This window comes from Rhododendron vialii, chromosome 13a (genome assembly GCF_030253575.1).
Source record: "Rhododendron vialii isolate Sample 1 chromosome 13a, ASM3025357v1".
Classification (NCBI taxonomy): domain Eukaryota; kingdom Viridiplantae; phylum Streptophyta; class Magnoliopsida; order Ericales; family Ericaceae; genus Rhododendron; species Rhododendron vialii.
Genome location: NC_080569.1, coordinates 16015979 through 16088067, shown reverse-complemented (window position 1 = coordinate 16088067; position 72089 = coordinate 16015979). Strand labels below are relative to the sequence as shown.

The following is a 72089-nucleotide window of genomic DNA, read 5'->3' as shown; positions in this document are numbered from 1 at the left end:
GGAGAATGGAGGCTGCCCAGAGACTAACCCTTTCGGGGCTCGAGCAGTTAGGCTTTACTTAAGGGAGGTCAGAGAGTCTCAGGCTAAAGCTAGAGGGATAGCATATGAGAAGAAGAAGAGGAAGAAACCACAGCAAGGGAATAATAATAATATTGTTGGTTCAAAGAATGGAGGTGGTGTAATAATGGGTGGTCATCGTGAGTTAAGTTTTAACCAGGGGCAGAATGGTGTTTTCGGTAATTCTTTTGAAAGCATTGGAGGAGGTGCTATGGTTGGGTCAACGGAGGGTCGGAGCTCCATGATTCCTCTATCTGTGTTGAATTAGCTAGATCGATCTGGGTGAGTACTAGTATATATTAGCATTTTATGTTAATATAATAATTAGTACGTACAACTAGCTAGTATTATTAATTATTACTAGGATCGAAAAGTAGAAGCTAGCTAGCTAGTTCAAAAAACTAGGGTTTGTTGTGTTCTTTTTCCTTATCGGATCAAACAATGGTTTGTTGTTGATTTAATTTTGTTGTGTTGATTTTAATTAATTACTCCCTCCGTTCCTAAATGTTTGGCATTTTTGGGAGTTCTAACTTTTAAGAAACAAATATTATTGTATTGTGCAAAAATCAAGTGTCCAATCTTACTCTTCTAATGTACTTTGAATAGTACTTGAAAATTTGAATTTGAAATTTGATGCCCAAAAGAAAAGGGTAACATAAGAAATTTACCATATTTTGCTTTTGACTTTTCAAAATGGACAAATAATATGGGACAATAAAAAGCATGAAAGTGCCAAACATTTAGGGACGGAAGGAATAGTAACAAGTTAGCTGTGTGATGTGTCTTTATGGATCGATCAGTGCTCTCATTTTACTTCATTTTAAAGGTAATTAATTAACGGTTACTGTGTAATTAATCTGAACTTTCATCATCTACTTTTTGCTTGATGAAATTAAATGTGTGTAGATCGACATTTTTTACGTTCCATGCATGGGGCCGGTGCAGTTTTTTATATTTTCTCATTAAATTACAGCGACTGAGGATATATATATATACACACACATACATATAGAGATTTTGCTTTCAGCGATCAAAGAACTTGTCCATCTAAACCATAATAGTAATTTTCTAGTTTTAAAATACTAGTCCTAGTAGTAAATTAAAAGAGCAATCAGTCAAACTGGGTTGCAAGCTAGCTAGATAGATAACCGTACGTGTATGTGTGTGCGCGTATATATACACACACGAATAGTCTCATTCTCCTAAGAATCACATTAACTTAATAAAATGCAGACCTCCCTTTCTTGATCGAATTTCGATAATCCGAGCCGCTCAATATGTTCAAAACATAATTTTAAAGGTACTCGGGAGAAATTAACAAAAAAAAAACACTACTACAATAATAGATATGCGCCACACTAAGGAGATTCACAAAGATCACGGATTCAGTGAAAGCGTGATAAAAAGTGCTTAAATTTTTTTTTATCTCAATTTAAGTCCAAAACTAAGATAAAAAGTGAGTTTTAGCGCGAAATAAAAGATCTCGCTCTTGCGGCGAGATAAAAGGAAAACAACCTCACCTTTGCGGTGTGATAAAAGATTTTAGGCGGAAAAAAATGAGAAAAAATCTCGCTCTTGTGGCGAGATAAAAGAGAAAAGACTTTATCCTTGTGGCGTGATAAAAAAGAGAAAAGACCTCACAATTGGGGTGTGATAAAAGATTTTAGAGAGGAAAAGAATGAGATAAAAGATCTCGCTCTTGCAGCGAGATAAAAGAGAAAAGACCTTAGCGTGATAAAAAACTTTAGCGCGAAAAAAAGTGAGATAAATGATCTTACTCTTGCGGCAAGATAAAACGCCTACCAATTTAGGCTCACGGTTTGAATTTTCACGTGGGCTGGATGGTACTCATTTGGGCAGGTTTTGAAAAGTTATGTGAGAAAAACGATATCGTTTAAGAACTTTGAAAAGTTCTTTTTTTTCTTTTTTACAAAAGGTAAGAAAATAAACTCTAATTACACTCATCCTAAAATTAAAATCTTTACGTTTCATCTTCATCTTCATGCCCAAAAAGATCGAGAGAGAGAGAGAGAGAGAGAGAGAGAGAGAGAGGGCAAATCCCACAACTGAGTTCCACCAGTATCCAGTTGTTTCTTCGACGACGGGCGGACTGTTCCACTAGTGTCCAATTTTAACGTAGACGAGCTGTGATTTTTGTGGTTTATTGTAGTAGTGAAATTTAGTTATTTCAAATGTCTTCCAAATTTACGTTTGACACATTAGGTAAAAAAAAACAATTATATTATTATGGCTCTTGTCTGAAAATGATTAAAATCCAATTGGGAAGCCACCATTGAAATTGAAATTAAATATAAACATAAAATCCATGTGAAATGGTTAGTTTATAAAAAAAATCTAAAATTTGTCTATAATGTTACAATATGCAGATTGTGGTAATTTTCATCAAAATACAAAACGCATACTACAACAACAAATGCTATTATCTATTAAATTTACAAGTTAAATCTAAATTTTTCGCCCCAAGAAAATCTTTTGGTGACCAACAACTAATTTTGATTGGCAAAAGATCTGTTATCATATTTTTAAATTTTTTTTACAATGTTTATATATGTATTTTTATATATTTTAATATCATGTTAATTGCATTTCAAAAAATTCAGCAAGTTTTAAGGAAAAAAAAAAAATTTTCACTTTAGGAAGTAAGTATATATATTTTTGTTTTGCTAATGTAACAGAAGTTCTTGGCTAACTTAGTGGTAAGAGCTTGAGATATCAACTAAGGGTGCGTGGGTTCGAAACTTGACAATGACAAAAAAAGATAGTCTAGTAGATACAAAGAAAAGATCACGCTCAATGGTTTTCCATCTCAGTTATGGTGTGTGATCATTTTGAACTTTCAAAACTTTCAATCACAGTTATAGACCGTGATCTAAAGTGATATACAATCCATACCCAGAAAAGAGAAACGATTACACCCAAGAGAAACAATCACGGCTTATAACCGTGATAAAAAAAAGTGACTTACAATCACACCCAAATCCATCACGGTAGCAGAAGTGTGATGAAAAACTTACAATCACAACGAATAACTGTGATCTTTATGATTTATTGTAGTAGTGAAATGACCGGAAAGGGTTTCATCTAAGTAGTTTTTGTTTATTTTTTTATCAAACGGTTCAAATAAAAACTGCTTGAATGAAGCCCTTCTTGGTTATTTTTTTACCGATTCCAACGAATACTCTTTAAATCACGTTTTGAACACATTGAGTCGCTCGGATCATCGAAATTCAAACAAAAAATGGAAGAAATTGGAAGGTCCTTATTTTAACTAAAATAAAGACATTCTCATTCTAATATATATATATATATGCACACAAATTATCAAGTGAGGGATCCCTTACTTTGTTAAAATGCGAAACTTTCATTTTTCGATCCAATTTTGAAAATCCGAACCGTTCAATGTGTGCAGAACGTGATTTTAAGGGTCCTCGCGAGAAATCAGCAAAAAAATGACCGGGAAGGGCTTCATCCAAGCAGTTTTTTTTGAACCGTTCAATGAAAACTGCTCGGATGAAGCCCTTCCCGGTCATTTTTTTTGCTGATTTCTCGCGGGGACCCTTAAAATCACGTTCTGATCACTTTGAGCGGCTCGAATCATCGAAATTCAATCGGGAAGGAAAGTCCCGCATTTTAAAAAAATAAGGGATCCCTCACCGGAACCTGACTGTATATATATATATATATATATATATATGGAGATCGAGGAACTACTTACCCAGGGAATTAACCTTTTTAATTGGCAATAATTTTAACACCACACTCATTCATATACTCATACTCACAACAAGGGTGGGGTCCACACACACCGGGTGTGTAGTGTGTGCAGACTCCACCCTTGTTATGAGTGTGGATGTGTAAATGAGTGTGGTGGTAGAAGGACTCCAAGCACTTCCTGGTCATATTTTTTGCTAATTTCTCGCGAGCTCCTTTAAAATTACATTTTACATACATTGAACGGTTCGAATCATATAAATTGAGATTGAGATTTGGGTTGTTTTTTTAGGTTGTCCACGGAACCGCCCCGATATACATATAAATTTCAAGTAAGGGCGCTATTATCGTATTAAGTTAAGGACGTCCCTTTCCCGACTAATTTGCGATGATCCGAGCCGTTCAATATGTTCAAAATGTGATTTTAAGGGTACTCATAAGAAATCAGCAAAAAAAATATCGGAAAGGGTTTGACCCGAGCAGTTTTTGTTTGTATTTTGTCAAACGGTTCAAATAAAAACTGCTCAAATCAAGTCCTTCCCAGTCATTTTTTTTGCTTATTTCTTGCAATTAACATTAAAATCACGTTTTGAACACATTAAGCGGTTCGAATTATCGAAATTTGATCGAAAAAGATGAGAAAATGGGACGTCCACATTTTATTTAAAATGAGAACATCCCTACCTGAAAGAGACTGTGTGTGTGAAGTGTTTACACAATAGAGTATTATATAATTTTACCCTATATATATAAACTACACGCTCTAGCTATAAGAGGAAATTACTGGTGGATGTTACTAAATATGTGTCCTATCCTAGCTATGTGTGGCCGGGTTGGAACTAGCTAGCTTGCATGAAACTATAGAAGACCATGTTACTAATTAATTACATGCAGTGATCTAGTGAAAACTTGGCTACATTTTGCTTTCCCTTTTAGGCGGCGCCCGAGGTATGCGGCCGGATTGGGCCGGTACAGAGGGTAGAGGGTGAAATTGAAGGAAATTAATTAATACGGCCAGGTTAAGGGCATAGCCACCATGCACAGAATTCTATGAGTTCTGCGAGTCAACAAATTAAGGTGGAGGAAACAACCTGTTGGGAAAATTTCGGCAATAACAGAAAATTTCAGAGAACAATTTCATTGATACTTTAACAATTACATAATCGAAGCATAATACAATAACAAAACAGAATGGAACAGTCAAGATACGAAACGATTTTTCCAAGAAAACAAATCGAGTCCTGTGTGATACCACAGTCTCCTTAAGAAAGATTCGCCGCCTACCGTCGGTGTTGTAGGTTCGTGTTCGGCGTCTTCCTCCCAGGGTTGGCTCGGTTAAACCGCAAGCCGTCGGAACACCGCCGTCGACCGCCTTGGCGAACTAACTACCGCCTGCCTTTCTCTCTCAAGAACGAATTTCAGAATTTGCTGGAAAGTTGTGAATTTGCTTGTGCTCCTCCAAAACGTGGAGCCTCAATTTATAGGGTGGAGGAGGGCTGAATAACTCCTGCAATGAATTCTGCCCTTTGAATTCTGAATTGATTTCTGCCATCAAGAGGGAGGAGTAATGCTGCCATCAAGGTGGAGGGGTTACGGGAGTTACGATTACACACATCAATACGTCTATTGATTGTGGTGCATCCAGATTCAACGAACCCGGGACCGGTTGCCTCGGAAGACCCTCCAAAATCCCGGTTTCATTCACCCGAAATTCCGTAAATTTCCAACACAACCAACCAAGAGCAAATTAATTAAGTAGTACTGGACTAAAAGATCGAACAAGTTTGGGAGCAGGCGGTGCATACGTACATATATATGTGAAGGAAACCGGAAAGGGCCGGGGCCGGGGAGTTGGAAATAATTATTGTGGATAGGCATAGAGATGATCACAAGGGTTGTATTTTGAAGGCACAAGCGGTTGTTCCTATGTCATCTTATTTTTTATATTATATATATAAAGAGCTATATATCTAGCTCAGTCAGCGGAAATCGTAGAGGCTATGGGGTTAATTTAGATTGGCAGCAAGGGCAATTCAGTTGATCAGAGCAATATAATGAATATTGCAACAGTACTTTTGTTATGGGAGGAGATGCTCAAAGAATAATCAGGATCGATGCTCCAAGGTTCAAATGCAATCAATTCCAATAATAATCATCTGTGATACTTTAGTAATTATATTAGTCATTTTTGTTATGTTTCATTCAGCTTTATTCCTCTTTAGTTGTAATAGGGTGTATGGCTCATGATGTAGCCAAGTTTACCCTATCTATATATTGATGATGAGCTCCTCTGTACTTGGTTCGGGAATTATCCAGATTGGGTACAGAGGCACTACAAGAAAATCGAGATCTAGCAACGGTCAAAAACACACAAAAAGCATCGCTAAAAGCTATAGCAACGGTTCACCAACCATTGGCTAAACTGTCGCAATATATTCGTCACTAAAGAGGTATAATGACGGTTTTGATGAGCGTTGGTACATATTTTTATTAGTAACGGTTTCTTTAGTGACGCTTATAACAGTTGCTAAAGACAAATTTTTTTTTTTTTGAAAAATCACCGTTGTGGGGCGTAATGGCCACGTATCCTTCACGTGGTGCTGACGTGACACCCACATGTCACCCGCATGGCAATGTGCAACAAATTTTGCTCCTCCTGAGAATCGAACCTAAGACCTCGCGTTCTTGCTCGCACACGTGAACCAATTGGGCTAGCACAGCACTTGTGTAAAATGAAGCACCTACTAATATTTATACTATATTAATCAGATTTTTCTTAATCCAATTTTTTAGTAACGGTTATTAAAAACCGTCACTATAGTCTAGTTTTTAGTAACAGTTATTAAAAACAATCGCTATTGTCTTGTAATCTAGTAACAGTTGCATGAAAACCGTCACTATAGTCCTGTTTCTAGTAATGTTTTGCAAACCGTTGCTATACACCATATATATCGACGGTTTTTCCAAGCGTTACTAAAAAACCGTTGGGATATCCCAAATTTCTTATAATGAGGGTAGAGGGTTGCTTCTCCTGATGTTCCTTTGTTAAGTTGATCAATATAAGTTACAGATTGACAATATACACACACACACACACTAAAAGAGTCATACTACCATTAGACCCATAAAATAAGGGAAAGTTTACAATACACATTCCTTAAAAGGATGTACCATATGCATCTATTTTATAATTCATTCATAACATTTTAGCGTGTTTCGTAACTTTTGTTTTAGAATTCATAACTTTCCAGCAGTACAATTCGTAATATTTTTATTATGATTCATAATATTTTAGTATATCTCGTAACCTTTATACGATTCGTAACTTTTTAACAATACGATTCGTAACATTTTCTCTATAGTTCATAACATTTTGGGGGTGCATATGATACACACCCAAATAAGATATGTGTATCATAGTATTTCCCATAAAACAATCAATATTTACAAAATGAAAGATTCTGAAATTTAAAAGACTGGATCTTACACAGGATTAATAATGTTCATTCTTAACTCACTTTTTAGATAGATGAAAAAGATTGCACTCCAACATGTAGAGAGTTATTTCTGTTATGTAGAAATAGCAAACAAATTAACAAGAAACTATCAGTTTTCTAACCGAATAAGGAATCGTATTTGATGAAATAGATTAGTAAAAATACAGGGAAAAAAAAAAAAGAAGTGTTGTAGGAGGTCCCAAATAGTAAAAAGGGACAAACAAATCGGGACGGAGGGAGTAGTAGAGTATTTTGTTTTATTAGGCTTGGATCTTTAAAAATTTTTTGATTGGCTTTTTGTTGCAAGTTCTTGTTAATTATAAAGCCTTGTAGAGCCCAGAGCAGCTGCTGCTGCTGCTTCTTCTTCTTCTTTAAATGATTAACATGTTTCTGGTATTAATCTAAAAACGAGCCTATTGTGACTAAAAATAGGAACATGGTTTTCTTAAAAAAGTTTCTAGTACCTTGACAAAAAACGAAATTCCATGAATTTATATCCATATGAGTCTTGAAAGTTCTTGTATTTCTTATTTCTATCAAACTAAGGGAATAGATACTTGCATATTGCCCCAATAGAAAAAAATATTCTTGTGATAGGCCCGGAATTTTGTCATGTCAGAATGTATATATAAGGTCCCGTTCTATTAGAATTCTTATTTTTTTAAGTACTTATTTTCTTCTTTTATGATGCAGGTCTCAGAATACATTACCTTTAATTCAAAAAGTAAGTATTTCAAATAAGTACTTACGTATTTAGGTGAACGGGGCCTAGGTAATTAACAATAATATTACTTCTGAATTCCAATTGGGAATTCCTTGTAGCTTTTCTTTGCCTTTTTATTCTGCTCAGTCCCCTTTCCTTTTGTTAATGATTGTTCAACGAAAATTGATTTTAGATAAGATATGGTTTTCCAAGGGTTGTCCCATAATTGGGAGACATTTCTTCTCATCCACATACAAATGTAAAAAAAGAAAGTGAAGACCATTTTCCTCCACAATTTTCTTCTTGATAAAGTAGTGGTGGAACCGTGGAAGCAGGTTTGTGCTTCAGGAATGGACCCATTTCTTCTTTAATTCGTCATTAAAGCCCATCATTACTTACAGTCATTAGTATTTTTCACTTGTGCCTAGGGGTGCAATCGAGCCGAGCCGAGCCGAGTTTCGGCATGTTCGGGCTCGGCTCGCCTCAAAAACAATGAGCTCGAGCTCGGCTCGAGCTCGTGACGAGCTGCAGAACTCGAGCTCGAGCTCGGCTCGATAGGTATTTTCGGAGCTCGAGCTCGGCTCGTTCGGCTCGTTTATGAAACAAATATATATAAATATATATATATATAAATAAATATAAATATGTAAAAATATATATATATATAAATATATATATAAATATATTATATAATCGAGCTCGCGAGCCAATTCGAGCCGAGTTTCGACTAGCTCGAGCTCGGCTCGTTTATGAAACGAGCTCAGGACTCGAGCTCGAGCTCGGCTCGTTTTTGTCTTGAACCGAGCCGAGCCGAGCCGTTATCGAGCCGAGCTCCGAGCCGCTCGCGAGCGGCTCGGATCGTTTGCAGCCCTAAGTTGTGCCCTCGAACATTTATTTTTGCTCATGTGCCCATTCAAAATAGGGAATATGACAGGCCAATAAGTATTACACAATTGGTTCAGTGCCCACGGAGCAATGCTCCATGGCCCATCCCATCCTACATGTTTTGTGAATTAGGGTGAGCACGCTATTATTTAAATGGTATTTTTAGTAAAAAAAAATACCCACTATTCAAGTCAACTTGTTTTTTTAACTTTGTTGTCTAAATGGTACTCCTATCTTTGATATTTTTAGTGAAAACAAGTAGTATTTTGGTGTAATCTAAAAACAAAAAATAAATAAATCATGAAGTCACTCTCATTCACCAACACATGCAAACATTGAAGGAATACCATACCAATGCGTACAGATTTCGGGGACCAAAAATGTATAAATGCAATGTGCGGATTCACATTGAGTTCCTTGCACACAATAATCGAAGATGTTCGTTTTGTAAATAATAAACTCTTAGCATTCCTTGTAAAAAAAAAATCAATTGTATCAAGATAAGTAGTGCTTGATTATTTATTTATGTTTTGATTCAGAATTCGAAGTACTAAAATTTGATTTGAAAGTTGAACGAATAGATCAAGCATTTAGTGGTATTCGATTGAGCTGATATTTTTTAAACAAGGCATTATCCTTTAAAAAAATGAACTACAATCATTTACATAGGACCTAAGGTGAATCCAAGAATTCTGTACTAAGTAGTTGGTGAAAATGAGTGGGGAGCACGTGGCCCCACGTGCCTCTCACTCGGTCCGCCCCTGATTGCTCGTAGGTTTAGCCCAGGTGGTGCATGGCATGTTACTTAGGTGAGAAGGATATGAGAGGCTAGGGGTGCAAGCGAGCTGAGTTTTATAGTGTTTGAGCTCGCTTCATTTACTAAATGAGCCTAAAATTCTAGCTCAAGCCGAGCCGAGCCCGGCTAATTTACTGAACGAGCCGAGTCAAGATCTTGAGTATTGAGCTCGGCTCATTTAGTAAAAGAGCCTAAAACACAAGCTTGAGCTCAACTCAATTACTAAACAAGTCGAGTAGAGTCAGGAGCTGCTTGTGAGTAGCTCGGTTCGTTTGCCATCCTTACGAGAAGCTATCCTATAGTTGATTTGATTTGACTTAATTCTCAAGCAATGTTTTCCCTCTGTCCCATTTTCATTGTCCATTTTGAATTGCGTGTCATTTTTGAATTGCTTATATTTTTTAATCTATAATGTTTTTCATAATTTTGAAAATTTTGTATTATAGAACTAATCAAAATCTATCAAACAAGATCTATATTGCATATTTTTCAAAATCCACACTAAAAAATATCGGTAAAGACATAAAAATACAAACAGAATAATGGACAATGAAAATGAGACGGAGGGAGTATATTGGAACCCAAGGACCTTGCTGTCTCTTTGGAAACATCATGAGTGTTGGCTCCATTCGGACCGTCCATGTTTGGCACGTTAACGAGCATGGATAGGCTGAATGGAGCAACACCCTTGCTATCACCCATTTTCGTATATTGAGCCTAGTTTCACTTAGAGCAATTTTTTTTCTTCGTTGTATTGTAGTGTTTAGGTGCGGAGTGCGACTAAGCAAGAGTGGTAGTGAATAGTAAAATATTAGAGGTTTTTGAAACGATCGTAGTACTTGTTTAAAGAATCCAAGACTCGTTTCAATTTTAGAGACATTTGTAATTTCTTAAGACAGATAAACTTTGGTTATTATTGTTGGACTTCGGAAAATTTGGGTCGTTATAGGTATATATACTCCCTCCATCCGTGTTTGTTAGTCCGGAGTTTGTACTCCCTCCATCCCTTATTTAGAGTCCAGTATTTCATTTTGGGCTGTCCCTTAATAAGTATCCATTTTGTAAAGTTAGTGGGTAAAAATTAGTGCATTGTCTATTTTGTCCTTAAAAGTATATTTCATTTTGAAATTTAGTGAGTAAAAGTATAATGATGATAGGTAAGTAGGAAAGTACTGCCCTCTCTCTCTCTCTCTAACCTGCTGCTCTTTCTCTCTAGAAAAAAAAAAACTTCCGAGCCTGGTTTTGAGGAAAGGGGGCTGCCGCCGCCTTCCTCTCCCGCCCCCCCCCTCTCCTTCATCCTAGATCTACTATCCTCTGTTTTTCTCTACTTTCCCTCCCATCCGTTCTTCTGGTGTTTCCGTTTTCCTATCCGGTGGTCCAGCTCTAGTGATGGAGTTTCGTCCGTGTTGTTCGGCGATTTCGGTGCAGATCAGAGCTGAGGAGACGGCGTATGGTGGTCCGACAAGCGGCGGACGTGGGTTAGTTAATAAAGGTGAGGATGGGTTTTAGGTTTTCCTTTTATTTTCCTCTCTGCCGGCTGTTTTGGCCTGGTTTTTCTACCGGCAGGTCTCCCCTACCCGGTCTGTACCGGTCTAGTTTCTAGATCCGGTGGGTGTTGGTGGTGGGTGAATAATCTCTCTTAGTTAGGGTTTGGGTGTTTGGTCGGAGTTTTCAGCTGCGATTAGGGCCTCCTTTCACGTCTGTCTGGGTTGTGCCGGCAGCTTTGGCTACGTTTGGGGTACTGTAGCTGGGAGTTTTTGGTGTCCAGATTTCATTTCTGCTTTCTCGAGTTTGAGCTGTGGTCCCTTGGGATTCTCTACTACCTGGACCTAGATTGGTTCCTAATCTAGGCGTTTCATCGGTCTTGCTTCTGCAGGGGGTACCTGTGTCGAAGTCTTGGTAGTTTTGGTTCATTCTTGTATCTTTAATGGAGTCCGTATTATCTTCGGGCTTGTTATGAAATGAAATTGACATTTTCAAAAAAAAAAAAAGGTAAGTAGGGAAAGTAAAGGAAAAAGTTGATGTGAAAGGTATAATGATGATATCTTTTTAATAAGTTGGAGTTACGAAGTAGGACATTTAAAAAGGGACGGAGGGAGTATCACTTTTTAATTATTTATATTTTGCAATATAGATCTCACAAAATATTCAACATGAATTTTGTTGGACAGATCTCAATTAGTTTTAATATTAAAAGTTTTCAAAATCATGAAAAAAATTATAAATTGAAAGATATAAATAATTTTAAAATGTCACGAATTTCCAAAATGGACCAACAAATACGGACGAAAGTAGTATATTTATTTTGAACCAAACTCAAAAAATTTGACTACTCAAAATCCGTCCAAACGACTACAAACCCCAAAGTGCAGCTCGTCAATGGGAACAAACACACAATAATCTGGTTATCCATGTGGTTTGGATGAGAATACACTGAGTAAAAAAGAAATCTATCCACCAGGGGTAAAACAATCCCCATAGAGGGTAGGGTAAAGAAAGTTCCACGCATGGAACATAAATCTCCGTTAAAGGAGATAAATAAGGAAAAATAGTATAAAAACGAAAATATAAACCTCTGGTCGCCGGAGTCGCTGCCTCGAATCTGACGGCTTATTCACCAAAGTATATGTCAAACCACCTCAAAACTTCGAGATCTCAACTGATAAGGCCCTCTTGAGGTTTGGATCAGAGCCGAGGGAGGTGGATTTGGTCCTGGCCTCCATCACTGTGACCGATGGAGGTTGGACGATGGAGACAGCTGAGAGGTTTGAATAGACGAGATAGCGAGGTTAAGAGGTGGCCGGAGAGTAGAGAGAGTGGGGTAAGAGGAAAGAGGGATGGAGGCGACAGCCCAAGCCCTCAAGCTGCTGGTGTTCTGGAGAAGAGATAAGGTTTAACACGCATCCATATGGGTATAGCGTATTTCATTGTGTCCTTTCATGGAGTTTTCGTTGTTGCGCTACTGCTGAGTGCTGACGAGAACAATGATACGAAAAATTAAAATTCTTAACTTTAGGATCTATGCCAATCAAAAATACTTTAGGATCTACAATCGAAAATACAGTGCCATAGTTGTTGGGCCACATACGCGGTGTCAAACCATCATTAATTAGTGGTTAAGATATCTATCTATAATAATTCACATTAATAGTTTAATTGATGACATGGCCTTACTCCATCTTATTGAATTAAGATTACTCATTACTTAAACTCTCTATATATAAAGATATATAGTGTTACTAGTGCTTGTTCGTACCTACGGTACTACGTATCCTGGTTGAAATTGTCTATGCCTATGGCACTTGCTAGCTAGTGTCTCAAATACTAAATCGATTCATTAGTGTGTAGTATGTGATCCTCTTCTTAGTGACACGAAAAAGAATTATCCGTGCTTACGGTACTCCCCCAACTAAACTATTAAGCTAACTACAAAGAACTATCAATTTGCTTATGAAATCCTAAAAAGCTAAAACCAAGCAGCAAACATCAGCAACAAATCTAAAGCAGTAACAAACATAAGCATATTTCCAACAGAGAGATGGGATTCCGTCATATATGGGTAGAGACACCATCATATCATAGAGAAGTAAATTAGTAGTAGAAATACACTCCACATAGAGCAGAAATGTACACCATCAACATCAAAGATCTTCACAACGCCCAGAGAAATTCACTCCTTTTTTATATAGCGAAGTAACAAATTCTGTAACGCCCCTAATTTTGGAAACGTTAAATAGACATTTTCATTGAAAAAATTAAATCGAGTCTGACTCGATATTACATTATAATCTTAACAAAAGTACTTTTATACAACAGAACAAGGGAAAACTAGGGTTTTTATCTATTGTTCTGCTTTTTCCTCCATCCTGGCCAACTCCTCAGCCCCAAAAGCTTCTAATGTGTAGAGTTCACCATGTTCGTCTATAAGATCTGATGCATTATACCGGCGTCGCCACCAATATAATATGTCAGGGTCACCAAAAGTAACACCGTGAGCTACAAAAGCTCAATAGAATAACTCATACCAACTAACCCTTAACTTACGAACAAACGATCATAACTTCAATGATTTCCACATAGTTCATACATATTTGACAAAACAGTTAGCAATGACACATCCACATTCATTATCCTAACTAGCGTTGGTGTCTATTATCTTTTGAATTTTTCCTACGCGACTACTCGTAGACCGTGTCACCATTTTCTACATTTCATAACCATATCAACATTTCCAAAAATTCATTTTTTTAACACACCCAACCTCAGTTCCGCCGCGCCGGTCTCCCGAGTATCCTCACAATGGTTTCGCCGCGCCGGGTTCCCATTGGCACACAAAATTTGCATTGGCTCATCTCCGCGGATAACCAAGCTACACACCTAACCTCGGTTCCGCCGCGCCGATCTCCCGAGTATCCTCACAATGGTTCCGCCGCGCCGGGTTCCCATTGGCACACAAAACACACACCACACAATGGGCTACCACGTCCGGCCACATTGCGATTTTCAAAACATTTCTCGTTTCCAAACACGCCTTTTTCATTAACCACACCTTAGGTGTCATGTTTCTAACTTTCTCAATTTTCGTGTCACGTTTTCATGCAACGACTCCGCGGTAGGACTTTTCACATACGAAATCATAAATCATTCATTGTAATCTTGAAACTAAACTAGCAACTCTATATTACTAATCATGCTTAAATCACAACTTAAAGCATAACGCCACATGTACGGACGCCTTTGAAGTGAAAATCACTTAGCTTTACAACAAGACAAGTAATACAAACAATTCATAATACATGCTTATAACCATCCTAAAGATCAAAATACGAATACTTCTATTAATGATAAAGTCTTATCTTTTGAAAACCATTCTTTCTTCCTTTGTGGGAAATTCAAAACAACACATGTTTATTAGAATAAAAGTTGATTATTCCAACATGTTCATACTTCCATTAGCGAGAATAAGTTATTGACTATCATGCATTTCAAACCTTATAGGTGATAGATAACCTTATATACGAAAAATCTACTTATTCTTCCAACATACGGTTCTACGTTATACGTTGAGTTTAGTGGACAAGGGACTCTACCTTTCTTTTTGGAGGTAGTGGCGACTACAGAGAAAATATGTTCGTCGGTTGGAGTAACTTTCTACAGTTGGCTTCCGGTAGCTTCGAAAGAGAAAGGTTTTTCTCGAAACTACTTTGTGACTAAAACTACACAACTTTATGGATCGAAAGGGTGGTTTTAGGATGAGTTTCTTGAAGAACTTAGGAAGAACTCTAAGAACACTCAAGAACAAAGTAAGAACACAAGACTTTCTAGAGAGAAGTTGGAGGATTGGAAGGTGTGAGTTGAATAGTGAATGGAGGGTGCTATTTATAGTAAAAACTTGAGCTCTCTCCCTCCCTCTCTTGGCCGGCCCTCTCCCTCTCCCATTCTCCCATGGATTTGTTCTATTGACTTGTCATTTCAAGCCTTCAATCAATGTCATAGCCTTCCCTCACTTGTCAATCCAATTTTAGGTCAAATCCGAGGTTATCATGAAGGATTTTTGTCTAGTCTTGTCCTAGGTTGATGTTGCTTGCAAGAAAGAACATAATCAAAGGTTAAGTTTGTACTTTGGAAGGCTAGAAATGGGTTGCAAAGTTGTCAATAGGCTTATGGCTAAAAAGGGTAGCTTGTGGGAGTGTACTGTAACAACTCGAAAATTTTATTATTAATAATATCATTTAATTAGTGTTATTAATAATAAAATTAATTATTTTTCTTGATAAGATAAATACAAAAAAGAATTATCCTATTTTAATTATTTTCAATTACTTGCATGCATGCATACAATTCCTTCTATCTCTCCCTCTCCTACTCAGTCTCAACCTCCTCTCCTTGATCGTATCTCCACCCTTATTTTCGTCCACCTCAAGCCAAGAGTTAGAATTCCATTAAAACTCAATTTTATCAACTTTTATAAAAAAATTCTCTTATATATACCCCATTAATCCGACCCTAGGGCATACCACAAAATTCTTCACGCCCCACCAGTCCCGAGAGAGAGAGAAATCGGAGAAAAATCGAACTCCAATCCATGGAGTTCTAGAGGGAGAAAGAAAGAGAGAGAAAAGTGGGTTTGCATTCCAAAGCCAACCGAAACCCGAATTGATCATTCCAATCACTTCCCTCAACCCCAAGCACCCCCAAGCATCGTTCAATTCGAGCCCAAGGTTCCCCGATCGCCAAAACCGAAGTCATCTTCCAAAAAATTCAAGTTTCGGTTTTAAATCAATTCGATCCGATTCAAAGTATTATAATCCATTCCAAACACTCCTCTAAGTATATTTATTGTTTTTATGCGTAACCCAATAGCCCGAACGAACCCATGCATCAAAACCGTGACGAAAAACCAACAAAACGGTTTCTGGAGGCGACCTTGCGGCCGCAACCTTCGGGCCGCAAGAACTAGAGCCAAGATTGCGGTGGAGGCCCCAGCCACAGGGTTGACTGGTCCAACCTTGCGGTATGTACTGTTTTGGTTCGAAAGTGTTTTGCGACCTCCCGAACACCGTTTTTGACCCCCGAACTATTTTTTCTAGACTTTTCACACATCAAAGATCATACCTTGTTAATTTCATAATTTATTTATTTATTTAGATATTTATTAATTATTTATTCGTTATCTTTCAGGATTTTGTAAACGAAAAATATTTGCGACCATCCAAATAATATTTTTAACACCCAAACTATTTTTCCTCGATTCCTCACACCTCAAAGATGTTATCTTGTTAATTTCATATTTTTTTATTTAATTTACTATTTATTATTATTTTACAGTGCTTCCAATTAAAATTACCTGACGACCTATAAACCTTATTATAAATTCTCGACTAATTTTATTTAGACTCTTTACCTTCCAAAGATGAAACGTTATTAACCTCGACCTATCTTATTTATTAAATAATTTATTATCCATTTATTTTACTTTTGACAACTTTTATTAATCTCCTTATTTAAAATAATCTCGCGGCCCTCCGAACCCAACTTTTGACACTCAACTGGTTGCATAAGATTTTTAGAACTCTTATTAAGGTCATGATAAATATTTCAATATTTTTATCTAATTAATGTATTTAATTAGTTTTTAATTAATCTATTATCTTAGAATTAACTAATAAGAGTCCAGAAAATTTTCCTTTTGATTCATTTTAAAAACTCTTACTTGATTATTGACATTATGACCATACAAGATTAAGGGCAGCGGCCCATCCATAAAAAGTTGCGTGATTTCATTATCTATTAATTGTTTTAATTATTATTGATTAATTGCATATTGTGCCGATACTTGACTTGGATGCTAGATTGGACCCTAGAGACATAGGGTGGTATTGCGAAATAGAATTCATCTAGACGATGCTAGATAATGGATAAACTGGAAAGTTTTTATTTTTAGATTGTCTACAGGCGGATTTTGGATGATTGTGATGAGATTTGTGATGAAAATAAAACTGGCGGGTGTCTAGTGATAAAACATCTGAGATTTGTGATGAAAAAAAACTGGCGATGAAAAAAAAACTGGCGGGTGTCCAGTGATAAAACACCTGTGATAAATTGATGAAAATAAAACTGGCGGGTGTCCAGTGATAAATTGATAGACTGACGGGTGTCCAGTGATGATTATGAAGTGATTTGTGAGGTGGTATATAAGATAGGCGAACCCCAGTTGTGATTCAGGCATGATAAACTTTTCCCTTGTTGTAGTTATTGGGATTCATACTCGGTACATAACTTAGGTGCATCTGCGACAGCAAAGGGAAGTGATCTCATGGGACCGAGCATGGCTAGCGATTGGGGAGGAAAGATCTCGCGGAGGGATCTTAGATCACACAAAGGAATAATGGATAGTAATAAATCAATTTATGTGGGAAATCTCTGTTTTACTCCTTCGTACTATATTTATCCTGCTGCTTACTATCTGTAAAGTAAGAGGGGTAGTTGGGTTGGATTATACTACGGGTGAACTTGTTCACTCAGGTACGGATTGCCTGGCTTCCGTGCCAGATTTTGCAGATAATCAAGAAGAGACACCAAATCCCGAAGGTGAACAGTTTTATGCTGAAGAGAACCCAGAGGTGGGAGCTGAGCCAGAATTTGCTTGGGATCCGTACCAAACTTAGAAGATGGCTCTGTTATTTTGTTTAGTTTATTACCGCAAAGACTATTTTCAGTATTTCTACGATAATTTGTAATAGACGAAACTTTAGGGTGAATTATCCGGTTTGGATTTTGAATTTTAATTCAATAAATTTTTAGAAATCAATATTTAAAACCTCCGATTTTATTTTCAAAAATCGGGGCGTTACATGTACAAAGTCACATGCACACACCACACTCTCTCCCTCTCTCTCCTTCGGCCTCTTTCTCTCTCTCTCTCTCTCTCCTCCTCTCTCTCTCAGCCTCCTCTCCTTTCTCTCTCTCTCTCTCTTGTACTACACACACACACACACACACACATATATATATATATATGGTTATCTATAAGTAAAAATAAATAGTTTTAGGTCTAGGTAGTTTTAAGTCTATTTGGAAGAGAAAAAGTCATGGAGAGTTTTCAAGGGACTACTCAATGGAGGGAAATTTCCTAGAAAGTGTACTTATGCAAGTATAGGCTCATATAGGCATGCTAACATAGCTTATGAAGTACATATATACATATATATAAGTGTGTGTGTGTATATACATGCATCTAGGAAAGTAACTCTAGGATAATTAGACTTAGGGCTATACCTTAGGCTTGCATGCATGGCATGCATAAAGATTGCCACATTTGGAAGTAAAATGATGGCCATGACTTGTCTTGTCCAAGTCATACATTCATTGACAAGTCAAAAGTCCATTAACCAAGGGATAATAATTCCCTTAGCATTTATTAACCAATGGTTAAAAAGGTAAATGATGGTAGGTATGGGCTTTGAATGACCATTCATGGGGTATAATGATTACCCTTAAAGGTCTAAGGGTTCAATTAGGTTTGAGAGGGGTTCGTAAGGTTCAAAGATGGTCAAAAAGGTCTAATTAGGGTTAGGAAAATGTAACTAGGTGAATTGGTAGTCCGATTCCTCCAACTAATCAGTTGGAAACTAACTTTACTAGCCATGTAGGGCTTTTAATCCAGAAATGAAATTTAAAGGACTAAAATCTAATTATAACGGATTATAGAAATTAAAAAGAAATATTAAAAGTAATATTAAGTAATTAAAAAGAAATTCTAATAAATAAATAAAAATTTTATTCATTAAAAATTTCGAGTCGTTACAAATTCAATCTCTTTAAAATTAGTTATTGAATACAATTAATCTCATAGATTCTGCCATCTCACTTTTCCATATGTAGGGAAAAAATGCAAATTGATAAGAATCCATCGGATTTTTCAAACCTCTAAGAGAAAGCCTCCAAAACTCTTCCCAATCTTATTTTCGCCCTAAGCTTGAAGAGAGACCACTAAATTTTCATAAGAAAAAACATTAGTATTCAGATTTAGCTTATAAAAAAACAAAAACACAGATGTAGCAACAGGGAAAAAAACTAAAATTAGTTGCCATGCTATTCAAACTGATTCATGCTATAGTTGCCAAAAAAAAAAAATTTCTTTTTATAATTCTCATGCTATTCAAACCACAATCTTAAGAACCGAGATTGATTAATTTAGCCAAAGAAAAAACAAAAGAAAAAAAAAAAGGAAGACGAAACTTCTCTTCTTACCTGAGCTTAAAGGCTCCTCACATATCCTGACGTGAAACTAAACCAATTACCACGTCACACCATGCCAAAACAAATTGGTGTAAGCCTACATTCATCAAAACCAAGAAGAATTAAAAGTCGTTGATGCTTAAAAATTGCTATTCCAAAGAACAGGTGGTTTACATTTGATTTGGTGTATTTTGGAATGAGTGGGTGTTCAATATATTGGAAAAGGATGAAAAACTTGAGAAGCTTGGGGCTTGAACAACTAGAAAAAAAAAATAAAAAAAGGAAGCTGCATTTATTGTAATGAAGGTGGACAACAGAAAATACCTCTCATAAGCAAGTGGAAGAGTGTTATGGAGGAAATCTACTAACCCGATTTGATTTCTCCAAATGCTGATGGTGGACGGTGGACAGTCCCGATGCTCGGCAGTCAACCCCTTCATCGTCAGAATCGTAGAAAGGAAGCAAGGAATTGCTTTCCCCCTTCCACCGTGGGGAAGTCAGAGTTTCTCCAGAGAGAGAGAGGGAGAGCGAATTTTGAATCCGTTTCTTTTTTCCACTCTTTTCTGAAATTCCTTGGAAAGACAACATATGATAGTTTTGTAATATATGTAAAGAACATGGGCACTTTAATTATTTGGGGAGAATGCACTGCTAGCCCTTGGATCAAACAAATTGAGCCGTTCTAACAACTTGTCCCCACACCCTTCTGTTTTATAATAGAAACTGTTCCAATTTTATAATAATTCATTTGATGTGATGTTTTATCGTTTTATTAAAACTTGACTTGTTTGCGTGATCACATGAGAATTTTGCTGAGAAGTTGACAACACATTAAGGAAGAGATCTAATGGTTCATAACAACCCTCATTATGTCCCAACAAAATGACACCGTTTAGTGGGTAAAATCCTTACGGAGAAAATCCCCTTACGTTTTCTTCTAATCTTCTCCGTTTAGCGATAGCAAAGACCTCTTTCTCAATTCTTACCCAAAGGGAAATGCTACGTACCCACAATTGAGACACATAAATTATTCAGAATAATAATACTTTAGTCCAAAATAATAACACCTTTGGTTCTCCATCCATAAAAGGTTGTGGCCCCACCCATTAACTCATTAAATACTTGTTTCTCCTTTTCTTTTTCTTTTTTTTCAGCCTTTGGGCCAAAAGTCATATGATGTCACCGAGCCACCTACTTGACCCACAGTCGCCCCAGCCTTACCGAACAATTCTACCCCACACTTCTACCGAATGCGCGTGGGACTCATTCCGGATCTCACAAAAATACAATAAAATACTTATAAATTCTAAAATAATTTTTATGGGGCCTTATAAAAAATCAACTCTAACAAATATCGGTAAGTATTTCTTTCGGAATCGTAGGAGCGAACTGCTCAACTACTCATTTAGACGTTAAATTTTATGTAACCCATTTCAATACACATTTTTTCCCATAAACTAACATGGTTCGATCGACTAGATATTTACGGGTATGCAATGCTATGTATAAATATTGTAAAAATTGCAATTTAGAAAATGATCTATTTTAATTAAGAAAAATTAAAATCGTATTTGCATATCATAAGAGAGGTTAAGCAACTATTTATTTTATTTTCAAAAAAATCCGACGAAAAAACATTGTAATTATATGACATTACACTTAAATTTTTGTCTTCATATTTTCTGCACAGCATGTAACTAGATTTTTATTGAACGGTGTCACCCCCACGAATTTAAAAAAAAAAATACTTAACGATATTTATGGAAATGATTTTGTTGAATCCGGAATGGGCCCCACACACATTCTGTAGAAGTGCGTGGTAGAATTGTTCGGTAAGACTGGGGTGAAAAAAAGAAAGAAAAGGAGAAACAAGTATTTAATGAGTTTGTGGATGGGGCCACAACCTTTTAGGGGTGGAGGACCAAAGTTGTTATTATTTTATACTAAAGTGTTATTATTCCGAGTAATTTATGTGTCTCAATTCCAGGTACCTAGCATTTCCCTTACCAAAAACTTCCAACGCTCATCGGCACCTCCTCTTGCTCCATTCATAATTGAATGTCAGGTCGTTTTCGCACTAATGAGGTCTCTCTTCCCTCTTCCTTTACTTCAATTTTTTTTTTTTTGGTAAATTGTAAATTGTTTACTTCAATTTACCAATAATTTACCCAAAGATGCTACGTGCACAACGGTTGTGCAAAATATCAAACACAACAAATCTCCATCCGTCCATTGTTGTAATAAATAGTTAAGATTCGTTCAAACTTTTTCTTGGAAGAGTTAAACTTTTCTTTTGAAGAGTTTTTTTAAAATCTAGAGCGCCAAACACATCTGAATGGTCAGAATTGGTTACACAACACATACAATGGTTGTGTGAGTATCATTTCCGTAATTTACCAGTGTTAGGGTTCCATTTTTGGAGCAATCCCTCAAATCAAGGTCTCTCTTGCCCTTTCCTTGTTGAATCTTCGAAATCGTCGGTCGGGTTCAAAATCAAACCCATAATTCTCAAGTGGATTTCTACAAAATTTCAGACCCATTCCGATGCTTGCATTGTTGAGAGTTGTGATGTTGTTTGTCTCTGACAACGTTAATTTGTAAAAAAAAAAAAAATATTGAGTAAAAAAGGAGAAGAATCTTGTGCAAGAAAAATTATATTTATACATATTCTAGTCACCGACCGAATGTTCATCTGGCTGATGTGACTGCCGTGGAACGGCGGAAGAGGCATGGTCAGGCTCAGCGTTGGAAGAATTGGGTGAGAACGGAGAAGAAGGTTCTCACCGGAGAAGAAGGAACTAACAGTTGTGTAACAGAGAAGAAGAAGAAGAAAACGGTTTAGATATTCCTCCGTTAGAATTTTATCCCCTAAGACGGCATCATTTTGTTAAGAAACAAGAAAGGAATGTGTTTTCAGCTTTTCAGCAAAACCCTCATAGGTAAATCCTCACAGAGGATCCGGATCGATGTGAACATGATACACGATCTCTTCGCACCTCAAAAATATGTTTGTCCCATTTCAATCCCACATAAGTGTTTGTGATATGCATTCTTGTACCCCACACTATGTATGGTGCTTGTTAGGGTTGCTCGCGGTTCGGTTCGGTTCGAATTTCTAAGAATTCGAGGATTGAACCGTTAGTCACGGTTTTTACAAAATAAAATCCATGTCTAGACTAAAAGTCCTACAGTCCGATTCCAATCCAATCCGTGACTCGCGGATCGGTTAGGATTTTGTCTATGGATTTTAGCAAAAATAAAACTCAAGCTTATATCCCACACTAAGAGGGAAGAAGATTACACTCAGAATTAAGTTTAACACCATCAGAAAGTACTTGTTACACAAACTATCAAATACCTACTTCAGAAATCAAATTCAAAAGAGTCTAAATACTAGTAGATTGTATTATTACAGTGCATAACATAAAACAAAACAAATATATATATATATATATATATATATATATATATATATATATTTATATATATATATATCAAAGTGGGACAACTAATAACACTAAAGAGGTGGAATTGTATTTTCCATCCAAATACAATGCACGGCAACCGGCAATAATTTTAACATTAAAATACTAAAATTAGTAGAAAAAAGTTTTAACATTACTAACAATTAATTATATAAATACACATATATATTTGTATATATATATATATATTTATTATTTATATAAAATAAATATTTCACGGTCCTGTTCGGTTAATCCATGGTTTCGTAATGAAAATCCGTAGACCGAACCGCGAGTCACGGTTTTCTAATTTTTCAATCCGTGTCCAAACCATTAATCCACGAACAAAATCCAAAAGGTACGGATTGGTTCGGTCTGGGCCGATTTCACGGTTCACTGGATTTTTTGAACAACCCTAGTGCTTGTGACTATGTTGCGCCCTTTTTTTGGGTAAATTATGTTGCGCCCTTGTGTGGTCTATGTAGATAAATTGATTAGTCCCGCCATCTTCGTATATATCCAAAGGGTATGCAACTCAAACACTGTGCCTTACACGTTAACTGAATTGTTTTCTTTCTCTCCCGTTGCTTTGTCTAATGATAATATGCTTTCTGGTCGCCCCATTCTTTCTGAAAGTGATAATAGAATGTTGAATACTAGAATTACCAACCTGGAGATTTGGGAGACTATTAAAGGGATACATCCTTATAAAGCTCTTGGCCCAGATGGTATTCAAGCTGTGTGTTCTACCACAAGTATTGGCATTTTGTGGATTCTGAGGTTTGCAAGTTTGTCAGTAATTGCTTCACTGAAGGTGTTATTCCTAGGGAGCTAAACAAAACTTTTATTGCTCTTATCCCTAAGAATGAATCTCTAGAGTCTTGTGAAAATGTTTAGACTCATAAGTCTCTGTAACGTGATCTATAAAAACTATTTCTAAGATTTTGGTGGCTAGAATTCGTCCTTTCTTATCTCAGTTGATCAGTGCCAATCAGAGTAGTTTCATTCTTGGGCATTCTACCAATGATAATATCATTATTACCCAAGAGATTCTTCACACTTTCAGAAGAAAAAAAAAAAAAAGAAGGAAAAAAAGGGGTATGATTTTAAAAATTGATCTTGAAAAAGCTTATGATAAAATTTCTAGGGATTTCCTCAGGGACACTTTGAAGTTTTTTAATTTTAGTTTGGAGTGGATAAATATCATCATGAGCTATGTTACTAGTGTTAATACTTCTGTCTTATGGAACGGGGAAGCTTTGAAAGAGTTTTCTCTTGGGAGAGGTCTCAGGCAAGGAGATCCAACTCTCCCCATATCTATTTGTGCTGTGTATAGAACGTCTCTCGATTGTTATCAATAGAGAGGCTGTTGGAAACAGATGGAAAGGGATCAAAGTCTTTCGGAATGAAATTTCAAAATGACACATGAATTTTGCACCAAATGTCATAGAGACACCTAAACTTAAGTTTATTTCAATTAAACACCTATACTAACAAAATCCTCAAATTTAGACCCCTGCCGTTATACTCCCCCAAAAAATTACTAACGCGGCATCTCTTACCGTTTAAGTGGCCTCATTGCACATGTTTCCAACAAGAAACAATACACCCAAGCCAAACCCCTCACTTTACCTCACGTTTTGGAAGGAAAATGACTTTAACTAATTGATTTCCCTCCATTTCTCTCTCTAGAAGTCTGGTTATTGTTTCACCATCTCCCTCATTTCAACCCTAGACTTAAAGCCCTTCCTCCTCCCTTGTTCAACAAATGATGAAGAGAACTGAGGGCCAATTTGGCTTTAAAAGCCAAATAGTTACTTATTTTTTGTCTATACAAAAAAATTCGCATTTGTTAATTTTGCGTCAAACTTTTGTGACTTATTGATTCTTCTCGACGAAAGGAATCAAAGAAGTAAATTTTTTTTATCGAAACTCATAATTTTTTAAAAAAGACAAAAATAAGTAAATTAAATAAGTTGAGTTTCGATCAAAATTTTTTACTTTTCCGATTTCTCTCGTCAAGATGAATCAATAAATCATAAAAATTTGGCGCAAAACAAACAAATACAAAAAAAAAATGAATAAAGACAAAAAAATAAGTTACTTAACTTTACAATCCAAACCCACCCTGAGAGTTCTACCATGAAGACCCAGAGGAAACCCTAACTTTTTCTTATTTCTGCTCTGGACCACAAGTAAAAGATGAAGTAATGGATAAAGTGATGGGTTTCTCTTGGGTGCATCGTCCCTTATTGGAAACATGTGCAATGGGGTAACTTAAACGGGTTGGAGATGCCATGTCAGCAATTTTTGGGACGGAATGGATATAGTATAACGGCGGAGGTCAAAATTTGGAAATTTTGTTAGTATAGGTGTTTAATTGAAATAAATTTAAGTTCAGGTGTCTCTGTGACATTTGGTGCAAAGTTCATGTGCCATTTTGAAAATTTCTCGATCCTTTTTGGGGAAGACAATTTCAATACTTGCCATGCCATGTTTGTTGTGCTTACCAAGTTTAGTAAGATATCAGGTAAGAGCATAAATTTTAGTAAATCTAAAATGTTTGTGTCTCCCAATGTTCTGCGAAGTAGGGCCAAAAGGCTGGCTACTATTATTGGGATTGATCGTACCCTTGACTTGGGTAAGTATCTTGGAATTCCCCTCCATAGTAGAGTTAGCAAAGCCCATTTTAATGATCTTATCAAAAAGGTTCAAGGCAGACTCACTGGTTGGAGCAATCATACCCTGAATGGTGTTGGTCGTGCTACACTGATACAGTCTGTCTCCTCCACTATCCCTAGCTATACCATGTAGACTATGGAAATACCCATCTCTGTGTGTGAGAAACTTGATAAGTTTAACCGTAATTTTCTCGGGGGAGATAATGATAAGAAAAAAAATTCATCTTTTAAACTGGAGTAAAGTCTGTAAGAGCAAGGATAGTGGACGACTGGGTATTAGAAAGGCTAGACACCAAAATCTGGCTCTTTTGGCCAAGTTAGGGTGGAAAATCACTAGAAAAGAAAATTCTTTATGGGTTTCCACTCTCAAGGATAAATACCTTCATAATAACTCTCTTCTCTCTTGGTCTAGTAAGAAATCTGCTTCCTTTGTGTGGAGAAGTATCACTAAAGCTAATTTTATTATCAAGAAAGGTGTCAAGTGGAAAATTGGGGACGGAAATATGATTGATCTATGGCTTGATTGGTGGATTGGAGATGGGCCTCTAATTGATAAATTCCCTGGTAACCATGGCAGTCATAATGTGAAACTCAATAGCATTTTTAATACCAGTTATGGCTGGGATCTTTCATCTATTAATCAGGTGGTTAGTATTCAGACTGTGGCAGAGATACTTTCGGTTAATATTCCTAATAACCATGGGATTGGTGACCTTCCCACTTGGGTGGCTACCCCCAATGGTACCTTCTCTTCTGTTGCTGCTACTTTTAGCATTGTTAACCCTAGAGATTCTAATTCTACTGATTGGAAATGGATATGGAAGTTGAACATCCCTGGCTGATCTTTCATGATGTGTTTACCCACTAACTTTCTAAGAGCTCATAGAGGCATGATAGCCATGAGCTTCTGCCCCCGTTGTGATGAGACTCCTGAGGATACCAATCATCTTTTTTGTGGTTGCTCTGAATCTAACGATATCTAGTTCAAATTTCATGGTACCCACTGGCTAAGTTCGAGGCTGAACAAGCTTCTTTTGGAATGGATCAAAGTCAATTCCAAAGCCAAATATCCTTTCCATTTGGACAAGAGCCGTCTTAGGGCACGGTTTTTGTGGTATCTCTTTGGCAAATTTTGAAAAATCGTAACCTTAAATGTTTCCAAAAACTTGGTTTCCTCCACATTTGTGAACACCAAGACAGTTCTAAATTATGTTAAGGATATCATGGTTGCTTGCCAGTCTCAAACTAGCAATGGGACTCATTCAAAGCGTTTAATTTTTTGGAGTTTTCTCCCTATAGGTGGTGTCAAGCTAAATAAAGATAGGTGCTTCTATGAGTCCAACAACAAGGCAGGGATTGGAGGGACTTTCAGAGACCACAACAGCAGCTGGATCTTTGGTTACTCTGGGAAAGCCAACTGTTCTTCCAGTTTAGAGGTGGAAATTTGGGCAATCTACAGAGGCCTTTCCATCATGCTAGAGAAAGGGTTGCAGGATGTCATTATTGAATCAAACTCAAGTGTTGCTGTGAAACTATGTAACGAAGGCGCCCCTTTGGACCATGCGCATCGCTATATAGTTGAGGAAGCAAGGAAAATTGCAGACAGGACTAATGCTACCATTTCTCATATCTTCTGACAAGCTAACCAGGTTGCGGATTGCCTTGCTCGTCTGGGGTCACAACAAGACAATGAAGATTTGTTTGTTACTAGGGCTATTCCGTTTGCGGCAAGGGAATTTGTCCGTGCGGATGCTATGGGGGTAGGCCATCTTAGAACCTAGTTGGTTCTTGTTTATTCTATTTAGGATGGTTTGTAATATGTTATTTGTAGTATAACTCGGTTTCGCTAGTGTTTTATAATATTTCCGTTTGACAAAAAAAAAAAAAACTGCATCACACAAAATCACATGTATTGTGGGCTCCACCCTCGCCAGATTGCGTGTGCAATCCGGGTGTGTGCGCATAGAAGAACTGCTCTAAGACTGCGTTCTTATGAACTTAACTTAAATCTAAAATTTGTCCTTATTTGAATTTGTTTTCGCATTTGTTAGTTTTACGTCAAACTTTTGTAGATTTATTGATTCGTATCGATGAGAAGAATCGGAAAAGTAAGATTTTTTTTTACTTTTATCTAAGTATTTTGATAAAGAACCATTTTTTAGCGCAAAAAATCATCGAGACAAACCAATAACTCACAAAAATTTGGTGCAAAACTAACAAATACAACAAAAAATTCAAATAAAGATAAAATTCTCAAATTTAAGTTAAGTTCATAAGAACGCAGCCTAAGCCGGCCGGCAATTGCAAATGCACTTCCATGGACCGCCACGTGTTTATCTCGTGTTTCCCTTGGTCCCACGCAATTACCGGGCAGAGGGAACGCCTTGACGCGACGGCAACTCCGGCGTCCACATCATCTTAAACGTGCACGATGTTTACAGAAGCAAAAATTAATCTATTGACTATTATATTATAATCACACATACTTACACAAACATTTTACACACACTCACACAAACATTTTAAACACACACTTACAATTTTTGATGGGTCACACACATATTGGAGATGTAATGTGTGTGGACCTCAATATAAATGTAAATAAGTTTGTGTAAGTATTTGTGATTGTAGAATGATTGATTGGCGGCATATGCCTGATCAGAAAATAAGAAAAAATAAGCCCCATCAGCTAGTTAACAGGTGTGATTGTGAATCTGGATAATTTTTTCCATGTTTAGATTTCATGATACATGGTCAAAATAGAAAAAGGGAAAAAGTCAGCCATTCCAAAATCACCCTTTACCGTTCGATTCCATGAAAGTATAAAACTTCCAAACTCATAATGTTTGTTGAATTGTCAATCAGTCGTTCGAATTTTATCCTGTCGGACAATTAATACTTATTCGGACTTTTTTATAATTTCAAAAAAACAACGAGATTTATGATTCCGAACCCCAAAAACCATCGTTAATAAAAATTGTTTGAATTTATAATTCTTTACAGTTGACAATTGTCCGAATTTATAATTTTGAACGATCTACAATCCTCCGGATTTATAACTCCGAACAATCAGTGGTGATGGTCTTCATGATTTTGTATTGGTGACATATGCGATGGTGGTTTGAGTGGCTGATGATTTCCAGAGTTGGAAGAAGCAAAGCGATATTGGCGGTTGGTGGTGAGGGTGAGGGAGGTGGAGTAGAGAAGGTGAAAGAGGAGGTGGAGGTCAGGAGGGACATGTATATTGAGAAAAGAATGGGTAAAATAGTAAATTGTCATTTTAAGTGTGGGTACTTTACGAAAAAAGGGGGATGGGGAGAGAATTTCCCCTTTCAATTACTACTCTGCTAGTGTTTATTTTTTCCTATTTTCCTTCTTATTAATTATTTTCTCTCCTCTTTTCTTTCATTTCACAAGTTCCAAAATAGAGGTGTCAAACAAGCCGCACGGGCACGGGCACGGCACTAGCACGACACGTTTGAAGGCAGCACGGCACAACACAGGCATGGTTTAATCCTGGCACGACACGACACAGTCTTAGTGGGCACGCGGCACGGAAGTAAGCGGGAACGACACGGGCACGGCATGGAAGTTGGCCTCGCACGACACAGTCTTAGACGGGCGCGGCATGGGCATGACACGGAAGTGGGATGGGGCACGAGTCACGACACGGTTCTAGCCAGGCACGACACGGGCACGAGCACAAAAGTAGGACGGGCATGGCACAACACAACACGGTTCTAGTCAAGCACGACACGGCATAGACATGACACAACACAATTCTCGTCATGCATGGCACGGGGCATGGAAAAACAAAAAAAAAAAGAAGTTAATAAATAAACAATTGATTTAGGATTATACTTTACTTTATTTCTATGTATTTTTTGATAATTCAATAATGTATTAATCTTTTCTTTTTATTTAACTAAAATAAGCTTTTAAAATATTTTATATGATTAAAAAAATTTGAATCAAAATTATAATATAGCAATTACCACACATATATATTGCGTTTTATCTAATAAAGATTTTTAAAAAAATATAATTTTTTTTGGGTGAAAATGAATTATTTTTTGTTTGTGTTAGTGAATTATATCAAGTTAAAAAAACTTATCAAAATAAGGGGAGAAAAAGTTTTAAAACAAAATGATTATAAAAAATATTAATTTTAAAAGATCAATTTAAAAAAAAAATGAAGTCATGAACAAAAATAGTGTGAGAGAGAGAGAGAGAGAGAGAGAGAGAGAGAGAGTTTGGGGGAAAAAAAGTTACAAACAAAATTTTAAAAAAATGGACCAAGGAGTCGAACCCTAGATCCAAGAGAAACGATGAGATATTGGGACACTTAAACCACTCCACCAACACAATCACATGTACTAACTTCCTTAACCAATTAAATAAAATAAGTTATCAAAAGATTTTTTTGAAAAAATGTGCCGGGGGGCTTGAACCCAGGTCATGGGAAAAAAAGCCAAAAACTTACGAGTCTCAATAAAGTTTTAAGAAAAAAGATAGTTTTTTTTTGCTAGCACGCCTTAAATTAGGATTGAATACTACAAATTTAAGAACATTAGAGGCACGAGAATGTGTGTTTTTTGGGAAGATTTTTTTTCAAACGAAAATCGGTTGATGATGTGTATACGAAAATCGACGGCACAACACGGCACAACACGATTTAAAAAGGCACGGCATGACATGACACATGATTAAGTAAATAGGCCGGCACGGCATGACAAAAAAGGCATGGCACGACTCAACAAAAAAGGCACTGCAGAACATGACACGACAAAAAAAGGCACAACACGACGCTTCACGATTAATTAATCAGGCACGACACGACAAGATTTAAAAAATGCACGGCCCGGCCCGACACAGTACGATAAAGTAAAATGGCCCACCATGGCATGGCACGGCACGACACGAATACGATGAAGTAAACGGACACGGCACGATACGAAGCACGGTTGACAAGGCACGGCACAACACGACATGCCCTAATTCCAAACAGAGCCTAATGTGGGACGGAGGGGTATTATTTTTGTTTTCCTCTTCAGAAGTAGGGAGGACGTTGAATACGCGTTTGATGTGGCTGGAAAGTGAAGACTCTACCCTACACACACGAGCGAGCGAGAGAGAGAGAGAGAGAGAGAGAGAGAGAGAGAGGTTATTTGCGATTTCTACGGGCTTTTCATGCGGTATCTGCAACAAGGTAAACATTCCCAATTTCTTCTTCGACGTTTAGAACTTGTTTGTGCTCGAAAATTATGCTTCTTTTCTACTGATCACTATCTTTACCAAATTAATTGGCGCAAATATATTATGGAGTTGAATTGACTTGCAAATCCCTTTTGCACTTTTTACCAAATTAATCGGCGCAAATATATTATGGAGTAGAATTGACTTGCAAATCCCTTTTGCAGTTTTTACCAAATTAATCGGCGCAAATATATTATGGAGTTGAATTGACTTGCAAATCCCTTTTGAAGTTTTTGCTTTGCCTGTCCATTTATTTATATAAACTTTAGGTGGTATCAATTTTTTTGGGCTTGTCCATTCTGGGCTTTTTCCGGGTTTTGATTGGCCCGTTGGTGGATAGTGGGATTGATTATCAAGATTAGTCCAGATGTGCGTAACTGACACGAGTTATAAAAATAAAAAAGTTTAGTCGTAAATTTGATTACACAAGACGAATACTAATTCTACTACTAATTGTTTTCCAAAATATATTCAGTGGAAACAGAGCAACCTTTACAAGTAGTACTGTAATTTTGGAGGAATTGTGTGATAGGGCATCTCCAATCCATCCATATCTCCATATTCTTTTTCAACCCATCCTCCAAAACTCTCCTCCATTTTAGAGGATGAGTGTTGGTCTTTCAAAATGGAGGATTGAAGGGAACATGAAGGATCATCAGCCATCATCCGCCATATTTGGAAGATAAAACTGTATTCATTAAATAGATATAACTTTTAATGCACAGATTTACTTCTCATAGGATTTGTACTATTAGGATGATATTTACAATACCTTTAAAAAGAGATCAATATTGAATATATTTTCATAAAAAATAAAATAATACTCCTGTAGTTTGAATTTTGAAGAAATGGAGGAATAGGGTTGGAGTTGGCAAGAATAGTGTAACGCTCTATAATCACTTTTCGAATAAATTTTTTTACTTTTATCTTAAGATGCTGCTCTAAAACTCTAAAATAGAGAACCAATTCACTCCAATCAAGCTCTATATTGGGTCTCTAAAATAGAGACCCCAATTTGGTTCTCTATATTTAGAGATCTTTCAAACATAAAGAGAATGATCTCTATATTCTTTTGCCTTTCTAAAATCACCACTTCACCCTTTTTATGTTTTGATGTTAAATTGTATTACCAACCATATCCTTTCCATTTTATGTATTCATTTTATATAACATGGATAACTTTTGCCTTTTTTATTCCAAATTCTTGAAATGGGTACCATTGAAAATATATCGTCAATACCTTCAATGTGAGTCCAATATTTTGTATGTTTAAAAAATACTACCTAAAGTCACTTCCAGTTTTTATTTTTATTTTTATTTTATTTTATTGAACTTCCAATTTCCCGAGGCCATCTTTTTTCTATAGGAAAAAACTGTCACGGCCAGGGACAGATTCAGAAATTTGCTATAGTGGGGGCGCCATTTTCTACTAATGAAAGAGTCACCACCCCAATTGATCTCTAATCTCTGGCTTGAAAGATAATTAAAAAAACTCAGCGGCAAAAAACCTCAATCAAAAGGCCAATTCGTTTATATACATCATGTATATTTGCAGAAGAGAGAGAGAGAGAGAGAGAGAGAGAGAGAGAGAGGGGTGGGTTGGTTGGCAATGGACGACAGCGTGAGCGATGTGTGATTTGCGAAGAACTTGTGTGTGTTTTCTTTTTCTATTTCAGGGACTGTGTAGTTTTACCTTCTTCTTTTTTTATATAAAAATAAAAAACCAACCCCAAGGTTTTTGGTCTAGTCGTCAAAGCCTGGACTTAGGGTCCCTTCTAACGTCTTAGGTTCAAAATCCCTTTGGCGCTATCAACTCCTTTGGGGCCAGTCCATATTGAGCTTTGCTCTGACTTCGATTGGGACACTTGCAAGTGGGTAGTGGGATTGACCCTTTAGGATTAGTCGAGGTGCACAAAAATTGGCCCAAACACTTAAGTTATATTTTAAAAAACCTGAAATTGAGTGGGGGCATGTGCCCCCACGTGCCCCATTGTAAATCCGTGCCTAGTCATGGCGTTTCACGACGTCAACAATATCTACGAATAGAGGTTGGGACATTCGAAACCTTCTGCGAAATGGCTTTCCCCCAAAATGGGGTTCTCCGAGTAATAGTCATTCCATGGTTGAGCATCACCTCTTTCCCTTTCTCGATTGATCACCACATGTCCATGAAATTTAGCCTTTACGTATCGGTTGACCAAATGGATCAACATAGGAAGACAAGATGATGTTGGAGACACCCAAATTAAGTAGTATCTGATCATCTTCCTCCTCACATGCTGCCATTTCTTCTTCTACGTAATTAATCAGTGCCATAGAACTCTCCGTGGAAGTCATGTTTAATATCAAAACACACTACTTGATTGGTGTAAGTGGAATTTGCAGAGATTGAGAAGGAATTTGCAGAGATTGGAATACGCACAGATTGAGAAGATTCGGAGACCATAAGTTTGGTGTAAGTGAAATATCTTGGAACTTTTTGGAGGGAGATTGTAGTTATAATTTTGGAGGGAGTTTTGGGAGGGAGAATATAGAGACGAAAATAAAGATTTAGGATTGGAGTTGGAGTGAATAGTTAAAATCTCTAAACTTGCTTTTTGGATATAAAGGTATATTTTGAGTCTCTATTTGAGAGAATTGGGTTAGAGTTGCTCCAAGGTAAGCAGAGTACTGCATTTGTTTCGTAGCACTTTTTTTTTGGTATTGGGAAATTTCAGTTGTTTTTAGATTGAATTTGTGCATATGGTCTGTGAGATAAACTCCATAGAAATATGTCCGTAAATTGGTAGTAAAGATTTTTCTCCTTGGTATGCTATGTATGTGTATTTGTAAAGCTATGACATCTATACAAGTATCTGTGATTCCTTGGGTTCCTAATATGTTACATAACTTCATAAGAGGGCAAATCAGTGTAGGAGTCTTCTGCCACTGCCGATGTCGGGAGGGTTTGATATTTGTGGCTTTATCCTTTGTCCATATATACGTATAACAGTAGATAATTATTTTCCTTTTCTTGTGTTTTTATTTTTGGTTCTCTTGATATGGTTGGGACTAGCCTATGTAGCATGGACACTTCAACGACCCTCCGACACAGAAAGTTTAAAAATTTGGAGGACAAGAAACGTTGGGGACATGCTTTAATTAATATTTTGTATTCAGTTATGTGGATAAAAAGGCTCTAATTCTAAATATGTAATCACCATATATACCTTAAATATATTATTTATCATCACAATATTCACAAAAGTATTCCAACAAAAAGCGTTTCATCATCTATGTCTCTTTGTAATCAATAAACTATAATATGACACACAAAGAAGAAACACGGTCTAAGTTTTAACAAGAATTTTAACTATTGTTTAAGATCCTCGACATGTCTTGCGAGTGTCCCAAAAGTATCCCGAGAGTGTCCATTAGAGTGTCCTCGGAGTGTGCAAACAAAAACCTTGAGAAAAAGAAAAACACTTCAGATTTTAGTGTCCAACACGTGTTCGGAGAGTGTCAGCGTCTGAAAAGTGTTTGGCACCGGTACATGGAATCCAGCAAAGTGTCCATGCTACATAGTTAAGGACCCGTTTGTTTGGCCAGAAATGATTATGGGACTATATATCAATGGGCCATATATCTAGTATTTGTTTATAGTTTGTATGCCTAGATAAATATTCACCCGATATACAAAACTACGAATGTGGGATATATAATTCCCTGATGTGTATGGTATTATTGCACCGAGACTTTAGATGTGAAAAGTGTAGCGTAGACACGTAAACTAAAGCATGAGATAATGTGGTTCTTTCTTGCAGGGCTACGGAGAAGAATACCCGTTGTGGCTGAAGTTATGATAGTATAGTTGATTACTTGAAATAGTTATGGACTCCGGGAAAAGTTGGTTTCAGAGATTGAGACATAAAGAGGAGAAATTAAAACCGGGTTCCACAAAAACAAAAGAAACGGAGAACCCAACAAAATCAACGACAGATGATGTGCTATCTAATGATACTAAAGAGAAGGTTGCTGCGGCAAAGCAGTATATTGAGAACCATTACAAAGCTCAAATGAAGTGTTTGCAAGATAGGAAGGAGAGGTGATTTTTTCGATAACTACTTCCTGTTGATATGTGGCTTGCAATTTTCATCAGCATATCTCTAGTAGTTCTCATCAGTTTCTAGCTTTTAGCATTTGCGCTATGATTATCGTCATAATTGAGATCAAGGTTGTTAAAACGGGATACATATTGTGCATCATTTTTTCATCTTATGTATTGTGTATTGGAAGATAAGTTACTCCAGAGTGTTCATTCATGTACGTGATTAATTATAAATGTGCCTTCTGGATACTGTTGAGATGCTAGACTAGTAGGGAAAAACTAGAAACCTTTCTCTTTCTGTCCCATAGCGGGACTAGCATGCTGGCTTATTAAATGCTCTCATAATCCAGCGCCCAAAAGTGTTTTTATTGAATTCCTACACATGTTCATGAAGTATGAAGATTCCTTGTTATTTGACAAATTAGGTGTCCCGTTAAACTTTAATCGATTCTTTTGAATCATTGTTAGTGGTGAATAAGTGCCTAAACTTTTGCCTTTCTTGGCTATCTCAGACGATGGGTTTTAGAGAGGAAGCTTGCTGATGGTGATGTTCCGGCAGAAGAGCAAACTAATCTTCTAAAATATTTAGAGAGAAAGGAAACAGAATATATGCGAATCCGGAGACATAAGATGAGTGTTGATGATTTTGAACTTTTGACCATCATAGGAAGGGGTGCATTTGGGGAGGTAGTATCCTGTCATTCTCTCTTATGCTAATTATGTATTGGCATATAATGTATGAGGAAGATCTACTAATGGTTGATAATTGGAATGCATTTATCTTTTTGTAGCATTTTAACCTGGGTTGTTTCACGACAAATAACATCTGAACATTTTCTCATTGTAAGATGATATACATAATTTTCCTTGAAAGTTGATTGCTGTGGTCTTGTGAAAAGAAAGAGTGGCTTTCAATGATAGAAGTGTTTACAGTAACACACTCTCATCACTTACTGAATATCTGCAATCCTAACTATGACTCAGCCCTTTCTTGGCGTGACAGTTATCCCTTGCCATATCGGAGTTCATAAGCTCTTCCATCCAATCTCAGATTACATATGCTAGTATTACATCAAAAATTATTCTGTAAGAATAAGCCAGGTGTCATTGATCAGTTGCTATTGGAATCCACAGTTTCCCAATTTTTGTTTTGTAATTTGCATGTGCGTTACATTCAGTACCTTCTCTGTATATTCATCAATGCATCTACACAAAAATACAAGCACGGAGTGCATGAAACAAATTTTACTGTCGATTGTCAGCTGTAGCTGCTTTTAAAAGCTATTTTTCATAGACCTTACTAATGGTGTGAGTTTTGAGGTCTATTTCATTCCCTCTATCCTCAATATTTCAGCCTCGTTGTTTCTTCATATCTTCAACTCTCACTTACTATAATCTTCCTGTGTTATTTGATATCATAGTAACGGAACAGGTAAATATGATTTTATTAATCTCATTTACTTATAGGGACCCTAATATGGTATTTCTCTGACCATACAGGTGAGACTTTGCAGAGAAAAGAGTACTGGCCTCATTTATGCCATGAAAAAGCTCAAGAAATCCGAGATGCTACGCAGAGGCCAGGTACTATTTGTGAGATCCTTTTCTTATCTTTGAAAAATGGAATTACACTTTTATGTTATGAGTATAGACTGTCAAATTGTCAACTTGATTGAGCTTGATTAAATCTTGAACCTCCCATTTTGTGGTAGATAGCTGATTTTTTTTTAACTATACTGATACCGGGCATGCCTAACTTCTTAGTTGAGATGCACTGTCATTGCTTATATAAGTAATCTTTCTAGAATCGGTGTAATGAAGGATTCAGAAAACGATGTATGCTGGCTATCCAATTGAAGAATCAATTGCCTTTTGCAATGAGTGTAGTCAGTTGCTTAAAGCATGAGAATGATACACCAATTTAGTGTCATAAGTTGAGTGGTCCATAAAATTTTTGTGTAACCGAACACAAGTCGCAAATCTGAATAATTTGGCGCTGGTTGCTTTAGGCCAATGCTGTACTAAAAAAATTTGTCTTATTGCTGCTAATTTAAAAATAATTTCATGTTTTTTTCAGTCTGCATCTGCCCACTATTATAAGCATTATGCTCACTATCGTCATTACCTGCAGGTGGAACATGTTAAAGCTGAACGGAATGTCCTTGCTGAGGTTGACAGTAGCTGCATTGTTAAGCTATACTGCTCTTTTCAAGATGATGAATTTTTATATCTTATAATGGAATATCTTCCGGGGGGCGACATGATGACATTGCTAATGCGCAAGGATACTTTGACCGAAGATGAGGCCAGGTTTTATGTTGGTCAGACAGTCCTTGCTATTGAGTCCATTCACAAGCACAACTATGTTCACAGGTTTTCCATGCATCCTTCTTTCCCCTGTCGTGTATTGAACCCACGCATTCCATTTGTTAGATACTTGGGTGACTTAGTTGCAGGAAACTCCTAAAATGGAGCCGCTCCTTCCTTGGGAGCCCACTTTTGCACTCCCAACTAAGGAGCTTGACGGGAACCCGCTCCCATTGAGGTAGGAGCTTGCTCCTTACAAAGATGGGAGCTTTTGTATGATCTTTGTATAGGAAAACAGGGATTTGTTGCTTGGCTTTATTCATTGATCTTCAATGAACACATGATATCTAGCCCAAGTCATGATATCTTGAAAAGAAAATCATATATTGTAACACTAGCCCATTCCTTACATTTATGGCGGACTTGGCCCATATTTTTACTTCTTAGAATGATTGTTCTTTCAAAGTGAATACTCTATGCTACATTATTTTTATAATATATGTACACGCTACTCTCACGCTCCCAACCTTGGGAGCTTCTGTATTCCCTCGCTCCCCCGCTCCCGCCCCCGCCCCCGCCCCCGCTCCCACTTCGTGCAACTAAGCTTGGGCCTTATGGACTATTATGATTACCCTAAACTTTTCTGACCTTAGAGATGAAGTTCCACTATTGACAGTCCTCATTTTACTGATCTTTCCTTCTTATTTCATAGACGAGCATATTTTGAATTAATGGACTCATTGTAGTGCGTTCCCAAAAAACAAGTTAGGAAAGTGAGATGGTAACTATAAGATGCTCTGATATAAGAAAATGGCAATAAAAACACCACCTATAACACGCTCGTTTTTATTTTCCTACAGAGATCTCTATAGCAAAACCTTCGCGGTTGGTCTGAATCTGTCTGCAGATGAACCAATTAAGACTTTTCCCTTCCGCGTAGCAATTTAAGCTTGTACTTGCTGCTGCGCTTACTTTTGTCATATTTATTTTTTCTGTTCTTTTCCTTTTGTATCCACTAACTTTACGTTGGATCGAATATCACTGTTATCGTCCACTTTTAGCAATTGCTTCGAAATCCTAATAATTTAATGAATAACTTATTTTTTAGGGATATCAAGCCAGACAATTTGTTGTTGGATCGCAATGGTCATATGAAGCTTTCGGATTTTGGCTTGTGTAAGCCCTTGGACTGCAGTAGTTTTCCAGATCTAAGCGAGAATGATTACGGGGTAGGAGGGAATTTGAAACCTCCATTGGAGGACACTAAGCACTCTAACCTGCCATCTGTGTCAAGGAGGACTCAACAGGAACAGTTATTACACTGGCAGAAAAACAGAAGAATGTTGGTATGTTAGCAATCTTATTAGTGGAACCTAATCATCATTCATATTGGCCATTATGGTGGTTCTCTGCATATTTATTCTAGTCAAGGCATATTTTTGCTATTCATGAGTACATGACTGGAAGAAAGTTGATTAAGCGATCTCTATCCTTGGTATTGCTTTTCTTTCCCCGTAGCATTTAAGAGAGGGATGCATATTAACACACTGCCGGGTTGCTTGTCCTTCGAAAGATCCACTCATTACAACGTGGGAAAAATGTAATACCTGCTTATTCCAGTGGCAACTTTCTTACTGAGTGGTTCCGGCTGTATTTGAACGCTTCTTACTCCCTCCGTCACAGTTTGTTCGTCCATTTTTGGTAGTCCGATCTCATAAAACTGTTTATATGTTCTATTAGCCTTTTCTAGATGATTTCGAAAACTGTGTAAAGAACTTGTTTGAAGATTGACATGAGTAAAGGACTAAAGGGCATGAATGCCAAAAAGGGAGTAACAAACTGAGGGAGTACTTACATTTTTTAAAAGAAATTCGGAGCACGGATTTGCCTCTTTAGCTGTAACGACCATAATGCTGGAAAGATTCAAGTAAACTGACCTCTACCCTTTTTTCCCGGCTTCCTTAGGTTGACCGAGAGGTTTAAGAGCATCTCCAATGCAAGTCTCTAAAATAGAGACTCAAAAGTATTATTTATTGGAAAAGTGATGTAGAGTTCTGGTACTATTCATCTCGTCTCCCATCATTAATCTCTTTATATGTAACGACCCACACCAGCGGACTTGCTAACCCTCAGCCTAACCACGTGGCTCAAAACTGGTTGGAATTCGTTATATATCATTGCTTTTCAACATTGCCCACCGATGTGGGACATGTGGTCTCACAATCTCCCCACCTTATGATGCAACGTTCTCGTTGCATTGGCCTAACAACCTTCCCCTGGTGGCCATGGTGTGACACTTAGCTCTATGCATTACATGTGTGTGCTCGTACCAGATTCCAGGGGTGGCCCCCACCATGCAGACCGGGGTGCCTTGTACATTATTGTCCACTATGGCCGCCCAAGCTCCATGCACTTCCCAGTAGGTCACCCATCCCAGGACTACTCCAGGGCAAGCACGCTTAATTATGAAGTTCCAATATGCTTTGACGCCCTCACGACTTTAAAAAGCCTTGTACAAGATAGGGACATGATCTATTATATATAGCATTGAACTTTTGCATTCACCAAGCGATGTGGGACTCGTGACTAGGGTCACCACAGCTTTACCTAGGTCTTTTCCCTCCCATCGAGCACTAGGGTCACCACGGCCTTAACCCGGGTCTTTTTCCTAGCTATGGGGCGTCATAATCTCCCCCACTTAGGAACACACGTCCTCGTGTGGGGTCAAGATTTAACACATTTCCGGTTGGTGCAGGCTCTCATACCATTTGTAACGACGTGAGCTAGCTGACCTGCGAACCCTTAGCCTTCGTTATATAAGCGATGTTGGACTCATGACTAGAGTCACCACAGCTTTACTTGGGTCTTTTCCCTCCCATCGAGCACTAGGGTCACCGTGGCCTCAACCCGGGTCTTTTTCCTGGCTATGAGGCATCACATTATATATCTCTATTCCTTGAAAATTCAAGCATGTAGTACTATTCATCTCATCTCCCATCATTAATCTCTTTATATATCTATATCTATTCCTTGAAAATTCAAGCATTACACTTATTCCCTCCAAAATGTGTACTGTTATTTTTTAAGCTTTTGTTAAATATGTGTAATATTAATCTTGTTTTGAATGCATCATCAATACCTTTTTAATGGTACTAAAATTTTTACAAAATTATATCAAATTCTAGAAGTTGTGTAATTTGAAAACATGAAAGGTTAGATGAGATAAAGAGACGAGTCTCTGTTTTTGAGAGAGTTTTTTTTTTTGTCACCGATCATAAAACCCAAAACACGTCATAAATATATACTCTGTTCAAAATTGTGGTCATGAATGCTTTTTTTGTGTACTCAGCTAGTCACAAACTGGTTAATGTCTTAGAGATCTGCTTCTTTTGTGTAATCCGCTAGTCATAGACTGGTTAATGTCTTAGAGATCTGCTTGTGGATATTGGAAAAAGTTGCATAGGTAAGTCAATTTCTCAGGCATTCTTGTTAACAACCTCCATCTGGAGTTTGTGTTGCCTATATTCGCAAATCGCGACAAACTGTGGGCTTTTATATATATAGATGTGGTTATGTGGAAGTTAGACACAGACCTTGTTGCTTATTTATTTGGTTTTGGTAAGCAAAAGCTTATATTTTTTGGGGGGGTAAGTCCAAAAGCTCAAGTTGATTGGAAGAGATGCAGGTTCATAATTCCTTGCTAAAGGTGCATCTTAAGTTTATATAGAAGTTTTGGTGGTTGTAGTCCCTGTTTATACATCACCTTACAGTTTTTTTCACATTTTCTGCATATCCTTTTCCATATGTTGTGCGCTAAGTATTTTTGTATGATCTTAAGGCTTATTCTACGGTTGGAACTCCTGACTATATTGCCCCAGAGGTCCTGTTGAAGAAAGGTTATGGGATGGAATGTGACTGGTTGGTCGATCTTTCTTGCTTGTTACATATCCTTCGATAACAGTACCTGGATGTAGTTTCATGTTCCAATGATATATTTCTTACAGGTGGTCACTCGGAGCAATTATGTATGAGATGCTTGTGGGTTATCCGCCTTTCTATTCTGAAGAACCAATGACGACATGCCGAAAGGTAAATGAACTCCACTTTCTTGACCTTTACTTTTGTCTTATACTTTTATTAATGCTGGCATCGAAGTTTGTAATATTGTAAGGATAAAAGTGGACAGATTATTCCTGTTGCTAAAGATTGTTCTCACTGAGTTCTAATTCATTTGAGGCATACACGTCTAGGTTGTTCTAGGGCTTACTTTGCTATTTAGATGTTTGACTAGGATTTTCATTAGCTTCAGAATTTATTTTATTAAAAAAAAGATGTATGTATAGAGGCTACCTTGAATTTGTAAGTCCTTATCCAACAGGTTGTCAGTTCATGACATGCAGATTGTGAATTGGAGAACTCACTTAAAATTCCCACAAGAAGCAAAACTCTCTATTGAGGCTAAAGACCTCATACGAAAACTTTTGTGCAATGTGGATCAGAGGCTTGGTACCAGGGGAGCTTATGAAATTATGGTGATATTCATGAACTAATGTATCACTCATGTGTATACGTGCGTGTGCACATCTGTTTAACGTTGCCAGTTTTGATTCCATATGTCAGGCACACCCATGGTTTAAAGATATCGAATGGGAAAAACTATATCAGATGGAAGCTGCTTTTATACCAGAGGTTAAAGGTGACTTAGATACTCAGAATTTTGAGAAGTTTGAAGAGGTGAGGACTGATGGTTATCAGGTACCATACAATGTGGTTATTCGATTGGCTGATGATTTTTGCACTCCCCTTTTTGATAAATGCACTCCTTTTCTTGTCTTTTAGTGAAAAAATTACACAAAGTTTCACTGAAAGACAAGAAATGAAGTGCATCCATCAAAAAATGGAGTGTGAAAATCGTTCCCCTATTCGATAAATGTTTATTATGCATGTGTGCTTGAAACCTATCAACTCTAATTTTTTGCAATCCTGGTTACTCTAGATGTTTCATGATATGTACGTTGTTTATTTTAGCATTCTCGTTCAGAACCCTTGATTGGGAAAAGAATTTTTAAGAGAAAAAGTATAAGAGGTGAAAATAATTTTGATAGAACTTGGGTTGATAGGAAAGTTGGTTGTGACTTGTGAGTTTGTAGTCATTTATTTGTCTATATTTTACCCTGGTTGATTAGCTCAAAGCCAGTTCTTCAAGATTCTCAGCAATATGGGCGCCAATGAAAACCATGATTCAAATTTATGGAACAATTATGCCATTAGGATCTGGGATTAACAGGGTGTATTGATACGTATCATTGGTTCTCCATTTATCAGAATTCGCAAAAGGTACTAGCATTGTATCATGTTAGCATCATAATAACTTGATTAGCTCAGCAGTTAAGGCCCTTAAGGGCTGTCTTGTTATTTATGAGAACTAAATGATCTGCTTGTTTCCTGTTCTGTGGTACTTTATCAATTGAGTTAGGCAGATTTTCTGGTTACCTTGTACAATAGCTATGGTTTATTGGCTCCTAGAACTATTCCTTCATGTCTAATGCGTTGAGACGTGTACATGAACATATTTGAGTGTGTATGTTTTGTTGATGCATCTTTGACATGAGTTGATAGGTCTTGGGCATTACCAAAATTGCTTTTCTTCATCAACTATGTTTTATTCTGCATCAACAATGACAAAATTGTTATTTTCACAGTTGGAGCCTACAACTCAGACTTCCTCAAAATCGGGTCCTTGGAGAAAGGCGAGTATTAAAATTTGCTTTAATGTACTCTTTTTAGTTGTTTCTTGAACTGAGTCATTCAGGCAAGATTGAGATTAGAATGTAGACAAACTTCATTGCCGATGTTCCATATCGAGCAACTAACAAAATTGTTAAAGTCCTCTTTTTCGTTTCAGATGCTTCCATCCAAGGATGCAAATTTTGTTGGTTACACATACAAGAACTTGGAAATTGTCGATGAGCATCACATTCCTGGCATTGGTCTGTATCCACCCATATAATCAGTACATTTGGGCAGTTATGATGCCACTATTGAAAAAGGGAATTTTTTATGGCACGTATGATATAGAAACACGTCAATTTTAAATATCCCTATGGAAGTTTTTCGTGCTAGAAATATTCTGACAGTTCAGCTTATTCTTGGATGCAGCTCAGTTGAAGAAGAAGACTACCAAACCTAAGAGACCATCTATCAAGTCCTTGTTTGGTACCTTTGTTCCCATAGATTTTTAAATTCCATTTTGGTTTTAGCTTTCAGTCACTGTGTTCTCAGACTTTGTCCTTGTTTTCCCAGATGCACCTGATTCTACTGATCCACCTGTTCAGGGGAGCTATGTTAACGTTATACCCACTCAATTCTAGGAATCTGAAAGCCCTGATCCATCTCCATGCTTCTCTAGATCCCCACAATACAAAAGGGGTAGCATGGACTTAACACACAACCACCATTGTCTATATAAGCCATGACAAGGAAATGGAAGTGCAAAAATTAGCTCCTAGGAAACACGAAATAAGAGGAAGGCGACAAAGGATAACGGATTTCTCCCTTTTTAAGGATTCAGAAGTTTATGCAAAGTGCCAGTATCTTTTTTTATCCAGTTATGGATAAGGTAGTTGCTTCTTGTTCTTGATTTCCTTGTACCGCTGCTAGATACTTGCTCCTCTGGTATAACCCTTAGGGTAGAGATTAGGAGTTTTATTTCTCTCTTGTGAAAAATACTACAGAAAGAAACAGGATTTAGAGATGGTGAAAGCGAAAGATCATGTAACTTATTTGTTGGTTTGAAGAAAGGGTGTAAGTCCTGGGTTCTTTATGTATTTATGCTTGCTCTCCTTCCTTTTCTAGAACTGTTGTTTGCGTTTGATTGCTTAGGTCCCTCCCTACAAATTGGTTTTTGTGTTTGTTTCTGTCAAAACCACAACACTGCAATGTATGAAGACTATGATAAGTCTTGTTTCCAGGGTAGCATTATTGTGGTAAGATGTGAAAGTGCACTGGCTTGGCTACTGTAAGTTTAGTGCTCAAAATTAAGCCAACATGATGATTGATGGGATGGCAGTGCAGGATTTGTCTAAGATGGTGGCTGATTTTAGCAGTCCAACTACTATCAAAAGCACGTGCTCTAAGTATATTTTGTGGAGTACTATCTCCATATAAATCAGAGATATTCCTTTTGTAAGGTTGAGATCATGGTTATAAATGCACTATAGCTTGAAAGCCTTCCCTCGATTTTTTCATAGAAAGTACTTGTGGGAGAGTCTCAATATAGTATTACTTGGGACAATGTATTCCTCTAATACCTGAGCTACTCCCTTTAAGTGCATGAATGATTTACAAATTAGTGCATGAATGATTTACAAATGTTGGTAAAGAGAAATAATGATACAAGAATTCATATTTCCCTAAATTGGGCTCAAATTTACGTTAACATTAGTCTCCTTGAATTTTTGCTATTCTTATGTCATATTGTTAATCGTGTTTTTAGTTAGTGTTGCAGAAATGCTGAATATATCTTTCACGAATTAGGGTCAAGGGTCATCTAGTCTTGTCATTGCTAAAACTTTTGCTCTCTCATCATCTCATGCTACCGCCTCCAATTACCACTAATAAAAGAACTTGTAAATGGCTTTGAATACTCTTTGAGTGTTCAAAATGTGGACCTGCAAACGTTAAAAATTGTGAGAGGAGGAAGTAGAAAGCCTTTTACAAGGTGTGAAAGGAGCCTAAGAAAATGACATGCACTGACAAGACAAGAAGACTAGTAGTAGTGTGAGATGTGGGAAATGGAACAAAATAAAAAGGAAATGGACGATGAGATAAATAGGAGTGACCACTTCCAACAGTCAGACAGATTACTCTTGTTTCTATTCTAGGCTTTGGAGGTCTCAGAAATAGACTCCTTGAGATCATTTCCTGATCAAAGGCTGTTGTCCTTTCACATTAATTGCATGGTGTTTCATATCCAACTCTTGGATGGACGAGGAAAATTATTCGGTATCGTTACATGTAGTAATGTCTCAAGTCTTTCTACATCTACCATCATGATATTGATCGATGCAGCAAGGTTCATACATATAATTTGTATTTAATTTGAGTTTTTACATCAATGTGTATTATGTAGTGTGTGGTGTTCCAGAGACACTGAATAATTATTCCTTGCATGAAAGTACAATGCTCAAAGGTCGATCTTTAACAGAACTTAAACCCCTCATCATTCTAGCTGAGCAAAAGGGCTTTTGAGGGCTATCACTTTGCTCTTTGGTGCATGAGTGTTCAGTGACCCACTTTGGGTTTAATTAAGAGATAGGGTTTAAAATTAAGGTCCATGATTGAACACCTTTCGGTTACTAGTACTAGATTTCGTAATCATAGCATTTTACTACTACTAGCAAACAAGCAATTTACAGTGTAACATGTTAGAGATGAGAGATAAACAGAAACCATAGGATAGGATAGGACGGGAGGAGTAATCTCCTTGATCAGTCTTGTCAATCCAAGTTGATGGCTAGCCTAGCTAGCTAGTCGGCCAAAAAGGGAATGGGCTTTCAAGGCCCCACATGGGTGCTTCAACTCCATTCACAATCATCATGAGACCTCATATCGAAAATGTGGTTATGAAATTCTGTTTCTTCGGTTTAGGTTTGGAGTGATATAATTTTTAGAGATAGATAGATAGATAGATATATAAATAAATGAGAGTAATCATTGAAAACAGAATTTATTGAGGATTGTGGCGAGTGAGAATTAATAATTGTAGAAAATATGAGTGACTAAGGCCCCGTTTCAGAAATTTTTTCAAAAAATAAGCAGCTTATTTCACATTTTCAAACTAAAAAATAATTTAAATGAAAAATAATTTTTCAAATTTTTTTGCATCGTATAAAAGATCTCATCAAGATCATTCAAACAAGATCTATATTGCGTATTTTTAGATTTTAATAAACCCATAATTTTTGAACTTGAAATTGCCTTCTTAAAAAATAAGGGCTTATTTTTGTTTCTGGAACGGGCTCTAAAGCCAATAATACTACACACTACAAAAATGCACAGATTTGTTATGGGGCCTATTTCGGGTCTTACACAAACAATTCGAACCGTTCATTAAATGTAAGACTTTTTTCCAAGGGCTCCCGCTAAAAATCAGCTCTATCCGATACTTATAGATGCTCGATTTAATTATCTAACTTTTCATTTGGATTTCAAGATAATGAAATGTTAGATGATTGAATTGAGCACCTATAGGTATAGGAGTGAGCTGATTTTTCGCAAAGCCCATTGAAAAAATATTTTACATTTAATGAACGGCTCGAATCGTTTGTGTGGGACTCGGAGCAGACTCCACACATGGATCTATGCTTGATCTGTGTGGGAAATGTCTGTGTAAACAGACTTACTGGACTAAAGCTGTGTCTGTGTCTCAAGATTATCTCACCAATAATTCTGAAAAAGCACTTATCGACCAATACCAAATCGAGCTAAATTTTTACAAGGATTGTGAAATAATTTTTTTTTAAAAATAAACGGTTCGGATCATTTTTTTTGAGACCCGGGATGGGCCCACCAAAAACATCCGTGCAAGATCGGTTTATAATATGTGTGCGCATAGCACAACTGTTAAATTAATTTACCCCTCAGAAAATGTTATGAAGAGGTAAATGGTAAACTCTCTCTTTTTTTTTTTTAAATACTAATAATAAAAAGAAATGTTTCTAGATTTGTGAATATTAATCATCTAGTACAATATCTGATTAAAACAATTCAAATTTCCCCAATCACGCTACTACATATAATAAGAAAAAAGGACCGCAAGCGGATAAACGGAGAGTTTAAATCCTTCGCAAACTATACTACTACGGGATCATTTGTACTTAAGAGCATCTCCAGTAGAGGTAGCTAATGTCCAAAGTTAAGATATTTGAAAGTTCATTCATGTTTTTAAAAATGTTTCAAAAATTAATTTTAAATTCTCACAATATCTTTGATTACATGTACGTATTGATGACAGTTTTAATTTTCTTCTCAATCCTTTGAACCACAAACGCAACTTGTAGATAATTTATTGGCAAGAGATAATGCTAGAAAAAGAAGAGGGTGACAAGTAATAAATAAAATGTAACTACAAATCGGAGTATCTAAAAAAAGAAAGGTCAATTTGTTCTTAAATTGTGAAATATATAAAATGATGAAAATTCAGAATTTGCTGGAGTGCACTCTATTAATTCACCCTTCAAATCATGTACTAGAAAGGTAACATGTACAGTACATACAGTTAGAAGATAACTTTTATAAATTCTGATGGAAATGCTGTCACAAAAATTAATGTATGAAACTCGAATTTTTAGGAAACACTATGCCATTAAAACCTACTGTAAAGTGTAGTATTTGTGTTGCCTTGCTTGTAAGGAGTATATACATGACACTGAGTTATTCATGGAGGCTCTGTGAATAGGGTATTTACAGAGTTGCACAATCATATTCGTATGCTACGGTAATTAATGTTTTTAAACTATTATCATTAATAAATATCTTTTAACGGTAATATTTTATTTTTAATTTAAACCGTCCAAAACACTTTTGGACGTGCGAGATTGAGCTCATTAAATCTTATTTACAAAGGCTCCGTAAATTTTATTTACAAATCTTATTTACGAAGGCTCCGTAAATAAGATTTTTTCGTATATATATATATATATATTCCTTCCATCTCAATTTAACAGTATTTTTTGGAAGTTTGTGTCACTTTTCAATTGATTATATCTTGTAATTTATAATGTTTAGTAATTTTAAAAACATCTATCTATATTATAAAATAGAGAAGTTTTTGTCTATACATACAAATCCAACGTCCTTTGCAACTGTCGGATCACCTTTACATATTCATCGATCATAGTTATTCGACCAGTAAATGTTTCCTTATATATAAATCTACTTAGGGAGATGCTGCTTTGTTTGGTTGGTAGTTTAGTTTAGTTTAGTTTTAGTAATGGGTAGAGAGAGAAATAGGGTAATGATTGGAGAGATGAGTAATGATTGGAGAGAGATAGAGAGAGAAATGAAATTAATAATTAGAAATATAGGGTAATGATTGAAGAAAGATATGGAGTAATGATTGAAAAACAAAACTAAAACTAAAGATAAATGACAACCGAACACTTCATGTAATTATCTTTTCAGTTATGTATTAACCTACTATAGGGTAATATATACACCTTCCTTTGCAATTGATTTTCTTTCTTCTTCTTTTTCCTCTTTTAAGTTGATTTCATTCATTTAGAGAGGGTCGATAAGAACAAAAAATTATCAAAAATTAGAGCTCATCAGATAGTAAATGTGTCATTGTAAACATTTTTTGATGTGGTGCCATTGAATTGATGTGTTTATTATTTAATGTAGCTGATTAGATGAATTTTGTTTAAGAATTTTTGAAAATAATACTTCTAGGAAACGTTTGGTTGGTGGCGCGGTCAACAGTAGAGAATGGGAATTTATTTAAACTCCGTTCAGAACATGTTACTTCGTGCCTAAAGGCACGGGCAATCACTAGTTGTATTATAAAACTAATCGAGATCTATCAAACAAGATTATATTAGATATATAATTTATTACCAATTTAAAGATATAACTAATTTTTTATTCGGTTAGAATAGAACAAGAAACTATTAAATTGAGTCGGAGGGAGTAGTTTGTTCAGCAAAACAACATCTCCCTAATTGTTGCCACGTGTTCAGATCCTTAACGGGATTAATGTGAGAAAAGCTCATGAGGCCTCTGGGGGCCCAATAGGGGGCCATTGTTGGACTTAAACATGAGCCTAACATTGTACTCCTACTCGGGCTCTCTCACTCTGAAGATTTGGTCCTTTTTTTTTTTTTTTTTTTTAAACTGAAAGATTTGGTCTAATTACTCTACTTAACTTTTTTCATATTGGGAAGTGAAAACAATTTCTTCCTCTTAGAGTCTATTGTCAACCATGCTTATGGTATAACAGACTACTAATTAATATGCATATATGGGTCACAAGTACATTAACTCGGCCAACACTTAAATGCGTCTCATTTTCAAGACATTTGCTCAAACTATATAATTTGGAAAGCATGCATGTTCTACACCCATGAAATATTGTGAGACTTGGTTTAAGAAATGCTGTTGAGCAAGTCGCCTGCAGACACAAGCCCAGAATTGATGCTGCACCATTATCCACCAAATCCATATATATAATTAAAATAAGCCTTGATTTAATTAATTTATATGATCATGAGCTAAGCGTGATTATAATTTGAAGTCATTCGATATGTATCTACAAGAGTCACGTTATGTTAGATGTATCGACACTTTGTTCGAATCAAGACTCAAGTGTTGGGGTCGTGAATTGACAATAATAATCAACCGCAAATAGTACTACCTCCGTCCCAATTTAATTGTCACTTTTGGAAGTTCGTGCCACTTTTCAATTGATTATATCTTGTAATTTATAATGTTTTAGGTGATTTTGAAAACATTGTATTATAGAACAAATCGAGATCTATCAAACAAGATCCATATAACTTGTTTTTTTATCCAGTTAGAATAGAACTGGAATAAGTAAATTGGGACGGAGGGAGTACTATATTATGAGTCGTCTAATCAGTCCTCATGGTGTCAATAGGATGTCCGTCGGCTATGAACAGGTACATATTGAGAATTGGTCAATAGAAATTTTTTTTTTTGTTCCCACTTATATATATTCGAGATCATGTATGATATCAGAAGACAAAAAAATCTTATAAATAGTAGCCGAATGCTACTTATTGGTTGATAACTGAAACCTTGCATGTCAGCATTGAATTGGCGTAGCGGCCAAGACCTTTAACCTTTAGCTTGGGTGCTTGCTTCCTCTGAGCTCTTGCAATTCTAAAACCTTCATGGGTGCTAGTCACTCTTATAGGCATGTCCATGCACATGTGGATATGTCCCGTCTTTGAATGGGCCGGCCTCTGTTAATTAGTTGACGGTACATAAGATTAGTCCCTCAAAGACTAGATGAGATGCCTATATAAGTTGATCCTAATTAACAATGCTGCATGAATCATCAAAACTGAATGAAATCATGTATACCTTTCTTATTACTACTATTTCGTACTTGACAACTATATATAAATAGAAAGTATATATAAAACTCATATATGCATGACTATGGTTTTTTTTTTTTTTAAAAAAAAAAAATCTTAATTGGAAAGCACTTAAAGGGACATGGGATCTATAAATGATCCCCAAAATAAAGGCAAAAAGCTTGTCTTTAATTTCTTTTCTTTGGAAGCAAAGTCATTTAGATCACATGGGGGAGGAGCACGTGCCACACAATCCGAGGGCTTAATTATCCCTAACCTTAAATTAATCACATGAAAAGATGATGGTTTTTGAATTCCCAAATGTAATTTAAAGTAATATTGATTCTTATGTTCTCGAGGTGATAATCTAAAATTATTAGGGTTAAACTACCTTGGGAAGAAGCGCGCTGCCTTAGGACTTAAAAAACTTTTAATTTACCCCTACTTCGAGCTTCAATAGCTAAAATGTGCGCTACTCGTCTTAATTAAGGGTCTGACTGGATTAGTAAATTTATTGGAATTTGATTAGTTTCAAACTCTGTTACACGAAATGAAATCTCAAAATTTTATTGATAGGAGTAAAAGTTAACGAATATAAAACTAACTTGTTGTTGGCCTGTTATTAGCATTTTTTATTATAAAATTCTAGTGTTGCCTAACTACTTAATTATAGGTTACTTTCCTTAATTACCACAATTGAACCTAAAATCATTCTATGTTTTAAGTCTAACTTTTAATATTCCCCCCCACCCCCCTTTTAGATATCTAGCTATATGGTTTAGTTTTTTCTCCTTGTTGCTTAGCTCTCCTTTTTTTTTCCCCCCTCAAATTTAAAGTTGTAGGTGTTGCATGTGGAGTTCACCTAGAATGAATTATGTCTTGCATATTCTAATTTTTTTTTATTCTTTTTGAGAATATTAATTCAGTTGTAGCATTTTTTTTTCTTGAAGAATGGATGAAAATTAAAACTTAAAAATAGGCAAGGTAGCGCAAAGAGAGGAGATGGCATGTTGATGTGGACCCCTACTTTGACTTATTAATTAATTCGGGGTCTCATAATGTAATAGTTTAATTAAGGGGGGAAAATCACAGGTGGGCAATGAATCCTAGTCGTCCATCTAGACAAGTTTCAATGGCCACGATCAGGTGATGGCGAGCTGGACGGTAGACGGCTAACGTCAGGAGGCGTCTCGCGTGCAGATCAACACCGTTGTCACCAGACAGGACCATTCTGCCGTTAAACATGACTTCAAATACTTACTAATTAATTTGATTAATCAAACAATTAAATCTGCAATCAGTCGTAAGCGTCGATGCAGGGTTGTCATTATTATGAGTCATGATTTAGAATAATTAATAGAGATTAATTAATGGGTATGGCTCACATGGGAGGATGGTTCTGATTCTTGTGGGTAGCAGACAAATTCTGGATAGATTTTTTTTTTAATTAAGAGAATCCCAGTGTTAATTTGTTTTGTAGTGAGAGGAGTACTGAGATGGAACTTTGTCATGCTTGATATTTTACAAAGGTTTCGATTCATTGTGTACAAACTCATTTTTTAATTAAAGATAAATGTGGTTGGATTTAATTGGTTTTTATTGGAATCGATCGGATCAACACAATATTTGATACAATTGATGTTCTCAACGAATTCCAGAAGGAGGATTAATTTAAACAAAGAAAAAGAAAAAGCGAATTCCAAATTAAAAATGAAATGAGAATTAAGGTAAGTTTGCGATGGACCTCAAAATGAGCGAGTGAAGTGAACCGAGTTGGAAGGGCAGAAAAGCTAGCCTCCTAATTACTAAAAGAGAATACTGGAGTAGTATGTCATGCAGGAACGTGGGGGTATGTGTTGTCTGAATTTGCGCCAGTAATAAATACTAGCTAGCTAGATAGAGTGTGATTTCAAAATTAATCGATCGATCTTAGAAATCTAAAAACAAGGGTTATTATGGGATGGATGGATGGGGACCAACCTAGCTACTGTAAAATTTTCCCAGAGAGTTCCATTTAAAAAGTCTCAATAGGTATGTATATAGTAGTATAAAATTTGTCATGGTTGTCAGTTCATAAATGAAGGGATCGATCTATATATATATATGCATGATACAAAAGGAACCAAAAATTGTAAATTTATTATTTGATGAATATTCTTTCTTGCCTAGCTAGCTAGCTTCTAACTTGATTGTCTTTCTTAATATATATATATATAATTAGGCCACATTAGGTTCGCAGTTCAATAATTCCCAAGTTCATGTGGGGAATTTATTTATTTGGCTGGACATGATAGGAGGATATATTGTCAAATTTTGAGTAGTTCGTTTCTTTTTTTTCTCCCCCTTAGAAGAAAAGGGCCGGATATATATGTAGTACAGTATATTCTTTTGAAGTCACTAAATTTTAATACTACATAGCACTTAATTAATTTCCACCGTGTTGTGTCTGAGTACGTACGTAATTTACAAATTAAAGCTAGCTCCCTTAATTATAAGACTCACATTGCTGATAAAAAAAAAAAAAAAAGAAGTTATAAGACTCAGATCCAACTCCCAAATGTACAGTGGTCTGTTCGCATCAAATATGGAATGCTAAACGTTTTTCATATATGTCTGCGCATGCAGGCACTAGGTCAGGTGTGAAACAAAAACCATCTAATTAATCCAACCCAAAACCAAAAATCGGACCACACCGGTATTATTTTGGTTTGGTTTTTAGAAGTAATCGGTTCAATCCAATTTGAGATTTTAAGAAACCAAAATAATTGCTCTGGTTTGTTTGCCCCCTTCTAATCCGAATTCAACTGAACCGAACCGCATATATGTGTGTGCCAGTGTATATATTTATTTTATACTATATTGTGCTATCTTTCGAACCTTGCATCCTAACCATTCAATTATTCACCTTAAGCCCCGTTCCATTAAGATTTTATTTTTTAAATACTTATTTTCCACTTTACGAGACATGTCATTCTCTCACAAAACTTCACATTTAATTTGAAAAATAAGTACTTATTTCTCTTAGCGGAACTGGGTAATCTCTTAATAAAATGCATGTAATTAACGTTATTTTACATATAACATGTGAATCTTTAATGTCATCGTATTTGTAATTTTTTATCCAATATTTAGTGGCTTAACAATTTCCCTCAGCTATTATTGTAGCACGTTGTTTGGACTTTCAATTGTCGTTGGTGGAGATTTTTGCCAGTCAAATGTGCTATGCGCACAGATCTTCTTAAACAGCTCATGCATGGATAGTTTTTTGGTACCCATCTCGGATTCTACAAAGATGATATGAATCACTCTTTTTTTTTTGACATTTTTTTAGCTATTTTTGTAAAAAAAAATTAGCTCAATCAAATTTTGGTAAGTGAAGTATTTTTTTAGAATTCGTAGGGCGGAACAAATTGGTTTGTCTTATGAATTCTGAAAAAGCTCTTGCATTTATCCAATTGAGCTAATTTTAAGGCCTCACAAATTGTTTCGCCCTACGAATTTTGAGAAAGCCTTGGAGTATCTCAAATGGCATAACCAAACTAAAAGATTTTTAAAATTAACAATGTTGATCCTAAATATGGCTCACAATAATATAATCAAAATTAACAATCGCTTAACTAGTAATCAAATTTTGGTCTTTGAATAAGAAAAATAACAATCTTTTCTTTTCAGATAATCAAATTTTATAGGGACCACACACTCTCTCTTTCTTTTCTCTCTCATTTCATCACTATCAATAGACCCAGCGGCTTGCAGTTTTCCCAACTCTCTCTATCTCTACTGAAAATGATTTTCGATTACGGACCCAAAATAACTATTGTGACAATTCACATTGTTAATCTTAATAACCCCTTAAATAGATAACCAAAATGAGGTGTCAAGCTTTAGTTTTCTAATTTTAATTACTAGTGCTAGCACGAGCCTACGACACTACGCATCCCGGTTGGAAGAGGATAGCAGTTGTGTGATTTAGGTGAAAACCATGGGCACTTAACCGGGAAGTGGGAGGATGCACTACAGCCTTTGGATCAAATGAATCTAAGCCGTTCCAATAATTTGTCCCCACACCCTTCTATTTTATATTTTAACTAGTGTTAGCCCATGCCTACGGCACTACGCATCCTGGTTAGAAGGAGATGACAGTTGTGTAATTTATGTGAAAATCATAGACACTTAACCGGAAAGTGGAAGAATCCACTACAGCCTTTGAATCGAATGAATTTAAACCGTTTCAACAACTTGTCTCCACACCTTTCTATTTTATAATAGAGATTATTATGCCATTGGAGTTACCCTTGCCGGGGCTAGCCTCACAAAATTGTTCTTTTACTCCTCTATCAAAAAGCCACCTCCATATAGTCTTATTTTAATTTTTTCTAAGAATCGAATGCCAAAAGCAGTTGAGAGAGAGAGAGAGAGAGAGAGAGGAGATTAGATTCTCAAAATGTCGCCATCGAAAAACAAAGAGGTCGGTGATTCCCTCTATGATTATTGGCCCACTGAAAAAACTTTGAATCCTTCAAATACAAAACAATTAAAGCCACCTCCCTCCTCCCCCACATCACAACCATTTATAATGGGGAGTTATTTCCCCGCTCCCAAATTGTTAAGCACACTCCTAAGGGAGTGCGAAAATAAATGCCGAGTTTATTTTCGCACTTTTCCTATTTAATTTTCGCTGCACTCCTAATTGTTAACTCTTTAGGAGTGTGGATAACTCCTAAATTGTTAACTCTTCAGGAGCATGGTTAATAATTTGGGGAGTGCAAAAATAAATGCCCTTTAAAATTACATTTTCTACGTATATCTATTTATTTAGACATTTATAACATGAGAGAGAGAGAGAGACTTGGTCAAACAACAAGTATATAACCATACACAAAGACTTACATACACTCAATCATAATAAGGGTGGATCCCACATACACACTGGGTCACACTTAATTACAATAGAGATGAGTTCTAAACACACTGGGTCAGTCGCACACTCAATCACAATAGGGATGGGTCCCCACGCACACACTATTATGATTGAGTGTGTATAAGTAAGTAATTGTGTGTTTGTGTAAGTATTGTTGCTTGACCAAATTCTTTAAAGAAAACTAGTACTACGTAGTAAAATATTTGAGCACCATCTTGGAACAGGTCAGACCAAACTCCGAAAAAGAAACCTAACATTTTATTTGACTGAGACGAAAAGCATGTTATCCTAATTACCTTTTGTCTCGATCTCTAACCCTCCCAAATTCTCAAAACAAATACGCCCTTTTGAACTTTAAATTAACATAAACAACTTAATTAATTAAACCTTTAAAAGCAAATCGTTGTCCACTACTCTTCCTCCCAACACAATTAATATATGTATGCATATATAATAAGACCTGGATTTTGTGTCTATATAAGTCTCCATTTGATCATATCATCAAGACCTTAATTAGAATGTTAATAAAATTCAGCATAGAGTTTAATTCGTGTTGAAATGTCATGATTGAAAGCTTCCCTCAACGTCTCACAAAATAATACTAAGTGGTTAGAATTGAATTGGAGCAGTGTATATATATAGTGGGAGCTCTAGTGGATTCTCAGATGAGAGGCAATTAAAGGTAGAAACCAAGAGTCAACCCACGTTGACTCTGTAAACATGCCCTCTAATCTCATAATAAAGTTTCGTACAACTTGATTAGCTTTTCTTTTTTTGAGAAAATCTTATTCACGGAAGAGCCGTGAAATAAAGTTTACGGTGCGCAATCTCACCTGTCCAAAAGTGTTTTGGACGATTCGGATTGAAAATAATTTATCCATTACCGTTAATAGATTATTTTTAATCCGGATCGTCCAAAATACTTTTAGACGGCTGACATTGCGCGGAGCTATAAATAATATTAAGTTTCTCTTTTCTTTTTTACTTCTATGAAGCAAAAAAAAAAAGGACCAAGACTTGAAATATTGGTTGACTTATCAAACTGTATTAATCTTTTGGCAGCGTAATATCCGAGTTAAACGGGTGGGAAATAAAATTGCTTACGTATCAGGGTTGTTAGTTGACATACTAAGAACATCTCCAAGGGAATAAGCAAAATTTTACATCAAATTTGTAGTTTGGTGACCCATGTGACAAGTAAAAAAGTTATCCTTTTTTTTTTTTTGATCAATCGGAATAGTTAAAATTAAACAGAGACGATAATAGTCAGTTTACAGAGCAACATAGCTCAAAATAGACTAGAGCTATATTGCTCTGTAAACTGACTATTATCGTCTCTGTTTAAGAGTTATCCACTCCGAGAGACTCATTAAATTTAATTCTGTAATCACTCTTTTTTACTCTAAAAGACTCACTTTGCTAACGAAATCAACAATTCTGATCACCGATGGTAAGCATTGGATTTGATGAGATGGCAATTTTAATACTAGTGCTTTCTCTCTTTTTAAAGTGTAGCAAGTTTGTTATCCTCCTTAAAGGGTGTTTTGTTTACGTGACTCTTCAAATTTAGTTTGGCTTTAGTTTTGCTAGCTATCTCCCCCAGGAGATGCTCTAAGACTAAGTCCTAACTTACAATTTATGAATATTCTCAAAAGTTCACAAAGGATTTACTTCCATTTTGCACATTCATAGTATCCATATATATATATATGCGGATTCAACATACTCTTTGACACTTGTAACATGGTGAGACATTATATAGCTTTATCAATTCTGATATACGAATTAAGATGACTATATATATACTTATATGATACTGAAGATAATTAATATTGCTGTTAAAAAAGATATGTGAAGTAATTAACCTAGCTATTGAGATCGATACATACTTGTCAAAAAGTAATCACATCACATGTTTCAATAGAATCTCAATACCATGTCATAGGTGACACAAGCACACCTAGTGGGGAACGCTAGCTGCACGTTCAAGGTACGTTCATCTCAAGGCTTCATCTTCGATCCTTTTGTTTACTCTTCTTCATATATATATATCACTACTGATTTTTCAATCATGTATCAGAAACTTAATTATAATTAGTATATATATGATGAGGTGTTTATATATCTATACTAATGTTATGATGACCACATCTGTGAACCAAGTCTTGATTCGCATCTAAAGTGACACCTTTGCTGCAATATATCGTATCATGGGTCCCAAGAAAATCAACAACTGTGCAATCGCTAACGTTTGTTATTTAAACAAAATTGGATAAATAAAATGTATTACAAAAATATAGCTATCATAGCCTTACTATTATAAAATACATGTGTTAAAATATATATATATATATATATATATATATATATATATATAATAGCGAGAGAGAGCAAGACATTTTTCCTAAATTAAGCAATTTGCCTCACTTTTTTTTTTTTCGTCTTTTAGAGATTCGACTCATTTTTTCTAGGTCAATCATTCGCGTTGACGATAACAATCTAAAATGTATAAAATTACGTTCAAATGCTTAAAAACATTCTCTAAAATGAAAATAAATTAAAAAGGCATGTTTTGTTTTATTTGGTCTTTACAACTGTTTTCAACATATAGGTCCTACCATGCATATGCATTATGATCAAGATTTTTTTTGGAAAAAGTTCACTGACCACAAGAATAAGTCATTATTATTTTTTACAAATAATTAATTTAATCCAAACGCATGCTTATTTGCACAACTATACGTATATGTATTCATGTATTATTATGTGTATAAGCAGTCGTATACAGATGTTGACAGGGAAATACACTATTGTTGTCATTCTCTACAAAGAGTGCCAAAGAAACCAGTTGGCCCACTCTTTCGAAAGGTTCGCCGAGGAATGCGGCTACTTGCCGCTTCTTTCCTATTCTTTTATTCTCTTCTCTTTATTTAACGGGCCGGGTTCTATCCCTTTCATTTGTAAAGGAACTTTCAGATTTTTTACGTACTATTTCATTTCCTTTCTTCGAATCATTTTAATTTTTTCTTTTTGATAATTTAGGTGTCCGAACTAGATTACACACTTTAACTATTTCTGAAGATCCAATCTCATTGTCCACTTGCCGCTAACTTACTTGACGATAATAAAATCAACATTATTATTAATTTTTTGCTTCCTAATAATATCTAGATTCTTAAAATCCACAATCAAGTATTATTGAATTATTACGGCATACGTACGCTCACACGTTTTATAATTAAGCTCTTTAGTTAACTACTCTTTTACAAGTTTCAGATAGAGTTGAGATGGTCAAATCTTGTTGAAAATTTTATTATTATTTCTTTTCATTGTAGTAATTTTTTTGTTTCGTCGTCGTTGTCCTTTTTATTATCATGAGACTATTTATTTGGTGATTGTGGACTCTGATATGATTTTTTTGAACGGCAAAAAATTTATTAAAGCAAACTCGACAATGGATACGTACATTGAGCAAAAAGAAAGAGAGAGGAATCCCAAAAAAGAGAACATCCAATGAAAAATTGGATAACGAAACAAAATCCGGATAAGTCTATGAGTGACAAAACACCAAGATTCAAAACCCGGCAGCTGCATCATGACCACATCTGACCCAAACAAAGAAGCTCAACCCAAACAAATAGCATCTGTCAGAGCCAGCAGCAAACAAAAACTCATAGCGGACTCTGATATGGTTGATGTAGTGTCCATGTAATTCTTGTGATATAGCATATAAATGCTATTCTCTTACTATATTTGTTAGGACTTGTAGCTTATACATGAGAGATACCGATAAGTTCTATAATAAGGGTCAGTTGCAAGCGTAGTGGAGTGAAGCGAAGTGCAACGAAGCGGAACGGAACGGAGCAATGCAAGCCCCCCGCGGTATGGTATGGTGTTATAAGGATAGGAATAGATGAGGTATAAATATTCTCTATTGTAAAACTCTATGTACTGTGATCATCAATAAGAAAAACCGTTCTCTCGCTCCCGTAGACGTACCCAGCTTTGGAGAATCATGTATATTGCTGTGTCGATTTCTTTACTGTCTTGTGAATCGTGTGCGTGTGTGTTTCGATCCTAACAATATTCAAAAAATAAAAGCTTTTTTGATTGAAACCTTGATCATGATCTCTTATTGGATGTATTTTTATCTTTCTCTGCTTTTTTTTTAGACCTTCTCTATGATTCAAACTTTCTTTGTTTCTAGAGTAGTCTGCCTCAATGTACCCTTTGTTGAGTTTTAATATAATATTTTTGCTAATTAAAAAAAAACCTTGATCAGGAATTCATTTCTTTGGTTATCGGAAACGAGAAAGTGAGTTTTGAGTAAATTTATCCATGTTACTAATTTCTTGTTTTCGTTGTAGAGTGAGAAAATATGGTGGGAAAATTGGGAATTTTTTTTTTCAAAATCCAAATTCATTGCCATTGTCAATTAAAGTATCCTATGAAACAAGCAGGGGACATAACCCTGAAATCAAGCATCAAAATCTCAAAAAAAGACAAAACTCTGGACTACAATAAGCGTAAGAAACGATAAAGGCCAGAGTAGTTAGCCTACGAAACGATGATATCCGACGAGCCGATCAATAAGAAGACGTTGCCCGAATGACTAGCCTACGAAATGATGATAGCCTACAAAACGATGATATTTGACTAGCCTACTAAAATTCAGCTTGTTTATTGCATTATAAGAGCTCGTACACATCGTTAAGTTTTATCATCATTTTGTTTCACCGTGTAAGTGGCAGGATGTGCGATTCTTTTTGAATCTCCGTCTCTGTCACCTATATTCTTTTAAGTATAGAATCAATCACGGTCATTCAATAAAGCAATGATAGAAAAACTTGTGATTACATATAATAGGAAAATTGAAACTCATTGAGATACATTTTTTTTTTCATCGACAAAAAGAAAACTGACTTCAGTTAATAAACTCGAAGAAGAGTACATCAAGAAGGAATGGTGAGAAATGGAATCACTGCTAGAGGTATATATCTCCAAAAATTAATGCTAGGGCACAATCATCCGAACACAACACCAAATACAACTTCTCACATACACGTGGGTACATGTATGTGAGATATTTTGTTTGGTGTTGTGTTCGGATGGTTATGCACCTAGCATCTCTAATATGTCTCTGCTACTGCTAGACTGGTAGTGCCAACTAGCCAATGAGATACCAAAATATTAGTGACACATCAATTTATCACACTTCAATCACACTCCTCTCACATACAGGTGTGTCCTATTGGAATGAGATCCATTGAAATACATGATCTAGAATTATTTTCAATAGGTTTTTCCGTTCCATGAGCTCACTCCTTTTTTTTGTTTTCTTTTTGGACAACAGTTGCTAAGTTATAACTTCTTTTTCCCCGAAAGTTAGGGGTGTCTGGGTCAGTTTATTAAGTACACTTTAACTAATTCTCTCCTTGGTCTGGTCAAAGGGTCAACAGCGTGTCATACATGTCAGAACTAGAAAATTCATAAGGAATTACTTTTTTACGGCCTGATTTCAAAAATCTAACCCTAATCAATTGTGTGGATTGCCAACCAAACAGACTAACTCTTGGGTTTCAAAGTTTTTTTTTCTTTTTTCTTTCTTTTTGGTAATGGAGGGTGTCCCGAGCCAGCTTGCGTACATCTCAGACTAATCCTTACATCCCCTCCCATAGAGGTTTCATACGCTTACGCGTGGGGGTAAAGTAATCCCAAAAATTATTCACAAAAAGAATTGAACCTAAAACCTTAGGATGGAGTAAACACCTAAGTTGCAGGCCAAAAACTTGGCCAACCCTTGAGTTTTGGGTTTCTAAGTTATAACTTGCTATCAAATTAATGAAACTAGTAGCATTAGAATGAAACCCGCCACGGCACATGTGGAGACAAATAGAGACAAATAGAAAGTGAAGAGATATGCTGAAATACTATGATAACATATAGTAGCATCCCTCCACTTCAATACCACATTTTGAAGTCGTTTTGATGTGAACTTCATTTATTTGATGAAAATGTGCAATAAATAAAAGTGTCACATCATATGATATTCAATATATATATGATCACAGTAGCTAGCATTATTGAAAATTAACAAACACCAAAAACTCATAGGGAGAACAAAAATATGTTAAAGTAAGTATTAAATTAGCTTAAACAGTTACAGAAAATTGACCCTTTTGATGATATGTACTGTATTTATGGATAATTAAAAATGACCCAGCTCAAGACCTGCTAGGTTTAAGTAAATTATTACAAGTTTTAAACTCTTTTGTCTTCCTTGTTGCGTATGGAGAAGAGCTGTTTTGTGTGAAAAGTCAGCGTCTCTCTCTCTCACATCAACCCTTCTCTCCTTGTCTATTTTTGAGCAGAAGAAGCACCAGTTTCAACCCCTTCAGAAAAACTTGAGATAGTCCTTTAACAACAAAAGTTCATCAGCATTTTGTACACATACATATCCAAGTGCATGTCCCTTACGTCTGTTTGGCGCAAAACATACCAATTACCAAACCAAAGAAGACTCAAATGAGTGGCTCTTTCATTCAATACGTATCGGTTGATATTTAAAACTCTAATTGTCACTTTCTTCATTCAGAATAATGGAGAATTACCAAGGTGATTTAGCCGACATAGTCCGAGCGAGCGGCGGACCTAATATCGGAAGCGGAGGTGACAGTTTCTCCGGCGAACTCCCCCTCCCCCTCCCCGACTGGCGTTTTCCGGCCGATCCCATGAATTACATGGAAGAACAACCGGTCGACGATTTCGGAGACCCGTTTTCGAGCTGCCTGAGGGATCCACTTCTCCATGAGCTTGAAATACCAAGTTCAGGGTTCTTCAACGACTCAACAGAGATGATGAAAACAAGTGGTGTGGAAGACACAAGTCGCACAACCGCCTCGTTTGGTGGCGGCCGTGGCCGTGGCGGAGGAGGTGGTGGTGGGATTATTCTTGAGAGGGAGATGAAGAGGCCTCCTAATATATTCACAAGGATGCTTCAGATCTCACCAAATGCTAAGATGCCGGCCGTTTCGCCATGCGATTCTCCGGTGGGATTAATTAATAAGGGTTCTTCTTCTCCATTAGTTAATCCTAATCATGATTTGATTAGTGTTAATACTTCAAAATCTTGCTTGGTCGAAAACACCGGGGTCCAGATCTCATCTCCGCGAAATACGGGCATCAAGCGAAGGTAATTTAATTTAATTATATTGATTTAATAGCTAGAATTAGATCGATCTTTAGATCATAGAACTAAAAACAAGTTAATTAATTGGCTAATTAAATCATACAATCCAAACAAGCTGAGGTTTTTAAGTGTAAAATTAATTACAGTAAATTGAATTGGTTATATTAAAATTGCGTTTTACAATAATTCAGGGTTTGGTTCTTAAGAAGTAGGGTTTTGTGGGATAAAATCTGTAAATATGTGTCTCTATTTTATGTGAGAATTTATATTGTAGCTAAAGATGGGAATTAGGAATTTTGGATTAGTTGCTTTCTGTTAACATTAATTACAAGGGACAGGCACAATAACTTGATGGGTCTTGATCAACCTAAGAAAGAAAGTAGATTATAGCTCATAACTTGGGTGTCACAATAATATTCACAAACTTAGCTTTCATATGTAGTTATCTCATAACTGCTTTATATATATATCCAAAATAAAAAATAAATAAAAACCCACCTGAAAGGATTTCTGCGTGTTTTCATTTTTCTGAGAAAAGAGTTTACAATCACTTTCATCTTTCTTAAAGGAGAAAACAACCCAAAAACACAATCGATCACTTCTGAAAAGCAGAATTCAAACAGTTTTTGGCGTTAGTGATCATGAAATAGATTTGACAAATTCCTCGCTAGCTTTAAAATTTCCATCAAATTTAATTTCTGACACTTTATGATTTATAAACTTTTTACGTACACAGGAAGAGCCAGGCAAAGAAGGTGGTATGTATACCAGCACCAGCACCTGCAAATAACAGGCCAAGTACTGGAGAAGTTGTTCCATCTGATTTATGGGCTTGGAGAAAGTATGGCCAGAAACCTATCAAAGGTTCTCCTTATCCAAGGTATATAGAATTCCCCATATTTACTAACCACTAGGAGTAGAATTTATTAATGCTACTATCATTTTTATTTGACAATATATAGAATTCCCCATATAAAACTGTCTTACTAATTCTTTGGGGGATACAGTATCCGGATCAAGCTATTTTGCAAGACCAACTTGATCCTCGCCCTTAAGGATCGAAGTCGGGATCCCAGTTTGATTCTTTATCATTTATATATACTTGTGCAGACCTATTATTTTGAAGAATTTCAATTGTGCTAATATTCATAACTTTAAAACTTGTGCTTATGCCTGGTTTCTTTTCCACTTCAAAGCATATGGACCCTGTTCGTTTTGGGTTCTAATGGAGCATGTATTTTCTTACTATTATGCCAAAAGGCAATACTATTACGGTGGCATTCTCTTGGCAAGCTAAAGATATAGACCAATAGCAATAGCACATATATAACCCAAAATTTCATTTTCATTAATATCAATCACATTAATATATATGTATATATTATAAAGTTCGTATCGTTTCTTATTATTATGGAATGATGCTTTTGATCCCTTGGCATTCTCTTGGGAAACTAAACATAGAGCAATAGCACACATATAACCTAACATTTTGACTATTGTTGATAAGAGAGTTGACTTTCAATTGGTTAAATGTTGGCATACATGTAGCTTGATGATCATAGTCAAATAGAGTAGGTTTCAACAATTTGATTCAACAGGTTGGGTTATCACACAAGAGAAATGAGAAAAGGAAGACAATGTTGGATTCGTCCAATGCAAATGAAATACTCCCACATTTGTAGAGTACAAAATAATTGGTGCCGCTTACACTTATGTGTTTTATCGGGAAAAAAAAAATTTCATTACCGTAAAGGGCCAAATGTGAAATGGTACAATAAGAGAAGAAAAACGTAGAGAGAGCTTCCAAGGTTACACTTTTGTTGTTTTTTGGTTTTGACAATATCGCACCATTCCAAATGGTGCAACCCTTTGAAGGTTTGTTTCTAGCTCTGTCATTGTCTCTCCCTTTTTGGTTTGTCACTTGCAAACATCCTCTCTCTCTCTCTCTGTGGAAAATAACCACTAACTGAACCTTTAGATAGTGGTTGACACCTTACATTGCAACTGTTGAATAGAGAATTATCATAATATTGAGATTTCTCCACCTAATAGTCTTAGACTAAAGCTTTAAGTTTATTTAAAATTTCTACAATGGCAAAAAAATAATATGGATCTTTGATATTTGCCAATATATGGGCTATTTAACATCCGGTATATGGGTGAGTGCATGCAAGATATATAGTATCATCTTCTACATATAGAAAAACAAGTTTCCAATCGCGACTAAAACTCGTAAACATTGTTCAATGTAATCATTCATGTCAAGTAATCTTCAAAAAAAAATCATTCATGTCAAGTAAACAAAATTATCAGTTTTTCTTTTCTACTTTTGTGGGTTACTTCATTTCATCGCAAATTATAACATCTGAATGTATATGCATATATATATATCCAGGGGTTATTATAGATGCAGCAGCTCCAAAGGTTGCTCCGCGAGGAAACAAGTCGAACGGAGCCGAACAGATCCGAACATGTTAGTAATCACCTACACTTCGGAGCACAACCACCCATGGCCCACCCAAAGAAATGCTCTCGCCGGGTCAACCCGGTCCCAACCCTCAAAAACTAACTCATCAACTTCTTCAAAGAACAACAGTAATACCAATTCACCAGCCCCTCATAATTCTCAAAAGGGCATAACAATAACAACAACAACAACAACAATAACAACAACCAGCTTGAAAGAAGAAGAAGAAGAAGAAGAAGAGGAAGAAGAGAACAAGGATCATCACCATCATGCCAACATTGCTGGATCGAACGGTTCATTAATGGTGAAGGAGGAGATGATGGAAGGGTTCGATCCAAAGGAGATAGAAATGGAAGATGGTGATGGTGATGGCGATGGCAATGGTGGTGGTGAGTATGGTGAATTAGGGTTTCCACAGAATAGTTACAGGCCGTTGTTGCCACCTGAGTCAACCCAATGTGATCATGACTTCTTTGCTGAGTTAGGAGAGCTAGAAGCTGACCCTCTTAACCTCTTGTTCACCCAGGCCTTCTCAGGAGATCATGAGGATAGGGAAAACCACCACGACAACAACAAGGCCAGTTCTTTGGATCCATTCGTCGGGGCCTTTGATTGGACAGGCAACAATAACAACAGCAGCAACAACAATAATACATTGCTTGGGGAAGCGAAAAGGGGGTTCATATCAAGACCTTGAAACAAAAACTCCTAAATTCAGAACTTTATCTATAGGTATTCTAATTAATTATGTTCTACAAACATAATTTTTGCATAGAATTTTCAGACAGAGTGATGTGGCATTTTCTTGCTTATTATCGACTAGAACACTTTATTCGATATCGTAAATGCTTAAATGTCACTGACGCATTATTCTGAATGAATTTTTAGATAAAGATTTTGTTTGTAAAATCTTTTCTCATATAGTGATATAGTGGGTTTTTCTTTCTTTTTTATTTGGGTGGTACGATTCCTTTCAAGGTCATGTGATAAACCTGCCCACATTCTAGTCCTAGTTTTTCACGTGGGGAAGTTTTTTTTTTTTTTCTTTGCTTTCTTTTGTTGTGTTTTTTTTATGTTCCTACCTTTTTAGTATTTCCATTTAGTATTACAAGAAGATCAGTCAGAAGAAATTAGGGGGAAGGAGGAGAGAGTAAAAGGGTGTGCTGGTTGATTGGGAGCAGAATCCATGAGTCCCACATTCCCTTTGGAATATTATTGGATGGGACAGAAAGTAAAGGAACAGAAGGTTTGAACAGTTAAATCAAGTACATGTATTGGACAGGACTGGAAAACTCATTAGTGAAGGAGAGATTGATTTAAAGATGGGACTCTCTCTCTCTCTCTCTCTCTCTCTCTCTCATCTTTCCAAAGTGGGAAAAATTATCACTCGGCCCCCCCCATTGGTCATGTGGGTATTCTCCAAAGAAAAGATAGAATTGCTTTAATGGCTTTGGTGAGGAAAAGTATACTGTATTTTGGAAGGTGACAAGAGATGTGTAGGGAGTGAAATTTTGGAAAATTTGAGTTTTCATTATAATTAACTTTGGGTTCCTCAGCTTTCTGTTTCTTTAATATAGGAGTTAGTATATGATAAGATAAACTGAGTTTTATCTTAATATAGGAGTTAGTTCGTATTTTATGTTTCCGTTCAACAGCTTTATCCATGAAAGATTGTTTTATGCATGTTTATGAGATGAAGAAAAAGGAAATAATACCCAAAATCCAAGTTAATGAAGTGAGTTTTGCAATAGTTTCTAGGGTGATTTTCAATTTCTGCACTTCGAAAGTTGTTTTATTATGTCAGAAACAATTTTTTATATTATTGAAAATTTGATTCTGAAAAATATACTCACTGCATCCCGATGATTAATTTATCTAATTTCTGGCTTAATATGTCTCAAAATGTTTGTGTAAATATAAATTGACTTTTACAGTTTCCTTAATATTTACTCTCCTTTTTGCATTAATTAAAAACAAAAACTATCATTTAATGAGTAAAAGTGAAGTGTATGATCTTAAAAAAAAAGAAATTTAGTTCATTAGCAATAATTATATTATCTTTTATAAATTAATATTTAAAATCGAATAAACAAATGAGAATAAAATGGTAAACTAAACGGACAAAAGCTCGTGCTTTTATGAATTTTTAGATAGATCATTTTTCACATACATCAACTCCATTATCATTTAGAATAAATAACTTGACTATTGTCATTGACCTAAAATCCATTTAGTTTAATGAAAACGAACAACTATTTGTGCTTTAACTAAAGTGGCATCATCTCTGTCTCTCCCTCTCTCTCTCCAACCTTTTCTCTTCTCAAAACAATCGACTGGGGTTTTTGTTAGAGGGGAGCCCCCCCTTTCCCCTATTCTCACCTCTCCGTTTCTCTCTTCTCTTATTCACTAAATCAATAGGCGAGTAACGTGATATAGGTGGCGGCAGTGCTGCAAGTTGTAGCCGAAGTAGGTTTCTACATTCGGCCCTCTCCAGGTCTTCTATGGGGGTCAAATCGACAACTTCTCGGAGATCAACAATGAGGTATGTGTTCAGACGGTGACAAGATTGGCCTTGGTAAGATTTCTCCATTTCTTCTGTCTCTCCCCCTCCCGTATGCTGCATTTGTTTTTCCCTCTTGTCGTCTTCTCGTTGCTGTCCTCTTCTCGACCGTGTTTCTGGGATCTCCCGGCTAGGTAGCTCCTGGGCTTCCTGCGCTTTTACCTAACAACGAGGCAGATCCGATGGTTTACAGATGCGGTTGTACCGCACAATGTTATAATAATGTACGTATCATCTCTCTCTACTTTCTCTCTCTACTGTTTTCTAATCTGGTTGAGCTTCCGGGGGGGAGGCGCCTCCTCTTCCTCTTTTTCCTTCCCTAAACCTATCCAGATCGGATCTGTCCTTCGAACCCTTTTGTCGTTTCATCTTTTGGCCTTATCCTCTTTCTCCTCTTGTTGGCCATCCGCCGGTCTTTTCCACTTGGGGTAATCGGTTCCGCCTAACGGCAAGGGCGTCCAATGAGGGTGGTGGCAATGAGTCCCGTGAGGTCGCCCATCGTGATTCTACTCCTAGGTAGTCACAGTTTGGGCTTAACGGCAAGCGGTGGTTCACGTCTAGTGCATGGATCTGGATCGTGGCTTGGTGCCCGAGCATTCATGGGTGGTGACGGTTCGCGGTGCTCGGCGGCGATTGGTACCACCATAGTTGGTTTCTTAGGTCGTTTGTCAGAGCCAAATCGATGGTGTCTCTCGAGGTTTGCTTGTTGACGCTGTGGTGGTTTGGTCGATTCGGGGTGGGTCTTTTTGGTGGGTTTCTGTGGCGCGGGGGAGGGTGGGCGACGACTATTAGTTTGCTATGGGCAGTCTCTGTTTTGGGCCATTTAGTGTTAGGGTTTGGGCATTTATATAGGTTGGGCTTGCTGATTTGGGTTGTTTTGAGTTGATCTAATCTGGGCATTTAGGCCTTCGGATTTTATTAAGCTTATAGTTGTATTATCTGGGCATTTTGAGGCCCATCGGGGCTGGGGCTTGTCCCATTTTCGGGTATCGTCTCATAGGTGTTTGGGCCTCGACCCAATAGGTGTTTTCTTTTATCCAACATTTGGTTGGATTCCTCTCCCCTCTCCCCCAACTTGATGTACCCCTTGTCAAGTTTTCTTAATAAAACTTTTGTTGCCTATCAAAAAAAAAAAATTCCGGTGGTTTAGAGCTTCACTGGCATGGCCTCCCACTGGTATCTACTGTTGGGTGGTCCAGTCATCACCTAACGGCTAAGGTTGAGTGCTTGCGATTGTTTCTTGGGTTTCCCACCATCGGTTTGTTTTTTCCAATGGTGGTGGCGTATGGCGCTCGGCGATTTTGTGGATCGGGCAGTACAGCGGTGTGGTGGTGGTCAGTCAAAGGTGGCAGCGGCGTGTGAAAGGCATGTTCGCTAAAAATGTACAGTGTGCAGAGTTAGGGTTTTGGGTTTTCTTTGAGCTGAGCTTATTGTAATATCTAGGCTTTTTGGCCTCTTAATTTTTAGGGTTTGTCCCTTTTTGGGTGTTTTGGGCTTCATTATATTATTTGGGCTTTTAGGCCTTTGGATGTTATGGGTTTTGTTCTCATTTGGATGTTTTTCAACTTTTTGTTGAATTCTCCTCCCTCTTTTTCTTAATAAAATGTTACTCTTGCTTATAAAAAAAGAAAAAAAAGAAAGAAGGAGAGCCGTTCAAAAAAATCATATAAGAGAAAAAATAAAAAGCCACAAGGGACCATAGGAAGCTGTGACAATTCATATACAAAAGTAGGTTCTTCTTTTTTTTGAAACTATACAAAAGTAGCTTGTAGTAATATATATGCATTAATTATGAGCTTCAGAATTTGGCTTGTTAATTCATGGACCTTCTCGTACATCCTATGGTCATAGAAGGAATTTTGCTCTTCAATTTTTATTGAGAAAACAGTGACCCTAAGTTCTGTCATATCCATCAACTTTATTGGCACACATCATTCAATTCTATTGAAGTCACTTCATTTGAAGGAGAAGGGAAAAATGGAACAGTCCATCTGTAATGGGTTTCCTCATTTTTTCGATCGATGGGGTAAGAGTCATTATGTTTTTGGGTGGAAATCTTTTTTCCATTTGGTGTTTTATTGGAGTGACTGTAGTAGTCATGATTATCAGAAGAAAGGAAATGGATTTAATTGATGGAACACAAAAAGCTCCCATTACCCTTTTTTAGTCTTTTTGATTATTAAATACACATCCTTTTATTCTCCCTACACCCACAAAACATTGAAACTAATTCCATGCACACCCACGTTGCAAATTTATATCATATAAAAAAAAGACGGACATCTTAAAACTCAGCCAAAATCATAAGTTCTATAAAAGCATCTCCAACCAAGAATATAAAATCCAACATGACATGTCAAGTGAAAGAATTGACATGTGAAACGAGTTCAACTAAAATGTTAATTAAATGCTTAGGTGTTATTTACTTCCCAAAACTTAATAAATATATTTTTAAATAAGAAATTAGACATATTGGTTGGAGTGAGCATATATGGTAGAGATGTCAAATCTTAACATGTCAAATTGCCACATAAATTTTGAAAAAAAAAAATGTGACATGCATCCCCACATTTGAAGCCAAGATTGGAGATGATAGCGTTTCCCTCATTTGCTTCAAAATTTAGAGATGTCTAATTTATTTTATGCAAGCTGATATGAAAATTGGTTCATATTTGACATGTACAAAATCCTTCCTGGCCGGCCTCTTCAATCATGGAGCCAAGTGTGATCTTATATATATGTGTGTGTGTGTGGTCTTCTTCTTTATTAAAAAAATCCCAAAAAGCTGTTGAAAGGCCACTTTTGCATTTGACATCTGCTGCCGCAAAATCCATATAGTAGTACGTACTCCTATAAGATTTGGTAAATTACTTGAAAAACTTCAATTACCAATTTTGACAGGTGGGAATTAATGGGAATTTAACAGCTTTCCCATTGGAGATGCATAGGTATCCGCAGCTAGCTAGTGCCGGCCGTAGCCACGTACGTATGCACCCACCACCACTGGCGTGGCGTCCCACAAATTAAAGTTGGCGAAGAGAGCCAAAAATAAGGTGTGTTTAGAATTTATAACTCTCGATCCCAACGAACTCGATCGATCAGGTCCTGCGATGATTTGGGCTTTTTTTTCTTTTCTACTTCAAATCCATCAACTCTCATACACATGATTTGATGTTTCCATGGCTATTTGGTCAAATGTTAATCATAATCTAAGTAATGTTATATATGATGATCACCACATTCATGATTATTAATTCATAACAAAGTGCTCGACCTGTACGTGTTTTTCAAATTAATCATTGTGATCGATCGATCGATACTAGCTTTGCGCTCGCATCTGTATTCTTCTACTTTTATCGATCCAGAGCCAAACATGCATATACATCCATTACATATGGACCATGATTTCTACAACACAACACAACACAATATTTTCTAGAAGCTAAGCAGAAGTTCTATGATATGATCATCACTAAGGTGGGCCGCACACTACGAAACTCGATCGAGTACTCTCCTCATAAAAATTTCGGTATAAATTAATTCACTAACACATGCACCCTGAGGTCCGTTTGCTCTTTAGAGAGAGAGAGAGAGAGACACAGATTCCTCTTTCACCTATGAAATTAGTAAGTAATTACTGTACTAGAATACTCCCCCCCTAGCTGCATGTGTAGTATATAGCTATAGCTATAGCTACAGCTAGCTAGACTAGCTGAGTCTTGTGTTTGTATCTCACCTGCACCAAATGGCCGGTTGGATTCAATTGCGCGCTACGTGAATATTTAAGGGAATCTAACAAAATAAGACTAATACACTACTTAATTAATTTTAGTACTCCTACCTATTTTAGCCCTTCAATTATTTTTTGTCCTTCACCAAAAGTTTATTGAAAGAAGTAATCCCACAATTTACTACTATTATTTATCTCCCATCACCAACGCAACTTCACCATTTGACCCCACCCAGTTTTGAATTTCAGAAAATCTTCTGAAATTGTTCTTGCATGTCTACCTTTTCAGAGACTGGATTAATTATCTTTTGCGAAAATTGTTTATTCTAGTAGTTAACACATTTTTTTTAGTTTTCGATCAAAATATTTACTTTTCCGAACTCGTCTCAGATTTGAGACAGGTGAAATAAAAAAAGTATTACCCGAAACCTAAAAAACATATTGTGCATGTTCTTTTTGGGTCTCTCAAAACCCAATTCCTCTCTCAATGCACACTTTGGTGGAGCTGTGTACGGGATGGGGGTGGCCACGGCCCCCGACTTTAGACTTTTTTTTTTAAGTCTCGCATGCGAAATGTTTTCTAACAAAACAAATCATATTCTACTACTACTAATATAGGGGAAAGGGGATGATACTGGAGGGTTTGAACCCTCTGCTGAGCCAGGAGGAGTATAGGACGTCCACCACTTGTTTGTCACTCTATTTGCCACATGCAAAGTGAAATACAGATCCTGACTCCGCCACTGTACACATAGTCCCCGATGATTTTTTATTTTTATTTTCTCCACTAATTACCTCCAAAACCTCCCTCAAAACCCAAACCGAACAAAATTGACTTTTTGTATTATCTCTTATTTCTGGTGAGCATTTTTAGTTTTTTCATCGTAATTTATCTTTTTATTCAGGCTTAAAATGGAGG

The 72089-nt window shown here is 36.4% G+C and overlaps 3 protein-coding genes across 7 annotated transcripts in view; all 3 read left to right on the top strand.

Moving 5' to 3' along the window:
- LOC131313004 (protein LIGHT-DEPENDENT SHORT HYPOCOTYLS 4-like) overlaps positions 1–562 on the top strand; it is a 2683-nt gene extending 2121 nt beyond the window's left edge. The window contains exon 2 of the mRNA XM_058341046.1: positions 1–562. This exon is cut by the window's left edge and continues 264 nt beyond it. Coding sequence (XP_058197029.1) covers positions 1–325 — 325 coding nt within the window. The 3' untranslated portion in view covers positions 326–562.
- Positions 563–30595: 30033 nt separating this feature from the next.
- LOC131313002 (uncharacterized) lies at positions 30596–44048 on the top strand. 5 transcript variants are annotated; one of them, XM_058341042.1, is made up of 14 exons: positions 30597–30765; positions 34616–34896; positions 35412–35586; positions 36400–36483; positions 37031–37272; positions 38315–38552; positions 41045–41124; positions 41211–41295; positions 41607–41738; positions 41827–41961; positions 42909–42956; positions 43112–43196; positions 43366–43422; positions 43510–44048. In XM_058341042.1, exons 2-14 carry the CDS (start codon positions 34682–34684, stop codon positions 43575–43577), a joined length of 1644 nt encoding a protein of 547 aa, XP_058197025.1. In that variant the 5' UTR covers positions 30597–30765; positions 34616–34681; the 3' UTR covers positions 43578–44048. The 5 variants fall into 5 exon arrangements, 4 of the variants coding, with proteins under 4 accessions (XP_058197028.1, XP_058197025.1, XP_058197026.1 ...); XM_058341043.1 differs by having other exon boundaries at positions 30599–30765; positions 41827–41940; XM_058341044.1 differs by lacking the exon at positions 30597–30765 and adding an exon at positions 33203–33267 and having other exon boundaries at positions 41827–41940.
- Positions 44049–61497: 17449 nt separating this feature from the next.
- Positions 61498–65799, top strand: LOC131313000 (probable WRKY transcription factor 14). The gene is made up of 3 exons (XM_058341039.1): positions 61498–62416; positions 63150–63293; positions 64809–65799. Exons 1-3 carry the CDS (start codon positions 61824–61826, stop codon positions 65575–65577), a joined length of 1506 nt encoding a protein of 501 aa, XP_058197022.1. The 5' UTR covers positions 61498–61823; the 3' UTR covers positions 65578–65799.
- Positions 65800–72089: the final 6290 nt, after the last annotated feature.

Excerpts from the sequence above, each read along its gene's own strand:
- LOC131313000 (XM_058341039.1), top strand. The coding sequence starts at position 61,824 with ATGGAGAATTACCAAGGTGATTTAGCCGACATAGTCCGAGCGAGCGGC. Across the intron at positions 62,417-63,149 it reads AATACGGGCATCAAGCGAAG|GAAGAGCCAGGCAAAGAAGG; the intron begins GTAATTTAATTT and ends TTACGTACACAG. Across the intron at positions 63,294-64,808 it reads AAAGGTTCTCCTTATCCAAG|GGGTTATTATAGATGCAGCA; the intron begins GTATATAGAATT and ends ATATATATCCAG.
- LOC131313002 (XM_058341042.1), top strand. The coding sequence starts at position 34,682 with ATGGACTCCGGGAAAAGTTGGTTTCAGAGATTGAGACATAAAGAGGAG. Across the intron at positions 35,587-36,399 it reads GAAGGGGTGCATTTGGGGAG|GTGAGACTTTGCAGAGAAAA; the intron begins GTAGTATCCTGT and ends CTGACCATACAG. Across the intron at positions 41,962-42,908 it reads TGAGGACTGATGGTTATCAG|TTGGAGCCTACAACTCAGAC; the intron begins GTACCATACAAT and ends TTATTTTCACAG.